The 72,089-nt window shown below is 42.8% G+C and overlaps 1 protein-coding gene across 1 annotated transcript; it reads right to left on the bottom strand.

Annotated features, from left to right (window-relative positions):
* Positions 1-18,693: 18,693 nt before the first annotated feature.
* KCNK1 (potassium two pore domain channel subfamily K member 1) lies at positions 18,694-70,599 on the bottom strand. The gene is made up of 3 exons (XM_036919246.2): positions 69,885-70,599; positions 22,763-23,158; positions 18,694-19,891 (listed from the first exon to the last, which is right to left on the bottom strand). The coding sequence occupies exons 1-3, from the start codon at positions 70,237-70,239 to the stop codon at positions 19,605-19,607; spliced, it is 1,038 nt and encodes a 345-aa protein (XP_036775141.2). The 5' UTR covers positions 70,240-70,599; the 3' UTR covers positions 18,694-19,604.
* Positions 70,600-72,089: the final 1,490 nt, after the last annotated feature.

Genomic DNA, 72,089 nt, shown 5'->3' with positions numbered 1-72,089 from the left:
GCAGGCTGCTTAGCACCATGAGGGGCTTCAGAGCTGCGCTGCCTCCCTTGTGTTTAGGGCACCTAAGTTTCCCTGGGATTTTCACCTGCTGGCTAAGTGTGCCAGGATGACTTTGTCCAGCTATGGGGTCCTGTCTCTTCAAGACTTGCAGAAAGCACTCGCTTTTCTTTTGTCTCAGGGGCGCCGGTTGCGGGGACCTGCCCACAGGTTTTGCTTTTCCGTTTCTCTAATATCCAGCACCCCATGCACCTTGTGTCTCTGTTCCAGGTGCAGATTTCTAGAGCTGGTTGTTTAGCAGTCCTGAGCTTTCACTCTCTCCCCATTCCAACTCCTTTCTTCCTGCTGGGTTTTGGGGTGGGGGAGCGTTCAGGTCCTGCCTGGCCGCGGCTTGTGTCTTACCCCCTTCGTGTGATGTTGAGTTCTCACAGCTGTAGATGTATCCTGGCTGTTGTACTGCATCCACTGGTATCTCTTTTAGGAATAGTTGTATTTATTGTATTTTCATAAATATATATGTTTTGGGGGGGAGATTTCCTCTGAACTACTCATGCCGCCATCTTCCCATTATCCCCTTAAGTTCATTTTCAATTAATATCTCTATAACATGTGAAACTTATATCAGGATCAAGGTTTATGTTTTGTTTTGTTTTTCTTGTAGATGTCAAGTGCTCCACTATTTGAATTTTTTGAAAAGGCTATGTTTCCTATACTAAATTGTTTCTGTACCTTTGTCAAAAGTTAGTTTGTCATGTTTGTGTGGCTTTTATTTCTGTGTTCTGTATTCTGCCCTATTGATCGGTACATCTATCTCTCTACCACTACCATCCAGTCTTGATTAGCTATGTAATAAATAATAAACAATTATTTTGGTTAATTCTCACTTTATTATTTTTCAAAATTGCTTTAACTATTCCAGTTCCTTTTCATTTCCATTTCCATTTTAGAATAATTTTTTCTTTGTCTACAAAATATCATTCTGGAGTTAATAGAAATTCACATTATATTTGGGAATCAGTTTAAGGAGAGCTGACATCTTTACTATGTTGATCTTCCAATCCTTGAATATGGTATGTCACTCCATCTAGTTATATCCCTTTAATTATTTTTATCAGCTTTTGTTTTTAGTTTCCACCATACAATTCCTGCACATGTTTTGTTAGATTTACATCTAAATATTTCATTTTTATTTTGAGCCAATTATGAGTGGTATTGTATTTTAAATTTTGTTGTCAATGGGTTCATTGTTAGTAATATAGAAATACAATTGATTTGTGTATGTTTATCTTGTATCCCGTAATTTTCTTGTACTCACTCATTAGTTCTAGAAGGTTTTTTTATTGTGGTAAAATATGCATAATGTAAAACTTACCATTTTAACCATATTTAAGTATATAGCTCAGTGGCATTAAGTATATCACATCATTGTACAACTATCACCACCATCCATCTCCAAAATTTTTCCATCTTCCCAAACTGAGACTCTACACCTGTTAAACAATAACTCTCCATCCTCCTCCTCTACCCCAACCCTTGTAAACCACTCTCTGTCTCTAAAAATTTGGCCATTCCTGGTACCTCATATAAATACAATCATACAGTATTTTTCTTTTTTGTGTCTGGCTTATTTCACTTAACATACATCTTCAAAGTTGATCCACACTGTAGCATGTGTTAGAATTTCCTTCCTTTTTTTATAACTAAACTAGATGTCTATATCTATTTATTATACAAAGACTAGTTCCTTATAATGCCAGAGCCCATGGACATTATAATTTTGTCTTCAGGTTGATCTACCTCATTGCTCAGTGTTTTGGAGGCAAGCAACCATTGGTTAAGTTTTTAAAATTTAATTTTCAACAGTAGAACAGACATTGTGTATATACAGCAAAAACTAAAGTTGCCATACCACTGGTATAAAGAATTACCTCCCTTTTAAAGACTGAATAATATTCTATTAAATGCATATACCACATTTTGTTTATCCATTCATCCATCAAAAGACATTTGGATTGTTTCCATCTTTTGACTATTGCGAATAAGGTTGCTCTGAATGTGGGTGTACAAATGCATCTTTGAGTTTCTGCTTTCAATTTTTTTGATATAAATCCAGAAGTGGAATTACTCAATCATATGGTAATTTTATGTTTAGTTTTTTGAGGAACTGCCATACTGTTTTCCACAACAGCTGTGCCATTTTACATTTCCACCTATAGTTCACTAAGGCTGCAGTTTCTCCACATCCTCACCAACTCTGTTGTTTCCTATTTTTTTTTGTTTGTTTGTTTTAGTAACAGCCATCCAAATGGGTGTGAAGTGGCATCTCACTGTGGTTTTGTTTGTATTTCCCTAATGGTTAATGGGAATTTTTGCATGTGCTTGTTGGTTAATTTTATATCTTCATGGAGAAATGTCTATGTGAGTTTTTTATCCATTTTTAATTGGCTTGTCTGTTTTTTGTTGTTGAGTTGTAGTTATTCATATATTCTGAATATTAATCCCTTATCAGATAAGTCATATGCAAATATTTTCTCCCATTTTCTGTGTTGCCTTTTCATGTTCTTAATAATGTTCTTTAATGAACAGCTTTTAATTTTAACGAAGTCCAAACCTGTCTACTTTTTTGTTATTGCCTATGCTTTTGGTGTCACATCCAATAAATAATCAGCAAATCCAATGTCATGAAGTTCTTCCTCTATGTTTTGCTATAAAAGTTTTATCGTTTTAACTCTCACATTTAGGTCTTTGATCCATTTTGAGTTAATTTTAGTATATAATATTTAGTTAAGGATCAAACTTTCTTCTTTCACTTGTGAGTTCTGGAAAGTTTTTTGTAGATTCCTTAGGATTTTCTATGTAGACCATCATGTCATCTTTAAACAGGGACAGTTTTATTCTTCCTTTTGGATATTTACACATTTTATTTCCTTTTCTTGCTTTATTGGACTGGCTACAATGTCCAGAACTATGGTGAATAAAAATGGCAGGAGGAGACACTCTTTCATTATTACCTGTCTTAGAGGAAAGCATTCAGTTTTTCATCATTACGTATACTAATAGCTGTAGGCTTTTTATCAGGTTGAGGCAATTTTCCTCTCAGCTGAGACTTTCCATTTTTTTCACTTGTTTCAAGCATGTGTGTACTTTCATTTTATGATGGCTGCTTTAACATCTTTGTCAGATAATTCTAAACATCTGTGTCATGTTGGTTTTGGCATCTGTTGATTCTTTTATCATTCAGTTTGAGACCTTCTGTGTTCTTGGCATGAGTGTTTTTCAATTGAAACCTGAACATCTTCATACTTATGTAATGAGACTGTATCTTATTATAACCTTCTGTTTTAACTGGCTTTCTCCAATACAACACTGGCAGGGAGAGGTGAGGGGCACTGCCTCATTACTACCAGGAGGTAGAAGTGTAGGTTTGACACTTGGCATCATTGACACCTAAGAGGAAGGAGGCTCACTGTTACTTGTAGGTGGGGTGGGAATTCTGGCTCCCCATGTGGTCTCCACAGCACCACATTGTGTGGGTGGTCTGTTATACTGGGTGGTGATTAAAGTTGTGTCTTAGTACTAGGCTTCCTCTGGCACTATCCCAGCAGGGGAGGAAGGGGTGCCTCATTACTGCCTATGGAGTGGAAGTCAGGCTTTACTGACAGTATGTGTGGGTGAGGTGAGTGGGCAATACTGGAGGCTCATTACTTCCCAATGGGCAGTTCCCAGTCCCTGCTTAGCCTTTTCTGACACTGCCTAGGTGGGGACATTGAGGTGCCTCATTACAGCCTCGTGAGCATAGAGATCCAGGCTTCCCAATCAGCCTTTGCTGGCACAAATGAGGTGGAACCGCAGTTTTTCATGTTTGGTTGGTGTGTCTTCCTTGGGTACCAAGGTTCACAGCTGGTCTGCTTTACTTGCTCCATTTTTCAGAGTCTTCCTGTGTTTATTTTATATATAATGCCTAGGATTGTAATTAGCAGGAGGGATAGGGAAAAGTATCTCTTCTCCATCTTGCTGTATGCAGAATTCTAAGTTTATTTTTACTTGCTAAGGAACTAGATCTTAATTATTCCTATCACAAAAATGAAGTAATTAAGTAGCATGATAGATTTGCTAGCCATCTATCATGCCAACTCTATTGCTGCAATCATATTGCAATATGTAAGTGTATCAAATCAACATGTCCTATTCCTTCAACCTATACAATGTTATATGTCAAATATTTCAATGAAAAAAAAGTTGAGAAGGAAAGGCAAATCTCGGGATAAGGGAAATGAAACTTAAATAGTGAGACTGATTGTCCAAGACCCCCACAGAGTCTGTGGTAAGGCTTACAAGGAGTTCATGCTGTCTGAGGATTCTTCCTCATTTTAAATTAAGTCTCCCTTGTCATTATGAAAGTGTCAGACCTTCTTACTAGGTGGTGAAACAGTCTAAATTTGAGAAAAGAAAGTCACATGAGAGGTTTTGAGGAAGCAAACATGATTTCATCCGTATTTAAGGAACCAGATTTGTGGCTAATGCTCTATTTAATCAGAAGCCCACACCAAGGGGCTGTGGGCAGAAGTCATGAGGGGAGCACTCCAGAACTTCAAAGGACTCCGGCTGCCTTTCGCATCTCCCCTCCATTCAACCTTTCAGCTTGCTTGTACCCACAGAGCAAGCAGATCTCTTACACAGGCACTGCTGCACTTTATTCTTCAAAGGTCTCTCTGAGTCCTGGTAACTCTAAAGAGATTTTACTCCACTTTAATCTCCCTTCAGCCTGAGTCAGAACAGAGTTAAGGCAAGGGGCCTGACATTCCCACCTTTGCATTTCTTGGCTGCAGAAATCATCTGTGGTGACCAGACAGTGCTTGGGGTCCTCTCCATTAGCCAAGACGGTGAGTTAACAGTCCCAGGGCCCCAGGTTTCCAGGGGAATGAGGAGCTGAGTTACAGGCTCACCTCATCAAACACCCTTCGTCAGACGTCACAGCCGTTCCAAGTCTTGCCTAAAATGAAAATGATGTGGTTTCAGGAGTGGACAGATAGAAACTGAAGCCTTCCCTTCTGCCACATTGGGAGATCTTTTTGAAATAAAAATGCCTCACAGAATAGTGTCTCAGCACTTGTGGGGAGAGGCAGAGGGTGGCAGTGAGGGGCCCCTCCCCTTGGCAGGGAGTCCGAATCTCGTGGAAGCTGCTGTGGTTGGGAAGCAAACACACTCTTCCACTGCAGCCGCTCATTTTCAGACCTGATTTCAGATCAGTATGATGGGACTCTACTTTCTATATGATTTAGGCAACAAACAAATAATTCTTCACTTGCATGTGTTTTTCATTAAACGGTGGCAAGACACTTGATGCCAATTAGAAACCTTGGCTCTGCTTACTGACGTCATTTAGTTGTACTTTGCATAACACATCCCCTTACTCTTTCACTTTTACTTCCTAATGATAATTATTTTATACCAGAAAGCTAATACTTGTGGACTCTTTTGAGATTCCCTGGTAAATACCTGGAAAATAATCATAGGAAAAAATTCAGTATCAAGATGATACTGTGATGGGTCCGGAAAAATCCCTTCTACTTGATCTGTGACAGTTCCCCCTTTGCCCTTCATTTCTTCCAACAGCTGCAGCTCCCTCACACTTGGGCATCTCAGCCAGATATGCCTCCCTTCCTCTGGAAGGCCCGAGATTTCCAGACCCAGAGGGTATAAGTTCCAGTACTTTCCTGTCACAACTACAAAGTCAAATCCACTCTTACCAGGATGTTCAATTACAGACACAAGCTGCCTGGCTTCTTACTTAATAGCTCTGCCCTTCTAAGGGGCTTTCTGCTTTCCTGGTTAAGAGATCTTAGTACATTTTTGGAAATGGTGAGGGTTTGGGAAATGCCCTGAAAACTAAGAGGAAGCAGACTGCTTGGCGCAGGAGGCAATGTCTCTCACACTATTAGTTTTCAGGCTCGAAGTGATTTCATAGCCTTGACTCTGCCTGAGGCCCACTTAGCTCCCAATAACTCCCTTTCTTATTCAGTCTGTACCAGCACCAGGGGTGGTGTACTCTCCTTGACAAGAGCCATCATGGGCCCACCACTGGCTGTGCATGCCCGGCACGGGTGTGTGGCTCCTTGCCAGGGAGGCTGCAACCTTTTCAGGATTCTGTCTGGCTCCCAGGGGCCCTTCATCACCCAGGATGTTTTGGTCCATAAAGTTCACCAAATGAAGATGAGTTGAATAAATGAAGTTGTTGTATGGGTCCCAGCCTACTGCTGGTGATGCTATTGGCTGGGACCTCCTGAGGCTGTCTCCTGCGGGGCAGCCCCCACAGACATTCCCTAACCCAGGCCAGTCTGGGGGCTGGACCAGTACTGGGGCCATGACCTCTCACTGCTACTGGTGCACAGCCCCCGCACTTTATATGATTGCAGGGCACACACATCAGCAAAGACCATCAGGCCACCTTGAGGATCAAGACTGATTGCTCTCAGGTCCTGGGGGTTCACAGCATCCCACAACATATAGCAAGGACATGGGCAGAGAGAGCCCGTGGACCTGGGGCTCTGCCTTTGTCAGGAACAGAGGGTGGGGTGTGTAGGGTTGATGGGGTCCACTCCTCATAGGCTGACTGAAAGCATCAGGGTGGAAATTCAGGCACGGCGGGAGAAGAGGGGCACCCAGTGGTCAGGGGTGAGTTGGCCCAAATCTTTCTGAAAGACAGGCCTTAGTGGGTGGGGCAGCCTGCTTCCTTCTCTGGCCCTGTTGCTAGCACGTGCCTTACTGCTGGTGATAGGTTCATCAGGATGGATGTCTTTTGAAGTGGATGCCTCAGTACCAGAAGCTTAATGTCAGGCTCTTACACTATTACAGAGGGGAGAGCAGAGCACAAGAGACAAGAAAAGAGCGCTTGGGGGTTTAAATTTATATCAGGAAAAAATAAAGGATATCCCTAATCAAAGCCTCCCCCACTTTTTAAAAATCTGAAACACAAAACTTAAATGATTTGGGTATGCTAGTACAACGATGTAATAATACATCTGTCTTCCTGTAACTGCTGTGCCAGCTCTTTGCCTTCAGGCCCTAACTGGACCCCCTGCATCCTGGGAGTAGGAACAAGAAGGAGCTAAGGCAGAACTGATTCTGCCTCCCCTGCCTGTCGGGGGCTCTAATCGAGGCACATTTGACCTCCTTCACCAGGATGGGAGGATCCTGTGACCTGCCTTCCTAAGCCCTTCGGTGAGTTCTCATTGCTCTCAGGACACAGACGACTGCCCTTCACTTTGCCCGCGGGGCTGCCCTCTGGCCTCTGCTCCCTCCATACTTCCCCTTACTTTGTTCTGGCTGCACTAAGTCCCTCATGAGCATCACTAGGGCCCCTCCCACTACAGGGCCACTGTGGGTAAAATTGTAACATTTCCAGAATATCTCGCCTGGCTTTAGTGCATTTGCATATCCTCAGGGGTGGAGAGAAGTTCATCTCCATGTCAGTGGTTAATTACCTGGGCAACTGAGGGCTCCTCTGAACCTGAGAGGTTAAAGGGAGGGGCTTGCTTGCTTGCTTGTTTCTTCAGGAGCAGAGGAGAGAGACAGCCCTGGACTGCAGTTTGTAAGCAATAAACGGGTTTTAAACTTTATTTCTCCCTTTGACTGATTTTGGTTTTTAGAGGTATTTTGCCCAGGGATTTCCTCTCCCTGGACTTACAGCCACCATTCATGCTCTTCACTGTGGCTGGACACCCAGCTGAGTCCTGGTCATTCTGGAACTCTGTGTAGGTCAAAGCTCTCTCTTAGGCTCTCAGAGCACCAGGCCCCTTCCTTTCAGAGCACCTCGCACTGGTGCAACTTTTGATGTCGGCCTAAGGTTGACTTCCTGGGAGACTGAGTCTGGGGTCTTGAAATGTGTTTGTGAGAGACATGGTGGTGAGTGCTTGTGTGAGGTACGTCAGAGCTAGGACAGCCCTTGGGAGACGAAGAGGATGAAGCAAAGGGCTGGGCCTTTGCACCTGGCACTGAACGGCATTGGACAGACTCTTTCCAGTAAGGAGTGTCACCATGGGCAAGGCAGCTTCCTTCGGCAGAGTCCAAGCACTGGGGATCTTGAATGAAGTTTGCCAGAATTTCTGGCTCACCCTGCCAATAGTCTGTTTGGCAGGGTCTGGCTGGAGTCACTCACCCCTGCTCACCCACAGAGGAGACAGCCAGACCTCGGCAGTTTAGGCATTCTGCTCTCAATCCTTAGGTCCTCTCATCTCTTTTCAACATCGAGCCATTCTGACCTCCTTTAGCCCAGCACAGGCCTTTCCTGCTGAGCAGCAGGCTTGTCCAGATTCCCAACCCCAGGACTCTGGGCTGGCTCACCCTGCTACCACTTGAAAACCCCCTTATTTTCTTTCCACATTTTTCATTCATTTGAAAACATGGAGATGGCATAATGTGCTGCCTTACATTAGGTGCTGCTTCATAAAGGAAGGGCCATTCCTTTCAAAACTGTAGGCTCAGCGGGATTCATGGGCTGCCCAGATCAGAAGCCAGGCCAACACTCAAGAAAGGATGGCATGGTCTGTGTAACTCTTTTGAGTCTGATCTGTTTAGAGATGTAAAAGGACAAAGAAAAGCTTGGGAATTCCATTGCTGATGATAAATCAGTCTCTCATCATATGCCAGAAATGTCATCAGGCTCCCTAGGATTCAATTCTTAGACACGCTGTCTAATCTGTTATCATTCCCAATAGAAGGTTCAAATCCTAGAGGACAAAACCTGAAATTCAAAGAAGTTGTTTTTCTTGGCAACTATGATTTTTGGCTCCATTTCATTCCATCTTTACACTCAAGATCAAAACAATGTAATGAGAGTATCTCCTCCATAGCTCACTCCATGCTGACCTCTGTCCTTAATGTCATGGCCCGTAATAATCAACTTTATCAATGCACTTCACTGAAGAAATGTTTCATATCAGTTCCAAATCCTTATGAATGTGTCTAAAGGGAATTCAATTTATTTTGATTGATGAATGTGGAGATGGTTGGTATTTCTTCCACTCTAAGGAGGAGTAAATTAAAATGCTAAAGAGATAAGTAGCCAGTCTGACATATCACCCAGTCTACAGACCTAGAATTTTTGAGAGGAGCAGGTAGAAATCTCCTGACATCTTGGCATATCTATATCTATAGATGAAAACATACTGTCTCCCTTTCAGGGGTGTTCTCTTACAGATGTCCAACAAGAGAGAGAAAAACCAAAGACCTTTTGGGTTGAAAACCCTATGAAGCAACTTTCAGGAATGTTTACCATAGTGTAAGGCTGGAGGCACTAGGGGAAGGGGTGAGCCTGCTGGACAAACTCAGGCCTCACCAAACAAGGCAAAGAGACCAACATGTCTGACAACATTCCAGAGCCTGATTGGATAACATTCCTAACTAGAGCCCTTCCCCCAAGCTAGAAGACTAGTGGTAACTTTCCAGTACCTGGCTAAAGGTCAATGAGAGACCCCCACGTACCCTAGGCGAGCCAATCCTCGTGCCATTGTACACTTTTGCTCTCCCTCCCCCTGCCTTCTTTAAAAACTTGCTGCCTGCCCTGCTGGGTGTGACTTCCCTGGCCTGTGTTTCAGACCGAAGAGCATCACCCGGGGATTGCGTTCAAATAAACTGCCTGGCCCTTTGTTGTCTCTCGTCGCCTGCTTATTTCGATTGGAATTTATCTTACACATAGTATATAGTTGTACTATTATTTTATGTATAATATATACTATTGTTTATGTTGGGGAATGGCGTGTAAAAATTTAATGGAGTAATTAAGACTAGTCATTATTAAAGAATCAGTGAGCAGTAAGGTTCATGCAAAACTACAATGCTACTGAATATGCTTTCCTCTTTCATTGATTCAGAAGGCACTAATCTTCTTCTTAGTCCTAGGATAACTGTTGTGAGCATTAATTAACATTGTGCAGTAAGAGCCAGTTAAAATAAATTCCTAGTTAATAGCATTTTTATTGTTACCTGGCTGTATGAGGTCATAAACTATGGCCCTTAAATAGTAATGAGGCACAAGAACATGTTGTTTTAGAATTATGTGGTAACCCTCCTGGTAACTGATTTGAAAATGATCTTCATTAGGATTAGGTCTCACCACTCAGATGAATGAATAGTCAGTGTTCCCTGCAGGCCACAGGGAAACCTCTAAAGTTTGAGTTTACCCAGGCCATCATGGGACTAATGCTCCGTCTGCAGAGTGTCTTGGATAGAGAAATAGTTTTGGAAGCAGATACATTTCACAAATGACCTTCACTGGTTGGTTACATGAGGTAGAACAAAAATAAAATATGCGTTATATTGTTATAAAACAGCTATAGATGTGACTGGTTCTGTAATTAGCCAACATTTTACCAAATTGGCTTCCTGAAATTAAGACTCTAACCACATAAGAATAAAATAGAATGACAATAGACTTCACAGTTGTGTGTGTGTAAAACTGGAATTTTATGTAGGATACAAAAATATATGTAGGTTACAGCTAAATATTTCAGAAGGTACAGGTAGGCATATGTCTTTTGTTCCAGTTGTTCATTTATACCATTTATAATGTTTATCAGACCCATCGTCTTGTAGGCATTAAGGCCACTATCTGCTATACTGAGAGCCTGTCTTCGTTTCTTCATTCAAGTTCTGTCTTCACAGAGCCACCAAGTCCATCTTGTAGTTAAATCCAGTGTCTTTTTCTTTAGCCCATTTGAACATTTTCTGGCAGTTAACACTGACCATTTTCTATGTCTTGATATCTTCTCCCAATGTCAGGCATTATTCTAGATGCATGCATAAATTATCTCATTTAATCTGTGTCAAAGTCTCCATTTTATATATTAAACCCAGCATTACCAGAAAGTAAGCTTGTCTTACCTTCTCAACTTTTAAAACATTAAAAAATTATTTTATTGAGTTATAACTGACATACAATATTATTTTCAGGTAGTGATTTGATATTTGCTTACATTGCAAAATGATTGCCTCAATAACTGTAAGTCACCATCTGTCATCATATAAAGTTAATAGAGTATTTTTTACTGTATTTGCATACTATACATTACAGCTCCATGACTTATTTTATAACTGGAAGTTTGTCCTTCTTGATCCCTTTCACCCATTTTGCCAGTTCCACAACTCCCTTTCCTTCTGGCAACCAACAGTGTTCTGTGTATCTTGAGTCTGGATTTTGTTTTATTCATTTGTTTTGTTTTTTAGATCCCACAGAGAAAGTGAAACCATATGGTATTTGTCTTCCTCTGTCTGAGTTATTTCACTTAGACTAATACTTTCAAGGTCCAACTATGTTGTTGCAAATGGCAAGATTTCATTCTTTATTATGGCTGAGTAATATTCCATTGTATATATGCACATCTTCTTTATCCACTTATCTAATAGTGGACACTTGAGTTGCTTCCATATTTTTGTATTGTAAATAGTGCTGTAGTGAACATGGGACTGCATATATCTTTTTGAATTAGTGTCTTTTATTTCTTTGGATAAGTACCTAGAAGTGACATTACTGGATCATATGGCAGTTCCATTTTTTAGTGTTTTGAGGAACCTCCATAATGTTTTCCACAGTGGCTACATCAGTTTATTTTCCCACCAAGAGTGCACGAAGATTTGCTTTCTCTACATCCTCGCCAACACTTGTTATCTCTTGTCTTCTGGATAATAGTCATTCTAACAAGTGTGAGGTTGATACCTCATTGTGATTTCAACCTTTTTTTTAAGCACAGTTTTACATTTAGGCTACAGACTTTTGTTTATTTCTTCAAAACAATTTTTTTATGGATTAAGAAGACATGTTAATTATTCCTTAAAACTGTCCTCTGCTTTATCCCATTTCTGCTTCTTTTCCTCTTCCTTTGTTTCTCATCCACATTCAGTCGGCACATGCCTTCATGGCTATGCCAAGGTCCCAGCCGTTCCCAGCTCGAGTGCCCTTCCCAGTGGTCTAGCCTGGGCACTACCAAGTGGGTCATCCTTCCGATCTTGTTGTCTTCAATATTTCTGCTTTCATTCTAGGGACATAGTCAAGTATTATTCTCAGGTCAGCTACTTCTACCAGGCTTTCCAAACACTCCTCCTAACTAGTGCTATTTCTCACAACACCTCAGCACATTTACCAATATTATTATTAATTAAGAAACAAGCTACATGTAGAATATATTTTAATTTCTACATCCATAACCATTAATTAATACTGGAAACTAAATTTTATTAAGACAGATAATGTGCCACTGTGCTAAGTGCTTTTTAAGAAATCATTACAGTCCTTACATCCCCAAAGAGGATACTACCCTCCCAGCTAGGAGGGGTTAATACAGGCTTGCCCGACACCCCATAACCAGAGGGCAGCACAGGTGTGCCTGGGGGGCAGGTGTCACTGATGCCTCATTCTGCTGCCTGGCTGTGGTCTTCACGTTGGCTTATGCTGGTCTCCTAAATTCCCTGACCCTCAGTCTCCAAGGTCCAGCTGCCCCACTGTAGGTCCGGAGAAAGGAAATCCTGGGGCAAAATACCCCTAAAAACTGAAATCAGTTAAGGGAAGAAATAAAGCTTAAAATCTGTTTATTGCTTACAAAACTGCAGTCTGGCCCATTTCTCTCTCCTGCCCCAGCAAGCAGCAAAACCGGCCCTCCCCCTCACCTCTCAGGTACAGATAAGCCTCTTTTGCCCAGGTAATTACCCACTGATATGGAGATGAACTTCTCTCCACCCCTGAGGAATGATGCAAATACACTAAAGTCACACTTCTTTCCACCTCTGAACACCTACTGATATGCAGATGTACTAAAGCCAGGTGAGATATTCTGGAAATGTTACAATTTTACCCACACCCACAAAACCTTTCCTACTGTTAAAGTAAAATACGAAATGGAGACTAGACTTAAAATTCCTTGAGCAGATAAAACCATTTAAGCTATGTAAGTAAAACTAAATATAGCTTATTTCAAGAACATTAGTGAAACTTAGGTTCTTATAAATGCCTCTGATAATCAAAAAGAAACTAAAGTCATTATCATAAATTGATACGAGATAATCACTTTTAACCAATTCCCTGCCAACTGGAAACCCCCATTGCAATAAGCAAGCACTGTAAAACATAAACAACTTCCTCATTCTTCTTTATAAGCCATCCAGGAACTTCATGCCTCTGAACTGCATAATAGTCTTGGATTTGAAAGTGTCCAGTTCAAGAACTGTTGTTATATAACTCTTACTAAATACCATTCAACCAATCTAGTTTTAATTTTTCCTATTTCTGGATTTTTGACACTGTCCACCAAACCCCCAGGAATCTCTCCCTTCTTTGAGTTCATTCTTATTTCTTATCTGCAATATGCTGTGCCACATTAGAATTTCATGACCCTATGTTGCTAATTGGTGTGTATTTATTCCCACATAAAAAAAAAAAACAGGTGATTTCCTTGAGAACCTGCACCATACATCACTTCTCCAGCACTGTCATTTTGTCTTTTGGGAAAAATGCCTTAAATTGGTTTTAATAGTAGCAGCTAACAATCATGAAAGCATTTGCTCCTGAACACCAGCCACTGGCAACTTGCTTTGTAGTTACCTTCTCACTAACGACTCTTCTTGTAACGTGGGAGCTCTACCCTCCTGCAGACAGCGCTTAGGTTGCACTGCCTCCAAAGGGACTAAGTTCCTTTCAGAAGCAAAGGGGAGAGCTCCTAACTCACGGCTTCACAGCCTCTGCCACCTGACTGGGGGCTCGGTGGGTGATCGGGAGGGTTGGGATGTCGTGTCAAGGACCTGGTAGGGACGGTCCAAAACTTAAGTGTGCAAATCATGTCTAATTATTTTGAGCTTTTGCACACCCAGAGATTCCACCTATTGACCTCTAATGGTAATGCTTCACTGTTATGTTTAAAGTTTTGTCAGTATGTTGATTTTCAGTCACTGCTTACCATAAATTTTAAAAAATGACATCCATCCAGGCTTTCAGATGAATTTGGGTTTGTCAGAAACTGAATTTTTCAATTGATTTTTTTCCCTTTCTGTAAAAATAGTGTGTAACTCAGTGATCTCTTCATTCTTTCTCTACCCCCATTGATAACATCTTTCTTCTGAGTTCATAGGTATAATTGTCAGGAAATCACATCCAACTCTTCTCAGAGAGTTTGGCTCTGAGTGGGATTTAGTGACTATGACCTCTCACATGTTATGAACTGAGGAAATAAATACACATGATTTTACCATTTTATGACTTTGGTAAAATGCTATGTATAATCATTTGACCAGATAGACTGCATTACCACTCATAAAATTCCTCTTTTCTTTCTGCCTTAGATATAGCCATGAAAACTTGAGAGTTGCAGACTTAACATAGATTAGCCAGAAAGAAAAGGTTTTAAGAGTCTGGGTTACTTTGCTTTTTTCTTTAAGGCCCTCCACAATGACCTGAAATGTGTTCATGGTGGTACAGCCAGATTCCCGCAGGCCAGCGTATGGGCATGTGGTCCTTCTCCAGCCAGCGCCCCTCCAAGAAGCGCATCACCTACAGGATGTGCCAAGCCAAGGCCTGGCCGGCTGGGCTCTTCTGCACTCTGTCCCAAGATGGGTGCCTGGGGCAGCCTGGCTTTGTTCCCTGCTCCCAGAATTCAGGGGGAGCAGCATGGGGAAAGTGACAGAACATAACAAAAGAGAGGCAGTCTACTACTTCACTTTGTAATAGAGTTCTGCCAGCCTGTGGTGAATCACAGTGACCTTTAAAATATAGCTTGATCATTGTCGAATGGGTGGGAACAGGCTTAGTTCCAGTTTTAGGGTCACATTGTCTTAGACAGCAATCACACCATGCACCAAGTTGGTAGCAACCACACAGAGGAAAACTTTCATTATTCAAGGAAGCACTTAAAAAAGGGCGCTTCTCCCTCATTAATGCAGCAATTTAAAGCAACAATGTTTACACAAAGCAAGAACAAAGGAACGCTGAAGTTTCAGGTAATTTATGCTGATGTCTTCGAGGGCCCAGACTCCCTGGAAGGTTAATTATCTCCTGGCTAATGTTCCAAACCTAATGGGCTCTGGGTTTCTAGCCACTGCTCAGAAATGGAAATTCAGTGCTGAGCTATATGTATGAATATATTTGTATATAATCTATATAAATAAAGAAGAGGATGAAAAAAACCCTCAAAGCTCAGTTAATTTCTTCAACTAATAATGTTCATTTACAGAAGATTTTAGCATAGGGTCATCTTCACATGCAAATGACAGCAAGGCTATTCGTTCATTACCAAGGTACCTCTTGTTGGAAAGTGAGATGTTCTGTCTAAGGGAACTTTCTGGCAATGGAAACTAACATTTAAAAAGGAAACCCCTTAAAATGAATTTTCATCATTTTGTACGTTAATACATTTTAGTTTCCTCTATCTCCTTAAACAGTGTCTATTAAATGTAGTAGTCTAACATTGTTACATGAAACTTGTGTTACTGAAATACCATCAAAAGAAATCCTGGGGGCTATTTGCCCCTGCCTGTGAGGGCTCTAGGAGGCAAGGCTCTGCCTTCTGGGCAGGCTCCCACCCTGGCGTACCTTCTCTGCCATTACTAGCAGTTAGCACTCGGTTCTCACAGGGCTGGCACAGTACACTCAGAACCACAAGAGGCAAATTTTTACCAATGTGGAAAATTCAGTTTTCCAAATAAATATTCATGCTTTTGAAATTATACTGATCTCAGTATATTCTGACATTTGGTGCTGAATGGAAAACACTATGAATGAGAAAGGAGTCATGTTCCTGGAGTATGTAACCATTGTTCCTTCTAAGTATACAAAGGATGAGTACATCATTCTTCTCTGACTCTGTGGGTCACAGGAGGCCAAGAAGATGGTGCAAGAACTGGTGATGCTTTCATGGAACAGAGACAGTGCTACTGGAAGGCTGCCTCAGTGATGGCACAGTAATTATTGCCAACTTGCATCTTGAGACTTCTATTTTTTATTTTTTACTTGTGCCAGTAAAAATTACACCGTGAAAGGTGTGCTTACTCAGAATTTGAGGAGCTATTGGGAATTTGAGAACAATGCTCTCCTTCATTTTCCCTGGGTTGGAAAGCCAGAGCAGTAATTTTGTTAGAACTGAGTACAGATTAAGTTTAAGTTCCAAGTGAAGCAAACAGAGGGCTTCCTTCTTATTAAATGTATTAAATGTACTTTACTGCCAGACTGTAAAAAATACTTAAAAACATTATTTACTTCTGGGTTCCTTACCGTATTTTAGAAAGCTGAGGTTGCCTGACAGCACCTTAGAGAAGTAGGATGTTTGGAAAACTATCTTCAGCAAACTATGTCATGTTTGACTTCACACAAAAGGCTTGGAGGTACCAAGCTTTCCTAAAGTCAAACTCTTGGAAAATTATTCAGCACTATGGGGAAAACTTCAAATGCATTAAAGAGATAGATTCAAAATTTTACTGAGCAGGGTCACATGAAGTAAGTAGTAAATACTGTATTATTTCAATTTCAACATCCAGAAGAAATTTTGTATCTAAATTTGCCAAGGAACAATCTGTTTGGCCATGTGCACATTTCTGAATCTCTGTCCCCAAAGCATGGCCTTCCTGAATTTATCACTGCAGTATTTTATTACTGGTTCCTCAGCACAGTGTTTTGGACAACCAAGCATGAAATGACTGCATGTGCTGCTCCGCCAGGAGCCCCTGGGGCTGAATTCTGAGAGAGGCAGGTTAACTGATCACCTTCCAATACATGCTTGTGCCAATTTAACATGAAATGTTATTTTAAGCCATCTCCAGATTCATAAACACCTCCTCATTCACTTTCCAAAAGGCAATTGAGGCTGCTTTGTAGAAAGTTTAAGCATGATCATTTTTCAGGTTAGGAAAAGTGACCCCATGTCTTAAGAACCTGATCATTCCCAGACATTTTTTTCCTGAAATCACATATTTATCTGTTCATAAATATTTATTATTTGCCTTTTTTCTCCCACTCATCTTTCTCTTCAACTTTTGAATAAATCCCTTTTTAAACCTCATAGGGGTAGACTACTTTAGAGAGAAACCAGCCTCATAAATGGAGTCATCTGGGCCAAATTTGATGTGTCCCGTGAATTTCCTTTGTTAAGATGCCTTGGGAGACTGCTCCTACCCCTTGGTCATCAGTCCTCTGATGTCTGGGAGGTTGAGAATTCTTCTTCTGAGATACTCTGTTCTCTCCTTACGGTGAGCGTTATCTGCAGCTCCAAAATCAACATACCTACTGGACACGTGCAACTTCAGATTCACTCAGAGTTGTGCTATTCTTCAAACATGAGGATTTCTGCTGCTTCTCTGTCCTGAGGGCATGGTGTGGGACACTTAGGAACTCAGTCTAGCACACTCCTCCCTGGAGTGGGACCCTTCAGAATCTTATACTCCACTCGTCACTCCACCCTGTTCTGGTATTCATGTTCACCTCCAGCTTTACATGCTCACCTCCAACAACAGGGACCCCGAGTCAGCTCCCCACAGCTGTGCTGCCCACCTACCCCGTCCTCGCACACCTCTGGGCCCGCTTTCCTTCTCTGGCTGACACCTCCCTCAGAACACAGGGTGGCCTCTGTCCATAGGCCGATCACAAAAACAAGTCCAGGGAAGATACACATTTCACATCTGACAGTGCAGGAGGAAAAACTCACTCAAATTTTTGTATCTCATCCTTCACATTAAAATCAACAAAAACAATGTGAAGACAATGAAGGTTTAGTGTGTTTTCTGTAGAGGCAAAAAAGCTTTGAAGGTCAAGCACTACACTCTTGGAATGCCACCCTGATTCAGGATCTCCTCTGCATGCTCTGACGCTGTACTTGCATTCCCCTCTCACAGGAAAGTCGGGCAGTGCTGGCACTTGGGCTGGCACATGGGATTCTCCTGGTGTAGTCTACCATTTCTGTGAGTCAGTATCTCTGCCTCATACAAAGTGCTGTGATCACTGTGACCTTTCCCAACCCAGCCATGCCCAGGACACCTGTCCCTACCCTCTGAGGACTCTCTCTTTCACTCCTTGGCCACTTACCTACCCTGTGGGAAGCAGTCTTCACTGTGGAGACACTGCCAGCACAGAGTGCAGAGAAACGGGTTCATGGGGCAGCCTAACCAGGGTGAGGAGGGACAGAACAACACACTGGGACTTAAACATCGGAAGGGCTTTGCTGGTGGCCATTCACCATCACAGGAGGTATGGGGTGGCACAGGGGTTAAGGGGTCCAGATAATTCCTTCTCATGCTATTGTTGCTCTGAGACAAGATGCGATGTTATACAATAGAGGGCCCTGCTTATGTCAGTGGGTATGTTTGAAGGCTGACACCGCAGAGAGTGGGGTGGACTGGGAACTGTGTGCTCAGTGAGGCACATACCAAGCAGGTAGGCAGGCTTCTGAGTGAACAGCCTGGGGGAGGCTGGTCAGCTTGGCTGGCTCATAGTGGGACACCAGTTTTTACCAAGCCTCAAGCACCCCCTCCTAGGCAGCTGCCCACGGGAAGGGAGATGCGGTTGGCAGTACACTGAACATTAGGGACCACACAGGGTCTTTCTAACTTCCCAAAATCCTTCATAGTGCCCTGTGTACATCACTTAAATCTTGTCTTTATGGTTTCAATAAAGGAGTACATTCATGTTACCTACATGGAGGAAAACTTTTGAAATACCAAAGCATAAGATTGCAAGCAGGTGTGAGTTTTTAATTTATTTCAGCTTATAAATTTAAAAACTCTCAGATTAATTTGATAGAATCTGTTCATTTGGGGCTTTGGCATTTACATCCTGTGCTTTAGTTCTAAGTTATGACAAATCACAATGCATTTTCAAAATGAAGTATCTCCTTTAAAAATAATTTTCTTCATTGCTTGTTCACCTCCAGAGAAGTGCTTACATTCCAGATATCTGATACCATCCTATTGCAAGAGAGTAGAGACATTATTGTAGCAGAATATTATAGTAATTCATTCTTGTGTTATTTTTCCCTGTTGTTTTATTGCAGCAACTCTTGAACCTTTAGTATAAAGAGAAATCAAAAGAAAAAATATTTACAATCTGAGTTAAGAAGTACACTGGGATCTGGTGACCTAAACCATATGTACAGGATATAAACATATTTATATTTTATATGTACACAGTTAACAGTTACCTATTCATTATAAATAGTAGGTTTAACTTAGATTCTACAAAAATAATGATTTAGGATGGGCACATGCAAACCAGTACACATAAACTTATTTATAAAACACATCTCTATGCTTTTCTTTTTTCCTTTTAGGTATAAATGTTGATTTTAGCCATCAGCTAAATGATTCAAATGCAAATCCAAAAGTCCCCGATTAAAAGTATAAAATCTGCTCCTAACCACAGCAACACACTGCATCAGGTATTCCTCACCTATTAGTAAAGTCTGGTAATTTTGTTGCATATGAATTATAGGTATCTATCCTGTTAGACAGTCGTCCAGAGCGAAAGCTTCCTTTGTTTTAAATATTGCCAACAGTAGACATTTGTTAAAATATCATCTTGGCTTTTACATTCTCATAAAAATGAACCAAGCAAAGCTGCTTCTTGTGGTTCTGACCCTGGTGCACTAGGACGATGCAGCAAACCCCAAGGCTTCGTGGTCTGCAGAGCCATCAGGGTGGGCTGGCGACTGGGGGTCCACAAAAGGCTCGTTCTGCTTCTGATCCTCCTTCAGACTGGCTGCCTGGTCCGTGATGGAGGAGAAGGACAGCTGGTCGTGCTCTATGATGTGCACTTGATCTTCGTCCTTGTCCTTCTTCACGTAGAACATCTTCCTGAATTTTTTCAGCTCATGGAGTTCACAGAAGGTTTCCAGAACTACCAACATGGCAATAAGGCCCAGGAGAAGGTAACCTGTGTGAGAAAAACAACAGTGTCTCAGCAGGACCTGGTCACGGACACACAGGCAAGGACATGGAAAGTCTTCTGATGCATACATTTGTTGTCCTTTGTCAGATTTCTAGGAAAGTTTTGAATTCCAGGCTCCGAGGGACTACTCAGGGAAAAGTACCCAGGGAACTTAACCTTCCCTTTGATTATTCAGAATCACAGGGTGCAATTTTTGAGGGGAAAAAAAGTAGCTGGGTGGACGTGGACTAGTTAAATAGAGATAATGCACTGTGCTCACACACATTTGAGGAGAGGGTGCTCCACCTCCACTTCACAGTCAGTAGCTCTCAAAAAGCCAGTGACATTTTTGAAGAACTTTTGATTTATCTTGTGTGCTCGGAAGCTTGGTATCTTTTTAGCACTCAACACTTTTACCATTATTTCCACTACAGGATAAGAAGCTTAGCAATGAGAAGTTACAGATCAAGCCAGATGAAAATCCCATTAAGAATGAGTGTAGACATTACACACATCATTGTGTGAGGCTATTTGCACTTCTACCAGGGATTGGCAGCAAACCTTTCTATTCCGTGACAGTCGTTTTTGGGCTTGTGGACCATTCTCTGCTCTACCAGCTTCTTATTCCAAGATGGCAGATAACCTGTTGATCCAAGTAAAGTGCTAGTCCTTGGAATCTGTGATGTGAAAATGGCGATTTCTAAGTCAGTTCTAATGTGCAAAATAAGTTTCCAGAAAAAAAAAAATTCATCATGAAAAGGAACAGAAAAGTGAAAATGAAAACTAAAAATAACAAAAATCCCCATTCCAAGTCCCAGTGGTAAAATGTTTAAGGAGAATTTTCAGAAAATAGATGAACCAGGAAAGCTAGAATTGGCAGCATACAGAGAATAAAGAGGCTGATTGTCTCTTAAAATATTAAGTGATGCAGTTCTAGTATTGTTAGAATTGGGCTATTTGATAATAATATTGATTTAATATATTTTTATATATTTGATCATTATAAATTGATAAATTACATATTTTGGAAATAGCGGTGACACACAGACTAATTGACAGATGCCCTCCTTTTCCTTTACCCATTGTTCAGTCAAACTCTTTTGAGTACTGACAAAAATACCCATGGGCTTCCAGGCAAAAGCTGTGGAATTTTATTTTATCCATAACTAATATACCTTTGGAACATACATTTGCTCCATCAGCACATATCCTAGGTAGATTGCCTAAGACACCATGATATACACTGTAATAAGTGTTAAAATGATGTGCAAGTATTTAGTATTATGTGAACAACTGAAAAAGTTAAACTGTTAGGAAAAATTTCTGAGATGACAATCAACACAAGAGAAAAGTAGAACCAGCAGACATAATTACAGAAACATATTCAACTTCCCTAAGTCATGAAAAAATAAGATATGGTTATCTGTGCTATCACATCTGCAACAATACATCTATAAAGCTACTGGCCCACACCACCCCAGGAGTGCTGTGATTCAGATCATTTAGGTGACAGTATAAACTCATAATGCCGTTTGGAAAGTACTGGGTCAGTATATTCTGTGAGTCACAGAAAGGCACATTTGCTTTAGGTCAGTGACCCCACTTCTTGGAAAGATATCATAGGAGAAAAAAGTGTAAATACAGAAATACATTTTTTACAATGTTATTTATAATGCCCCCAAATAGGAAGCAATCTAAATATTCAACAATAGAGGCATTGTTAAATTACAGTATTGCCACCCAGTGAAATATTATGTGGACATTAAAAATAATCATGGTAACTGGAAGAAATAAGAAATCATCCTTATGATGATTTGGTAAATTTTTGTTGAACTCATTTGGCAGCCAGGCACTATAAAGCAATGGGGATTTCTGAGTGAAGTCCTTGTCATGAGTTAGCCCATGGTTTAATGGAAATATTAAAATACACATAGTTCAGCTAAGCATTTTGTTAGGTTAAAACTAGGGCAGGGCTGCCTGAGTATCTACTATGATTTCCTAGAAGACAACATAAACTGAGCCTTGAAAAATTCTTGAGAAGTCAGAAATGAAAACTGTATGTACATGATGATGCAATTCTATACAACTTGAAAAGATAGGAAAGGGACAAACAAAAATAAAGTTTCTTCAAAATGAATTTCTAAGTATTCCACAGTATCACATTGAATTTTTAAAAATTGTTTAAAAATTAAAAATCACTGGGCATCTGAATTTTAGTGCCTATTTTCCACCTATGAAATTCTGAAGATGGTTAACGTCTTCTAGCTTCTTTGAAAAAGAACCAGATGGACAAATGAGATAAACAACTATTTTAAACAGATTTTCCTGGAAAATTAAAGAACATGATTAATAGTAACAGGCTATGAACCAGCCCTAGTTTTCTTAAGTTTAAAATATTTAATGAAGTATGGACAGTGACTGCAATTGGGTATGGGGGGGGCCTCGATAACATGGGTGAATGTAGTAACCACATTGTTTTTCATGTGAAACCTTCATAAGAGTGTATATCAATGATACCTTAATAAAAAATATTTAATGAAGTAGAGCAACTTTCTTTTTTGTTAAAATTTGGTTATTAAGCATATTCTGTGTGGCACATTTTTATACTGCAATATAATATCTATTACATTACTAGGAAGAAACTGATCAGTAATTTTAAGGTCTCTGGGACAAGTAACTTTCAGTAATAAGATTTTTGCATAAAGAAGTTTGAAGGAAATAACAATGAAATGAAATAGTTATAGGCAGGTGGCAAAACCAAAAAGTTATCAAAGAAACAGCAAGCAGGACTTTTATGAGTGACTATTCATTAGTAGGTGGCACTCGGTATGGCAAAACAAGGCCAAGGGGGCAGAGCCTGTGACCCTTGGTACTCACATGTGATCCCAATCTTATAGAGCTCTCTGAATTTTTGATTGTAGCCTTCTCCAGGAACATAATCCCCTAGGCCAATGGTGCTCAGGGAAATAAAACAAAAATAAAAAGATTCCAGAAAGTTCCAGTCATCCTCCAGAATAGAGAACACGGCTGCTGGGATGAAGAAGAAGCAGGATACAGTGACAAAGCCGAGGAGAACGGCGTGGACGATGGCCACCACCTGTTTGGAGAAGCCCCAGCGGACATGGAAGTAGAGGATGGGCCTGCGGGTGACGTGGATGGTGACACGCTGGACCACCGCTGTCAGGAACAGGAGTGTGAATGGAATGCCGATGACAGAGTAGATGATGCAGAAAGCCTTTCCGCCGTCTGACAAGGGCACAGTGTGGCCATAGCCTGCAGGGAGAAGGAGGTCACTGAGTGAAGAGGAAGAGAGGGATAGAAAATGCACTTTTAAACAACATGTGTCTGGCATCCACCCTGCTTCCCTCCAACCAGGTGTGACACTTCAAAGTGATATTACCAGAATTGTAAAATTCAACGGCGGATGCTATGCATTTGGGAAGTCCACTACTCTTTATAAAATCTTTCCAGGTCTTTCCAACACATCCGAGTCTGGCTTTGAATTCATGGTCAGGCTGAAAGAGATGGATGTTCTGCATGCTAAGGAGCAAGTGCCCACCATCCTGGACTTTCAGGGAAAGCTCATCATAGGACACCTTCTTCCCCAGGCTGACACTGCACCCTGCTCCTCTAAGATCCTCATTAGTATCCAAACACCAGTCTACATTTGTGTCCAAAGCAAGCTTTTAACATGCTTCAACTGGGGGGACTAACAGAGCAGAGGCCTGGCATAGGCTGATGAGGAAGCCACGGGGGGTGCAGTAAGCTCAGAGAAACATCAAAAAAGAGGAGAAAAAGGAAGATTAAAGCACACAAAGTCACAAGATTAAGTACTTCTTTTAAAATATTTTGCTCAATTATCTGGTTAAACGGCAGTTTAGAAACCAGTATTTTTTTTTCCACTTGTCTTTTCCACAGGTTTCATGATGCCATAAATTCCACAAAACAAACATTAAAAAATTACACAAGGGCCACTGGCGGTCAAAGCATATGTCTGTTTTACCTTCCACTAGGTTTGAGTTATTCCCAGTCTAAGCCAGTCAACAAACTTTATCCAAAAATGCCATCAAGAGCAAACCCCGCTGGGTGCAAGGCTCGGTGGATTATTATTTTTTAATCTCAGAAGCACTTCATCCTGAAACAACTAACGTGCCTGAACAAGTCAGTTCAGAAAAATCCAGATAAATGCATGTTTTATGGATTTGGATTCTGAAAAAAACCTCACACATGTGATTATAATTGAAAAGTGATTTCGAAAGCTTATTTCTGAAGTATATCCTGCAATTAAACAACTCTGAAAACCGTTCAGCTTCAGATCCCCAAATTCTCTGCCTTACACCAATTCCTGGATTAGGGCCCAGGTATACATGGTTGTTAAAAAGTCCTACCAGTTAGTCATGAGCAGCATCAGCACCACAGTGAGGTTAATCTATCCCCCGGAAGGCACATGGGTTAAGAGTGAACCAGGGGAATCTGCTGAGCTGTATGCCCCCGTGTAACTCTGGAGGGGTGGGAGTGGGAATCCCGGGGCAAAATACCTTTCAAATCGAAATCAGTCCAAGGGAGAAATAAAGTGGGAGAGACCCATTTATTGCTTACAAGCAGTCATCCACTTCTGCTCGCCGGTACCTCTCATGATTCAGTTGCAGAAAAATGACCCCATCTAACTAACCTCTCAGGAATGGATGTGCCCTTGCTCCCTTGTGTAATCAATCACCTATTGATACAGTGATGACTACTTCTCTTCACCCCTTGGAAACACCTATTGATATGGAGATGTGCTAAGGCCAGGTGGGAGATTCTGGAAATATTGCATTTTTACCCATAACCTGTATGTCCAAAAGTGTGTGTTTTTCTGCGAAGAGGCTTCAGAGCTTACACTCTCAAAAGGATTAAGAACTGGTTTTCTGAGCATCAGTTCCTGAATCTATCTGGTCTTGGCACACCCTACAGCTGCTGGGATGCCATGGCTAATTCTGGGCATGCTTAAAGTGGGAAATGGGCAAGTTAGAGCATCCAGAGAGTAGGAGAAAGGATGGCGAGAGCTTGCGGAACAATGACCATGGCAAGAAAAGGCCAAAGGAGAAAGTCAAATATTTATTTCTGAGGAAAAAATGCAACTGAGCAATGAGGGTTTGTGCTGCTACATGCCACAGAAGACCAGGGTCAGTCAGGGCTGCGACTGAAGCCAGACAGTAAGGAAGGGTGTTCCCATGTGCGCAATCTGGACATGGACGTAGAATCTGCAAATGGAATGTTACTGAACCATATAAAAGCCAACAGGAAAGCGATCCACAAATTTTTAACAGTGCTTAAGCAGAGACAGCAAGGGATGGGTTTCACTTGGGCAGGAATTTTGTGGAAGAAATATTAAATTAGCAGAATCAGATGGCTCAGGTAAGAGACTTTAAGTCTATTATTTTATTATTTTTCATAGCATTTTTATAAATTATCTTTGCTGAAACTGCAACACACTTATTTCATACAGCCCACTTCTTCTCCATCATCTGTTGCCATAAATTACATGATTTTGGCTCTAGTAGGGAAAAAAGTAAACAAATTTCTAGTCTTGGAATATTTTTGAAATACAAGTTTTACTTCCTAGTGACCATAGCTCTTTCTCTTAGATTGTTAACTAAATCTCCACTTACTAAAATAAAATGTTATCTCCAAGCAATAGAGATAATGGTCATAGGAGTCTAGGTCTCTTTCTGCACTAATGCACTGTTATGCCAGTCATACATTCCCACTAAGAGATTTAATATCACCAATGCATAGATCCTTACTGAAAGCCAGTTTCTTCTTCTGATGGTTATATAAATAATTTTTGTTAATGGAATTTGAAATGTTAAATTCACATCCCATTTATATTCTCTATGCTGTCAGCAAGGCCATAGTGGAAAACCAGCCCATGTGCCAAGTACACAGCAATTCTTTTGTGATACCTTAGTGCATCAGATGAAAACCCTCAGTCTTACTGAATTTTAATGAGGTGATGAATAATTTACTCAAGTTCAGTTCAAGGATCCCCAGAGCTCATTATTTTAAATTCTTACAGTCATATTAAAATCCATTACAAACCATGAAGACCTCCGCAAAATGTTAACAAACCTCCCATATTTGGTGTTCTTCAAATTTTTCTAAGGCTATTCATGTAATTTTGGAGCCCAAAAGATTGAGCATAACAAAGTCTACTGAAAAAGCAGACTTTAAAAACTTAGAATCCTGAGGTGGAACTCCCACAAATGTTCTTGTATCCTGGCCTGCAGCTCCACAAACGTGGTTTTCCCATCAGGACTCTGCACCTGCATTCCATGTTGGGAGTCATATACATGTTATGATGGTCTCCTAAGAAATCTGACTTCCTGTGGGTAAAATTGTAATATTTTCATAATATCTCTTCTGGCTTTAATTCATAGGCATATCAACAGGCATTCTTCAGGGGTGGAGAGCAGTAGTTCATCTCCATATCAATGGGTGACCAAGGGCTTATCTGAACCTGAAAGTTTAGGGTGAGGGCTGGCTTGCTTCTGCCAGAGCTGGAAAGAGAAACAGCCCTGGACCGCAGTTTGTAAGCAATAAACAGGTTTTAACCTTTATTTCTCTCTTTGACTGATTTTGGTTTTAGAGGTACTTTGTCCCGGGATTTCCTTTCCCTGGAGTTACACTTCCCATTTAACTACTCTAACTACAACACTCTGCTAGCTAACATACTGTCTGGGCTTATGCCATGGGAGATATATGCCTTCTGGTTTTTCTGGTATTTAAGTCCACCTGAATGAGACCCAAGACAGAGAACCTTTGTGGGTTCCTATTCAGTCCATCAGAGCAAGCCACTGACAGGCAGTTTCCTCCCATGTACCACGTGCTTTGGAGGGAGATGCGGTTTACCACCACCTCCTGCAGTGACCCTGCAGATACAAAAAATATAAATATTCTCATTTATTTATATTATGCAATATCCTATGATACAACATGTGTATTTTCCATTAAGTTAGCTTTATACGTGCTTAAAAAAAAATTGACAGAGGCAGAGCCAACATGGCAGCGTGAGTAGGACAGTGGGAATCTCCTCCCAAAAACATATATACTTTTGAAAATACAACAAACACAACTAGTCCTAAAAGAGAGACCAGAAGACGCAGGACAGTGGTCAGACTGCAGCTACACCAGCAAGAACCCAGCGACTGGTGAAAGGGGGGAAGAAATGGCCTCTCAGACCACAGAGGTACACAGAACTCCCATGACAAGGGATCCAAGGAGGGCAACACCAAGACACATAATAATTAAAATGGCAAAGATCAAAGACAAGGACAAAGTATTAAAGGCAGCCAGAGGGAAAAAAAAGGTTACCTACAAAGGAAAACCCATGAGGCTATCATCAGACTTCTCAACAGAAACCCTACAGGCCAGAAGAGAATGGCATGATATACTTAATGCAATGAAACAGAAGGGCCTCCAAACAAGACTACTGTATCCAGCACGAATATCATTTAAATATGAAGGAGGGATTAAACAATTCCCAGACAAGCAAAAGTTGAGGGAATTTACCTCCCACAAATCACCTCTACAGGGCATCCTACAGGGACTGCTCTAGATGGGAGCACTCCTAAAAAGAGCACACAACAAAACACCCAACATATGAAGAAGGGAGGAGGAGGAATAAGAAGGGAGAGAAATAAAGAATCATCAGACCACGTTTATAATAGCTCAACAAGCGAGTTAAGTTAGACAGTAAGATAGTAAAGAAGCTAACCCTAAACCTTTGGTAACTACAAACTTAAAGCCTGCAATGGCAAAAATTCATACCTTTTAATAATCACCCTAAATGTAAATGGACTGAATGCACCAATCAAAAGACACAGAGTAATAGAATGGATAAAAAAGCAAGATCCATCCATACGCAGCTTACAAGAGACGCACCTCAAACGCAAAGACACGCACAGACTTAAAGTCAAGGGATGGAAAAAGATATTTCAAGCAAACAACAGAGAGAAGAAAGCAGGTGTTGCAATTCTGGTATCAGACAAAACAGACTTCAAAATAAAGAAAGTAACAAAAGACAAAGAAGGACATTACATAATGATAAAGGGCTCAGTCCATCAAGAGGATATAACCATTATAAATATATATGCACCCAATACAGGAGCACCAACATACCAGAAACAAATATTAACAGAACTAAAGGAGGAAATAGAATGCAATGCATTCATTCTAGGAGACTTCAACACACCACTCACTCCAAAGGACAGATCCACCAGACAGAAAATAAGTAAGGACACAGAGGCACTGAACAACACACTAGAACAGATGGACCTAATAGACATCAACAGAACTCTACATCCAAAAGCAACAGGATACACATTCTTCTCAAGTGCACATGGAACATTCTCCAGAATAGACCGCATACTAGGCCACAAAAAGAGCCTCAGTAAATTCCAAAAGATTGAAATCCTACCAACCAACTTTTCAGACCACAAAGGCATTAAACTAGAAATGAACTCTTCAAAGAAAGCAAAAAGGCTCACAAACACATGGAGGCTAAACAACACGCTACTAAATAATCAATGGATCAATGACCAAATCAAAATGGAGATCCAGAAATATATGGAAACAAATAACAACAACAACATTAAGCCCCAACTTCTGTGGGACACAGCAAAAGCAGTCTTAAGAGGAAAGTATATAGCAATCCAAGCATATTCAAAAAAGGAAGAACAAGCCCAAATGAACGGTCTAATGTCACAATTATCGAAATTGGAAAAAGAAGAACAAATGAGGCCTAAGGTCAGCAGAAGGAGGGACATAATAAAGATCAGAGAAGAAATAAATAAAATTGAGAAGAATAAAACAATAGCAAAAATCAATGAAACCAAGAGCTGGTTCTTCGAGAAAATAAACAAAATAGATAAGCCTCTAGCCAGACTTATTAAGAGGAAAAGAGAGTCAACACAAATCAACAGTATCAGAAACGAGAAAGGAAAAATCACGAGGGACCCCGCAGAAATACAAAGAATTATTAGAGAATACTATGAATACCTATATGCTAATAAGCTGGGAAACCTAGGAGAAATGGACAACTTCCTAGAAAAATACAACCTTCCAAGACTGACCCAAAAAGAAACAGAAAATCTAAACAGACCAATTACCAGCAACGAAATTGAAGCGGTAATCAAAAAACTACCAAAGAACAAAACCCCCGGGCCAGATGGATTTACCTCGGAATTTTATCAGACATACAGGGAAGACATAATACCCATTCTCCTTAAAGTGTTCCAAGAAATAGAAGAGGAGGGGATACTCCCAAACTCATTCTATGAAGCTAACATCAACCTAATACCAAAACCAGGCAAAGACCCCACCAAAAAAGAAAACTACAGACCAATATCCCTGATGAACGTAGATGCAAAAATACTCAACAAAATTTTAGCAAACCGAATTCAAAAATACATCAAAAGGATCGTACACCATGACCAAGTGGGATTCATCCAAGGGATGCAAGGATAGCACAACATTCGAAAGTCCATCAACATCATCCACCACTTCAACAAAAAGAAAGACAAAAACCACATGATCATCTCCCTAGATGCTGAAAAAGCATTTGACAAAGTTCAACATCCATTCATGATAAAAACTCTCAGCAAAATGGGAATAGAGGGCAAGTACCTCAACATAATAAAGGCGATCTATGATAAACCCACAGCCAACATTATGTTGAACAGCGAGAAGCTGAAAGCATTTCCTTTGAGATCGGGAACTAGACAGGGATGCCCACTCTCCCCACTGTTATTTAACATAGTACTGGAGGTCCTAGCCACGGCAATCAGACAAAACAAAAAAATACAAGGAATCCAGATTGGTAAAGAAGAAGTTAAACTGTCACTATTTGCAGATGACATGATACGGTACATAAAAAACCCTAAAGACCCCACCCCAAAACTACTAGAACTGATGTCGGAATACAGCAAAGTTGCAGGATACAAAATCAACACACAGAAATCTGTGGCTTTCCTATGCACTAACAATGAACCAACAGAAAGACAAATCAGGAAAACAACTCCATTCACAATTGCATCAAAAAGAATAAAACACCTAGGAATAAACCTAACCAAAGAAGTGAAAGACTTATACTCTGAAAACTACAAGTCACTCTTAAAAGAAATTAAACGGAACACTAACAGATGGAAACGCATCCCATGCTCATAGCTAGGAAGAATTAGTATTGTCAAAATGGCCATCCTGTCCAAAGCAATATACAGATTTGATGTAATCCCTATGAAACTACCAGCAACATTCTTCAATGAACTGGAACAAATAATTCAAAAATTCATATGGAACCACCAAAGACCCCAAATAGCCAAAGCAATCCTGAGAAAGAAGAATAAAGTAGGGGGGATCTCACTCCCCAACTTCAAGCTCTACTATAAAGCCATAGTAATCAAGACAATTTGGTACTGGCACAAGAGCAGAGCCACAGACCAATGGAACAGACTAGACAATCCAGACATTAACCCAGACATATATGGTCAATTAATATTTGATAAAGGAGCCATGGACATACAAAGGCGAAATGACAGTCTCTTCAACAGATGGTGCTGGCAAAACTGGACAGCTACATGTAGGAGAATGAAACTGGACCATTGTCAAACCCCATATACAAAAGTAAACTCAAAACGGATCAAAGACCTGAATGTAAGTCACGAAACCATTAAACTCTTGGAAAAAAACATAGGCAAAAACCTCTTAGACATAAACATGAGTGACCTCTTCTTGAACATATCTCCCTGGGCAAGGAAAACAACAGCAAAAATGAACAAGTGGGACTATATTAAGCTGAAAAGCTTCTTTACAGCAAAAGACACCATCAATAGAACAAAAAGTAACCCTACAGTATGGGAGAATATATTTGAAAATGACACATCCGATAAAGGCTTAATGTCCAGAATATATAAAGAGCTCACACACCTCAACAAACAAAAAACAAATAACCCAATTAAAAATATGCAGAGGAACTGAACAGACAGTTCTCCAAAAAAGAAATACAGATGGCCAACAGACACATGAAAAGATGCTCCACATCGCTAATTATCAGAGAAATGCAAATTAAAACTACAATGAGGTATCACCTCACACCAGTAAGGATGGCTGCCATCCAAAAGACAAACAACAACAAATGTTGGCGAGGCTGTGGAGAAAGGGGAACCCTCCTACACTGCTGGTGGGAATGTAAATTAGTACAACCATTGTGGAAAGCAGTATGGAGGTACATCAAAATGCTCAAAACAGACATACCATTTGACCCAGGAAATGCACTCCTAGGAATTTACCCTAAGAATGCAGCAATCATGTATGAGAAAGACCAATGCACCCCTATGTTTATCACAGCACTATTTACAACAGCCAAGAATTGGAAGCAACCGAAATGTCCATCTATAGATGAATGGATAAAGAAGATGTGGTACATATACACAATGCAATACTACTCAGCCATAAGAAAAGGGCAAATCCTACCATTTGCAGCAACATGGATGGAGCTGGATGGAGGGTATTATGTTCAGTGAAACAAGCCAAGCAGAGAAAGAGAAATACCAAATGATTTCACTCATCTGTGGAGTATAAGAACAAAGGAAAAACTGAAGGAACAAAACAGCAGCAGAATCACAGAACTCAAGAATGGACTAACAGGTACCAAAGGGAAAGGGACTGGGGAGGATGGGTGGGTAGGGAGGGATAAGGTGGGGGAGAAAAAGGGGGGTATTAAGATTAGCATCCATAGGGGGGTGGGAGAAAGGGGAGGGCTGTACAACACAGAGAAGACAAGTAGTGATTCTACATTTTGCTATGCTGATGGACAGTGACTGTAAAGGAGTATATATGGGGGACCTGGTATAGGGGAGAGCCTAGTAAACAAATCATTCATCATGTAAGTGTAGATTAATGATAAAAAAAAAAAGAAAGAAAAAAGCAGTTCCTGTGTGGTGACCTCCAATGAGTTCTACACAATGATATAAAGGGCATATAAAAGTGTAGGCAAAGGGTCTGTTTGGGTTTATACAGAGGATCAAAGCCTAATTTGGCTACCCTGAAAATGAACTAAGATATGATATGAAAAAGAACTTCCAACATCAGCACTCTCGGGAAGACTCATGACAGAAGATGATCAGCAAAAAAAACCCAACAAAGATCCACGCACTGCCACAGGTGTAGATGCACTCATCCCACCGGTTTCTGGACTTGCCATGGGAATGAAGGAGATATCTAAGTTGGCCTGTGCATACAGTAAAACAATAAATTTGACTGGATCTATACTGTTGGAACTCAACCAAGAATTAGGAGAAGTGCAAATTGTAGCACTCCAAAATCTTACAACCACAGACTATTTACTGTTAAAAGAACATACGCGATGTGAACAGTCCCCAGGAATGGGTTGTTTTAATTTATCTGAATTCTCTCAGACTGTTCAAGTTCAGTTGGACAATATCCACCATATCATAGATAAGTTTTCACAAATGCCTAAGGTGCCTAACTGGTTTTCTTAGTTTCACTGGACATGGCTGGTAATTACAGGTATGCTTTGGTTACATAACTGCACTCCTATTATGTTAATGTGTGCACACAATTTAATTAGTAGTTTAAAACCTATCCATGCTGAAGTTACTCTACAAGAAGATATGTCAAAGAAATAATCAATCTTCCCAGGTTTTCTTCTGCCTGCTACTTCTATAGCTTTTCTTCTTCCTACCTAATTACAACCCTTAAATAGAATTCGGGCCACATGTCGAATTTACCGAGTATCATAATTCTTCCAAGTGGTAAAGACACTTCAAGACAAATGCTGGGCATAGAAGCCACAGGGCATAAATATGCAAAGAAGTAAAAAGCTAACCTTTTCAAACAATAAGGCTTCTCTCTCACTTACCAACTTAACATTTCCCTGTATGGCCCCAGAAGATGACTGATTAGCCAGAGACGGGTAAGATTCCTCAAGGGAGGAACAACCAAAGACAGGCACAGTCGCAGGGGGGCCATCAGGTGAGAAAATGGGGATCAGCAGAGGTGAGGCTTAGAACCTCCCCCCTCCTATTGTGAGAGAAATCTTCTGCATACGTGGATGTTTTATTGCCCTTGTCTAGCTCGGATTAACACATAGTCTACAGGCACACACCTGATCATCTACATTTGCTCTCTTACAACACTAAACTATGTTTTCTACCTTTATCTCGTATCTACCTACCACTTCAGCATTTTATTAAAAATAATAATAATAAAGAGAGAAATGTGGTATCCACATATAGATCAAGTATAAAAATCAAATGAATATTCATATTTGAACTGTTTATAGTTCATAATGCATGAACAAAACTGAAAGCTTCTGTGATGACTGCCCTTGTAATGTTCACCATGTAACTTATTCACTATGTAAGAATTTGTACTCCATGTAAGGACTTGTTCGTTATGCATCAGAAGATTGGAGACCGACGAAAATTAGGCTTGGGGTGGATTAATGATTGTGCATTGAGCATTGACCCCCCTATACAGAATTTTATTGTTGTTAACAACCATTCGATCAATAAATTTATGAGAGATGCCCTCAAGAAAAAAAAAAAATGCAGGCTCACTCTAAGGAAAACAAAAGCCAGAAGAGGGACTTGATGAAGCAAAGTGTTCATGATATAAATTTCAAATAAAGATGTGTTGATTGTTAAAAAAAAAAAAAATTGAAATCAACCCCAGCAGAGATTTGAAATGAATTGTAATGTTTCCTCTTCTGTAAAACAGATATTAATTTGCAATCCTGAACTTTAGCTTACTCATGATCTCTTTCCCACTAGACTGTGAACTCCCTGGAGATCATTTCCTCCTCTACTCCAAATTTCTCCAGGTCCCTTGACAACAGTGCTATCCAATCCAGAGAGAGCAATAACACTGTGGGGTTGTAAGTGACTTCAAATTTGGTGGGGGCAGAAACTCACTGCATGGCAATGAACAGGCTTCAGGCCAAGTAGACTGTGTACCACTTATATCTTTTCTTGAAATAAGTTTTTGTTCCAGTTTCAATAAATGGTCACTTCCAAATGCCTTGCATGCAAAAGATTTCATAATTCCCTTATTTATAGCAATACTTTGCAAAGACCTGCACATGGATAAACTCTGCTCATCCCTCCCATCCATGTTATTTACACAATGGAGAATGTACAGCTTCTGGTACTTTGCTTATAGAAGGAAATGTATTCACCAGGGAGAGAAGACTCAAGGGAGGTATAACTACACTTAGTAGAAACACTGGCAAAGACTGAAAGAGGGCTACGTTAGGGCATGTGGTGGAGGAAGACAGAGAGGAAAGGCTAACAGAGGTAAGAAGTCATGGAGACACAAGTGGTCTGTGCTGCTCCTGGCACTGCTTTGTATTGTCCCACTCATTTAATGCTTTTCTAAACACTTCTTGTTGCTTCTATTCAGTCACAGATGGTTTCTTGTTAACACCCAGAGAGAGAGAGAGAGAGAGAGAGTAAAGAGTTAGGGCACTGCCCTGATTCTTTTCCTTGGAGTAGCCATTCTGAGAGATGGGTCCCATTAACACCCTGCATTTAAAGTCTAGAAGATCCTAACAAATGCTTGAATGTCACAGATGGGGGCAGCTTGCACCTTTTGCAATGGGAGTTTCAACTGAAAATGGCAGCATGGTGAGAACAGTTGGAAATAATTAGGCCAGGGACATGTGCCACACATCCAGCAGTCTCAAGAGACTGAGTTTCTGGAAAGGAGGTAGGTGAGTTCAGAACACCCTAAGAAAACAGCCACCACTTGCTGCTTGCAATGTGTATGTGTGCTTGAGTGTGTGTAGAATTGTGAATCTTCATAATGAGTTTCAAATTCCAGAGTTATTTCTACCTTACAAATGAGAACACTGGGTTTGAGAGTTTAGACAACTTGCTCAAAGTCATAAAAATAGTAAGAAGAGCCCGTAATCTTTCTATCATGTCACCCAGATGCATGATGCAAAAGCCAGTGATATCCCAAAAGTCAACTCAAGTTCCAACATTATTTCTCAGGGGCTTGTGGTGACAAGGTGGTAGTGTTGGCCATGAAAGAAGAGAGCACAATTATGTCGTTCCTGTGGCTCCTTGGAGCTGAATGTGATATAGTGAGGCTCCAGAGAGGATAGGGGAGAAGGAAAACCACACAACTCTCACACAGAGATGGCAGGTGGATACAGAGCCTGGGCAAGTCTGCAGCTATCAGCACAAAGTTACCAGGGGCCAGTCATGTGGCCTCCATATTCTTGAATTCCATGTTAGAAACCACATGGATGAACCACTGTGGTAAAATCCATGAAGAATAGGATAGTGTTCTTAAATTATGACGGGAAAATGTGAAATCATAACATTATGGTGACCATGAAAAGTAGGGTGACTGTGGCAAGGTATCAGTGGTACAAGCATAGAGTAAGGTCCAATAAAATTATTATCTTCTTGTTCAACTGTTCAATTTAAATGGTAGTAACTTGATCTGTCTGTATACAGATATGTAATTGCAGAGGTCCCAATCAAATAGGTAGGATGTCTAGTGGCCCAGAGGATTGGTAATACTCCAAAAAGGCTAATATAAATATCACATAAAAGTCCAAATAAGAACTATACATCATAAGAATTACCACTTACTCAATACATAAGAGCATCTTCATTGTAAAGTTTCAAAGAATACCAATGAAACAAAAGTCTCCTTGGCCACCCACCTCCTCTTTAATCCTATTTCCCTCTAGAAGTTATTGTTCGGAATTTCTAGCCAAAAGTTCCTGAAAATTTTCTAAGCATTTAGATACATATACCTACACTTCCAGAAAAATCATTTTGTTTCTATCATAAATACTATACCACATGTGCTGTTCTCCAATTATTAAGTTTTTCTGAACAATATATCCTGGAGATGGTTCCAAGTGGAATCAGAAAGATCCACCTGTTCCTTAAATGCAGTATTCTATGCTATACTTGTTCTCTGGCTTATTTAACCACCCTCCAGTTCTTGGACAATTAGGGTGTTTCTAATTCTTCACTGTTAGTTAGCAAAAGGTCAAAGGCAGCCTGGTAACAAATCAAGTCACTGGGAGGAGGAGAACACAATGGGTCAGGCACCTTGACAGTCTCTTTCAGCATTCTGTGTTTGCTCTGTAAATTTCCAGCTCAAGGGAGCTTACTAGCAGAAACGAAGAAGAAACTCCTCTAAAGCTCTCACAGTCCATGTGCACTGGGCAGCAACCGCTCCCAGGGCTCCTGGAGAGTGTTTGTACACACAGCACTCGCTTTCTGGTGGAAGTGTGCAGCACTGTGGCTTCCAGGTGCAAACTGGCCCTTTGTCCTGACGGGTCTCATCTTCCGCGGGTCCGTCCCCATGGCCTTCTCCCTTTGGTATGTGCACAGTTTTTATTTAACTAAGAGCTCGCAGGCAACACTACCATTTTCTCTCTTGGCTTTCTAGAGTCAGTATACAACCTTGTACATACCAACGGCTCCTTTTGTTTTGATGATTCTGATTTAACAGTTACTTTTTTGTTGTTTTCTACCTGCTTATTGATTGTCCCAAATTATCCAATAAAAAATACTTTATTTTCTAATTTTAATTTTTAAGCAAGCAATTTGGCTAATTTAGGGAATCCTATTACGAATGCTTTTTTTCCTAAGCATTAACAATTTTCAGGGTTTATTGCCTCTGACTCACTAAAACACATGCTTATTCATTTTACCCTCAAACTAGTAATACTAATAATACCTAAGTCTAACTGGATCCTACTCTTTCAACTCTACACATTTTATTTTCCCTAGCACCACTTACTATTTAGTTTTTTAATTTCTTGAGTAATCTTTTCCAGCTCTGGAGTTGAAATTATAATGACCTTTTATTTTTATTTTTTCATATTTTTAAAACTGTTTCTCAATCTTTTTTAAAAAAAATCGATTTCCCCTATTACATCTTCTCACACTAGCCTCTGCATGCTCTCATCAGCCAGCATCACCTTATGAAGCCCTGTATCATAAAACTGACATTCTGAAAGGAACAAGCAGTTGGAATAAACTCTTTGAAACGATCCATTCTTCTTTCTGCCACTGCCTCTGAGCTGATGTGCATGTGGCTGGACAGCCCAGCTTCTGATCCACCCTGTCCTCCTGGACAGCCCAGCTTCTGATCCACCCTGTCCTCCTGGACAAGCCCAGCTTCAGCCAGGTGCTCACAGAGCCACTTGCACTATTCAGTTATAACTCAGTAACATTTACAGGAAGGCAGTGTATGTTATAGTAATATAGCACAGGGAACAACTGGCCAAGGGCATTTTTCTGCCAAACATCATAGTTACACGTGTTCCCTATTAACAAAATCAGGTAACAAACTCCACCTTGTTGAACTGTACCATCTACTGAGCCCTGTATCTTTGTTAGGTTACTAGAGGCAGAAAAAGGTAGCATATGACTCATTACCCAACATGAGAGCATAATCAAATTACTTTACATTTTTAGTACAGCCTTCTCAGAAGTCACATTTACTGTGGTTTCCACGGGAAGGAGTGGCCAAGACAGGATAAGCAGGTTTAGGATTGGCTGGTTTGAATAATTTCCATGGGTTCAGGACACAGGGGCTGGGCCTGGTTGTCTGGCACCTTCCTGGGGTCACCAGGGCAGCGGGACAGTAGCTTGGACAGCGAGAGCCTATAAAGGAGGTGTGGAGGGTGTGGGCTCTGGACTGGTGGGTTTGCATAGGAAAGATATGCTCCCAGGCAACCCTTTGTTATTTAGGCTTGCCTAACCCTGGGAAAGGCAATTCCTTTAGGTTTAACAAGGCTCCAAGACTTCAAAGCATCAGCATAAAAAGACATACTTAATACAGAAGGAGAGAAAAATAGGAGCCCATGTCCAGGAAGGCATGCCCATGAGGTAGTGGCAAACCCAGGGGGCTTGTGCAAGCAACCAGAGCAGGAGCCCCCCATATGCTGAATATAGTAATGGGAGACACTCTTGAGGGCACTGAGAGAAATCAAGGAACATGGTCCATGAATAATACTAAGGATTCTTCAAATTCCTAGAACCTTTAAATTATCCCCAGATTTGTTACTTGACAACTCTCATTTCCCCCTTGGACCTGGCAAGAGTGTTCTGAGGCGTTTGGCATGTTATAAGCCAGGCACCATACGTGGCCTTCATAAGCATTATTACCTCCTTTCATCTTCACAGCAGCTCTTTGAGTAGTGTACAAGTCCCTATTTTACAGAAAAAGAGACTCTGCTATTAAATAGCTTGCCCAAGTTCTAACATCGAGTGCATGAGGGAGGCAGGACTAGAACTGTATGTTTATCAATTTTTAAAATCTGCCCGTTAGGTGGTGTGGTCAGTAGAAACAAGGGAACAGAGGGCGTGATGGCTGACTATGTGGGAAGCTTCCCAAGTGAAGGAATGCTCTGAGACAGACTGGATGGGACATAATGCCTGGGCTTGGCTAACCCACACCAGGAGCTCCCAAAACCCAGCCCAGTCTTGGTGTTTCAGGGGCACTAGGAGACAGCTAGGCTGCCTGGGTAGAACATTGACTCATCCTGATCCTTTCTGGGACCTGAAGCTTCTGCTTGGTCCAGTCTGTTTCCTAGTTCCCTGTTGTCTTTACCTTGGGGTTACTCCCAAGATTTATCTTTGTTCACCTTCAGTCTAAACCTAGATGAAACATCCAGGTCGTTTCTGATCTACCTGGTCCTGATTCCATGAGAACAGGAACAAAAGGTCTTGTTTATATGTCCTCCTGGTGAACGCAATCCACAGGAACCCCCTGTGGGCATTAGCAGCCTGCTGCAGGAGGCATGCCCTGGCATCGCCCTACCCATCATCGTGCCCTTAGCAGCGCACCCTCCCCACTCCCTGCATGGGGGCCAGCACACCTGTGTGTGCCACACACAGACCCACCCTTCCACCCCTGGGACATTGGAAGAGTTAAAACCATGATTCAAAGCCTGATCATTGTGGAAGCAGCACAGCTGAGGAATCACACATTATATTCTAAGCTGTCTCTTTTTACTATTTTTTTAATTTTCCCCTCTCCATCATTCTTGACCATTTCTTAGAAATTTTCACTACAGCACATGCAGGGAAGAAAAGCTGGAGGGAGCACAAAACAATGGGTCTAGTTTTTTCCTAATGCCCCAATATTTTATACTAGGCTTCCTGAGCTATTAACCAAAGCCATATTTCCTCCACCTGCCATTTCCCTCAGGTTTGCCTCCAGGTTTGACATAATTATCCTTCAGCCATGACTACCTTGAGGTTCAAAAGCGATTTTATTATAAAGGCTTCCCAAGTGATGCAACTTTAGAGAAGAGTTTTAAAATTCATGCTGTTGGCAGGTTCGCCCAGGCATGGATGCTGTACAGACAACTCAGGATTTCAACTTCCTTTCCCCTGGAGAGTGCTGGGCACTCTGCTGTGTGGAAGACAGGCTCAAAAGGTAATGGAAACAATGCTAGGTGAAGGAGAAGACACACCACTTACTTGATGCTGAATTTCCATGACTTCACCTCCTCATAGAACCAATACAGATTTTGCTGGACCAAAGCTTAACTCCAGACTAGAAGTCCAAGCAGTTCTAAACTCTCACACTGAACAGAGGGGTAGAGGAGCCCTAGGTACCTGCTGAATCAGACTGCATCTCTATTCTTCCCTCTACAGGGACTCAAAACAGTGGCATCCCCGGGGCTCTGGGGACTCTGGGAGGGAAACTTGAGTATTCGCTTCACCTTAGTGGGGAACTCTGTACACCTTTTGGAAGCAGAGGTTCCTGGAATAAAACAAACAGTTTTTTTTCTTTTCCATTAGGCTTTAAAGGCTTTAAAGCTTTCAAACCTTGAGCACACAGGGAAGAAGGTGCAAACAAAAAAAGTCCTTTGTTACACCACACTTGTAAACTAAAGGTGGTACTTAGGGGAACAGGCTGATGAATCTGATTTTCTAACTGGAATCCTGGCTCTGCTTCTTACTAGCTGTGTGGTCCTGATCTGTTAAATATGAATAATATTTCCTACCCTCACAGAGGTGTTATGAGGATTACACAAAATCACCAATGTAAAGCAAACCGCACAGATGCTGGTACAGAGGAAGTACAGCAAAGGTAAACTTCTTTTTCATTGCTGCTGAAGGAAATAATTATTTGAATTATCTCCACAATACATATGCTCTTTCACATTGGTCACACTGTCCTTAGGCATGCTAGTCAGAAGTTGCCTGTATTCTCCCTTCTGTTTTCTGCACAGCTTTTAATTTTCCCTGTGTACTTCAAAACATCTTCCACATTGATGGTTAAGCAGTCCTGGATTACAAAGACCTAACAGAACTTAGGGAACAGTCTGATATAGAGGAACTCTGTGGCCATTCTGCAGTTTGGGAGAATGTTAAGGTCCCCACAACAGAAAAAAACAAAGACCCCCTTCTCAAGTGCTCACCCCCTTCATTGTAAACTGACCCATTATGGTGACATTCACCATGTCACATCTTATAGGCAGGTACTGGGAGATCCCAGTGAGGTAGGTGAGAACTGTAGATCCCCTCTCAGAAAATTTCTCTAATAGGTGATATGTTACAATGAAAAGAGGCACAAAACAGTCACACAACTTGTAAACTCAGGGAAATTCAAGCTCTGTTTTCTGTAGGAAGCTGAACAAGTGGTTTCTTGAAAGGTTCATTGGAGGCAGATGCCAACACTCTTCTAGAAGCCACGTTCAACTACTGGTCAAGTCAGCTGATAGAATCCTCAGGATCCTTCGTTAAATGGCAGAACACAGAATAGGATGGAATCCTAGGCCTAGAATACAGTTCTGAAGGGTGTCCACTTACTGGTTTCACAAAGATTTTATACCCTTTCATGCAAGAGGAGATGAACATCTCCAGTCAATCCACACCACTTGAAAACCATTCATTTTAGCAATGAAAAAATATGTTTAGAACTCCTTATACTAATTAATGGACTCTAGATATTTAGGCACTTGCTGAGGTATCTTTAGGGAAGTGGAGCCCTAGTTAGGGTCTTTCAAATGCTACCTACCTCCCCCTACAGTATTCCTAATTAGGGAATTTCAAATGTTAACTCCCTCTCCCTACATGCAGATTAATTGATAGGCATGCTATCAGAGAGTCTATGTGGAGAAATAACACCTTTTCACTTATCCTACATGTCTGCTGATGCAGGCAGACCTTTCCTTCTGGGAAATCTTCCTTCTCTTTGCTCTGGGTTATGGCCCAATCAGTGCAGGCTACCCTTTGGAAACAACCATGAGTTGAGTCTTCTGTGCTGGGAAGCCCATACCTCATGTGTTAAATTAAAATTATGCAGATTATGACCTGTGGAATGAGGAGGCACAAGTCACTCACACAGGGCTGGGGTGAACAGGTAGGTCCCTCAGCATCTGAGCTCCCACTTTGGGGAAGTGAAAACCACAAGGTTATTTTGAATTAAGGAGTGGTTTCAATACACCTACATGAAGGAAGTAAAACCACAGATTTACTACATACAGTCCCTGAAATGGTGGGGGACACAAATGAGTCAGGGGAAGGGCAGAACTCTGCTCAAGTCAGGAGCAGAAGACAGGGTAGCAAGCACCTTATTTACAAGGTAATTGGTGTGGAAGTCACTAACAACCTTTTTTTCTAAATGGTTATTTTAAAGGGTGACCCAGGAAAAGCAAAGCGGAAGCTTGTGGTGAGAATCTTAAAGTTCAGCCCTTATCTAAATGTCCAGACTCTGGGTGCGGGCAGGGTTGTCACACTGTCAAATGCCTAGACAGCTCTTCAAAATTGCTGCTTTCTCATGACAGGGTCTACAAATAGAAGCTCACCATTCTGCTTGGTTCCAGAGTAAAGAAGGTGAGGGGCAGAGGCACCTGCATCCACAAAGGACATGTACCTTTGTTTCTATAAGCCACTGGGATCTTGGGACTATGTTCCCACAGCATCACCTTGCAAAAATTTACTAATACAATATGCCAGGAAAAAATAAAAAGGTCGGGGAGGCAAGTGGGATGGCTGGAACAAGAGCCACAAGACTGTGTTGACAGTGGCTTGTGGGCACACAGTGTATTCATTACACATGTCTCTCTGATTTTGTATCCATGTGAAAGTTAACCTGTAATAAAAAGTTAAGAAGTTGCAGCTCTGAAATCTGGATGTAAGAACACAGTTTTTCAACTATACACAGCTTCTAGGAGGCTCTTCTAGATTTTCTTTACTCCTTAAAATCCTGCTTTTGTATGGACAGCACTTAGAAGTATATGTTAGCACATAAGCAAAATATAAAGTATAACACAGAGGTGTGGCATTTACAAACACTAAGGTACAGCCAAATGTGATTTCTTCATTTAAAGCCTTCCAAATCAGTATTAATACCATAACCTCCTCAGAGAGACAAGTTAGAACCTCAGACTGTTCTGTGAGGGCACAAACTCCCAGGCCATAGACAACCCAGAAGCATAGGGGCTGGGCGGTTAAAGGGGAATAAGTTCTGGGGTTTCCTCCATAGAGTTTCTAGGGGTTAAAGCAAATCAACTGCCTGCTCTGCACATGGAACAGACTTTTTGGAGGAGCCCAGGTCCATCTGGAGGCTGGAGGAATGCAGTCCAGGAAGCACCTCCTGGTCTTCCCAGCCTTTTGCCGATATGCAGTGTTGTGGAAAATGCTGTTTCCCTAAGGCTGTAGGAACTGCAATCAGCTATGACACAGCTCCCCCTACACACCCTGAGCCTGACTTCCATCAGCCAATGAAACTACCATGGGTACATAAGGATTCAGGGAGCAGAGTGGAATGGAGAATTGGTAGCCCAAACCCCAAAGGCAAGGCAACACCCCCTCAATTGGCATTGTGGCAGTGCAGTGGGAGCAGCCACGAGGAGCAGGGCTGTGAGGGTGCCAGGTGGAAAGGACCCTCCTCCCCAGGCACCTCAGCTGGCTCTCCACAGGCAGCCACAGGGTCCACCATAGGGTTCTTTTAGCCCAAAGTTTCAACTAGTGTTGCTGAGTCCCACTGTGCACCAGGCAATGTGGTCTGACAACACCACTGGCATTTGTGGTAGAAGCAGCTGCAATCCGTGAGGCTGGACTATGCTCGGTCAGGGGAAGGGCCTACCGAGGCCCGCTGGATTTCATCTCCAGCAAAGTCATAGTAAAAAGAAAAAGGTTTAAATGAAAGTAACAGGTACAGATAACATACTGTTTATAAAACTGACACATTAATAAGGGCATTCAGGTACCACACTCCAAAAGATTAAATATTTGGTTCAACAAAGTCATTTTGAAGAAAATTCTCTAACTCACAAATATGCTGGATTGTATGGCAGGAAGCAGATGCTGTGAGCTGAGCTGAGGCCTCACTCACTGCTCCAGGCTTGATGGGAAGATCCATGGGCTGAAATGGCTCTGGGTGAGCTTCCATTGCAACTGCTGAGTCAGGTCGGTTTCCTCAAGGCTGCCAATTGCTGCTCACTTGTGAAATGCCAAAATTAATTCTACCCTTCTGTCTCTCAGCTTCTAAGCACCACTTGACCAAACTGATTCCTCCTTCTTCTGGAAATGATTTCTTTCCTTGGCTTCAGACATCCCTCCCTCTTCTTGTTACCAAGTCCAAGCTCGTACCACCCACCACATGACATGCCAGCAATTTGAGAAAGAAGGTGTTGGGGCAAAGAAGGTGACTTCATTTGGAAAGCTAGCAGGCTGAGAAGGTGGCAGACTCATGTCCTAAAGCCCCGACTTCACTTAGGGTTGATTTCAAGCTTTGTTGATATTGAGGAAGTAAGGGTGGGAGGGACTGGAACACAGGAGGTGACAATGGACCTCAGACATCTGGATGTGAGCAAGGATCTGAGGAGGGTGTCTTCGGTCAGCTGACTCCAGTCATTTCACAGACACGGGTCTGACCATGATGTTCCCGTAAGGCCTTGACAGCCCGTTATCATTTTTGTACATGCCTCTTTATCTTCTGGCGGCGGAGTGAGTTTGGGGCAAGAGGCTGGTAGCATCAATCTTATGTCATGAGCAAAATTCCTTTTGATGAAAATAAGCCCATGTGCAGAGCTGCAGGGCTAAGCAGAAGCTTTATGACCCTAGATTAAGGCAGCAAAGGAGGTAGAGACAATGTGAAGGCAGGGATGCCGACTTTCTCACTCAGGTACATCCTTTGCTGTCTCCCAGCTCACAGATACCCTGGGCATCTCTCCTTGAGCTGCCACATTAGTGTCCTCCAATTCTACTCCAGCTACACTCACTCCTTCTCTCATCTCTCTTGCCTCATGGCCCACAAAAAGAGAAACATGGTGCCAACCCCAAAACTATGGCCACCCCGAGAGCCATGGGGGAGCAGAGCCTAGTCTACCTGGGACCTGTTAGCAGCACTTTATTTTTTAGCAGCTGAGCCCTAGGGGATCACTTCCAGACCTACTTTATAAATACCATCTTTACTGTGATTCTTCAACCCTGGCTGCTTATGGGACTCACCTGGGGATACTGTAGAGATTTTATCCCATTGGTTGGGGGTGGAGTGCAGGTATCTGGGTCTCTCTCTTTTTTAAGCTTCCCAAGAGACCCCAACGTACTGCTAGGGCTGAGAACACTGATCTATATACTAATGACTCCAAAATTTACTTATGCTCACCTCTTTTCTGAGCTCCAAATTCATGCCTAACATCCTGGTCAAAGTCTTATCTGGGATGTGATAAAGGCATCCTTAAATTTATATGCCCACAAAAGATCGCTTGATTATGTCATGCTAAGGATCACATCCACCCCCACTGTCACCTCTTGCCCTAAAAACCTCAGCCCAAATGTGCCCCTCTACTAGTCTCCCTCATTTCAGGTCACTTCTGGCCAAACACCATGTCAATTTGTAAAAGTCTTCTTCCCCTTGTTTCCAGCATCTAATCTATCAAATCTGATTGGTTCTACTTCCAAAATATCTTCTAAATCAGAGCATTTTTCTTCATTCCCACTACTGTTGATCCAAGACAAGTGATTCTGCTCCTACATGACCCCGAGAAGCCTCCTGCTTCAAACCCCGTGATTTCACCCCTCCACCCCTAACAGATGCCACAGGAGACTGATGTTGGCATATGGATACCGTAACAACTTGCCGCCAACTTGATGGCTTAAAACAACAGAAATGTACTGCCTCACAGTGCTGGGGGCCAGAAGTCTGAAATCAAGATGCTGGCAGGGTCACACGGCCTCCAAAGGTTCTGGGAGACAAGCCTCCCTTGCCTCTTCCAGCTTCTGGCGGCTCCCTCGGCCTGTGTCCACATCACTCGAGTCTCTGCCTCCAGCTTTGCATGGCCTTTCCATCCATGTATCTTCTCCTTTTCTGCCTTATTTAAGGACACTTGCCCCTGCCTTTAAGGCAACTGCAGATAATCCAGATGATCTCATCTCGAGATCCCTAATCACATTTGGAAGGACTCTTTTTCCAAATAAGGTCACCTTTACAGGTTCCTGGGGTTAGGACATGAACATAAATTTTGGGGTGACCATTCAACACTGTAGGGTTATCTTTTAATAAAGAAGTTATATCATTCCTTAGATTAAAATGCTCCAGCAACTTTTCATTGCAAGTATTGGAAATAAAATATAATCTTAAATTCTTTGCTATGCTTTATAGACTCTACAGGATGACCCCTGCCTATTTCTCTGAGCAAATTTCTTACTACTTTGCTCCTCACATACTACCCTCTGGATACACTGGCCTGTGTTTCCTCTTCAGAAAGTCCAAGCCAGAACCTCAGAGCCTTTGCACTCACTGTTCCCCAGCTTTGAAGCCTCCTCCACCCAAGTGTTCACAGAACTGGCACGTTCTTCTCATTCAGGTCTCAGAGCAGTATCACTGCCTCAGGAGATGTCTTCCTGGTCATCTTCTCTAAAGCAGCCCCATCCCTGCCCGGTCACTCTGAAGCTCACTGCCCTGGTGCAGGTTCCTGCAGCACCAAATACCACTTACTCGGTTGTGTGTTGCCAGCCTCCCCAGCCCACGTTTGTCTGCCTTTCAGCTGTGTGCCTAAGTGCCTAGAAGAGCTGCTTGGCAAGTAGGGGGCACTTAATAAATACTTATTGACTGTATGCATTAGTAGGGTGGCTGTTTAAGGAGTACCCTGAAGCCCCCTGAGATGGATGGCAGTTCTACTGTAAAGAAACATGAACTGCAACAGCTCTTCTGGATTGTGATACCATGTGTGATTCTGTCTCATCGCACTTGCTCTCCACCTCCTAAACATTCCACACCGAGCATGACGGGGGGTGGGTGAAGTGAAATGATGCCCTGTCTGGACACGATGCTAGCTGTGGTATCACACGAAAGTTCAGCAGCATCACACCCATGTGAGGGGGAGAGGTGGGCTGTGAAGCAGCTCTGGCCACTCCTGCCAACCTGCTCTAGACACAGTGGGCAGCCTGCATCCCCCTTTAATAAGTCCAGGTCTCCATTCCCCTTTCCTGACTTTTGGAAACAGGTAACAACAGGTGTTACAGTCAGAGGATAAGGAAAGAGAAGCACAGCAAAGGAGGAAGCAGAGTGTTGCAAGTGCTCTGGGGAGAGTGCAGCACTGAGGAGCTCTGCAGAGAAGACAGCAGGCTTTGGGAGGCAGTGAGACACTAGGAAACCAAAGACATGAACACTGTCAGCGTGAGTGGGTGGGCCACGCTCTCACTCTGGAATTCCATCCAGTCATTTCATTTCAACTAATACATGTCTTCCCTCAAGTCCCTAATCCATACATACCTCAAGCCCCCACTTCTCTCATCCAACCCATCCTCCATCTCCAGCTACCCAGGGACAGGCCAAGCTGCCTCAAACTCAACATGTCTATGGCAGAAATGGGAAGTTCCCCTTCCAGCCAGCCCCCCACCAGTGGCTGCAGAGAGACCCCTGGCCCTGTCTGCCTCACCACTAACATGGAAGTGGACAGACACCAAGAGCCACTGGCTTTGGAAGAATTTCCCTCATTCATTCAGTCTTCTCCATCACCCTGTGATGTCTTGGCTGAGGCTTTCATCATTCCCCCTGTACACAGGAGCTCCTACGGGCTTTTCTCCTGCTCTGCCCATCCCCTGCGCCATCATTTCTCACTGCAAAAGGTTAAAATTCTGACCCCTCAGGTGAACTATTGGTGCCCATATGCCCAGCCTCACTGCTTGCTCAGGGTGGATCAAAGAGGACCAGGAGACATTCTCAGAACTTCCCCTGCCCTTCACACTTACAGGATTTCACACATCTTCGTGACCCAACCCCAGCCCCTGGGGTGTTAGTCTCTGCTTATGGCTCTGAAGACACACAGTGCTGTGACAGCCCTTAAGGCACACAGGATCCCTTCTCCCTTGCCAGTCTCTACCAGAGGCTTGAAAAGCTACACATTTCCTTTCCTTGTCACCCTGGAAGTCAGGAATGACCACATGACATGGCTCTGACTAATGAGATGGGAATCTGCCAGAAGGAAGTTGGTTTGGGGAAACCTGTTTCCTCTGGTTTTTATCACAACCATGTCCAGAGCTGATTAGCCATCCTGTGACACCCAGGGACTGGCATAAGGATGAAGGCAGCCTGGGGTGAAGGAGTGGCACGCAGGGGAATAGCACAGGGACCAATGCCAGCAACTGCTCACAGCCAAAGTTATAATAAGAGAAAATTGCACCCCCTCCCCATCAGTTCAAGCCACTATAAACTGGGGTTTTTCTTTACTGCAACTGAAAGCAATCTTAATGGGTCACTGTATTACAATGATTGGTTTGCGTGTTTCTCTTTAAGATATGTGTAATTCCTGGGACTCTCATTCCTCTAACTCTGGAACCCTATCACAAGGCCTTTGCATGTGGCAAGCTAATAAATGCTATGAAGCCTTACAGACCACTGCCCATGGGGAAAAGCAGTCATCAGAGGCTGTGACAGGCAGACATGAGACACACCTGACCTTTATTCTCAACATCTGTCCAGAAGACCACCTTTTTGAAGGAATTCATAGGAGTACCTACTTAAGAAATTTTAAAAAATATGTAAAATGTTACCAAATTTCCTTCCTTGGGAAATTGGTTCACATGATAAGAAAATAACTTTCAAAGCCAATTCATTTCACTATTAACATCTGCTTGTAATTAATTACTTTCAAGTCTGTTTTATCTTTCAGTGGAAATGAAATTATAAATATAATGAGTCTGTTGAGTTTAAGCTGGTCACTAGGTCAAAAGCAATGTTGGGCTTCTGACAGTCCCTTCCAGTTCAGCGATAAGAACTCCAATTACTCCTTTATTCCTTACCTGCCCACTTGGCAATAAATCAGAGTTAAGGCCTCAATGACACCAATACTGCACAACTGCTATTTCTTAGAAGTGTTTCCACACCTTTTCTAAAACTACCTATGGCATAAAGAGCGACATTTTACCAGAGGAGTGTTGTAACTCTGGGGGTAAAATCCTGGGGCAAAATACCTTTGAAACCGAAATCAGTCAAAGGGAGAAATAGAGTGGGAGAAACCCGTTTATTTCCTACAAGCAGTCGTCCACTTCTGCTCACCTGTGTCTCTTGCAAACTGGCTGCAGAAGAAAAGGGGCTCCCCCACCCTATCTCATCTAGATATACCCTCATTCACCCTTGTAATTACCTATTGATAGGGAGATGGACCACTTCTCTCCACCCACTGGAAACACCTGTTGATATAGAGATGCCAGGTGAGAGATTCTGGAAATATTGCAATTTTGCCCACAAGTGTATTTCCAAGTCATTCAAATGTTGCCACAAATGTTTAACTCTTCAAACCAGTACCATGTGGTTTTCTCTCACCGTGGCTTTCCACATTCCTGGAGGATTCCAGTTTTTCAATTTGGAGAAGATAAGTCTCATCTAGGATCTCTCTTTGAACACAATGTTTACAGTTGCTTTTACAAATTCTCACTGGAAAATGAAAATATCCAAGGAAGAGCAGTCACCTCTCCCTCTGAAGGGCTTAGTTTTTAATCTGTCTCTTTTTCATTCATCCCAGAGCCCCAGGTGAGCGATGCACAAGGCAAGGAGGAGGAAGGCTTCTGACCCCAGAAGATCCATATCAGGAGAGTTTGCATCTGGCATATGTGCAAGACTGAGCCAGCACTCAGTACTCCTTTTCAGGAAGGAGGTTGCAGGACAAAAGTCAGAGGTACAAAACCGAAACCGAAACTGAAACCCAGCAAAGTTTGCCAAGTCCAGGAGATGACGGGTTGCCTCGAAGTTGTTTTTTTAAACTCTAGACAGCTTCAAAAACTCTGATTCTCTTCCGAGGATATTAATGACAAGAGGATCAAGTATCTGACACAAACACACAATGTTCGATGCTTTGTCAGATGTTAGATTCTTTTGTCTTTAAATATTCTTGGCCGATAGATTGGACTGTTTCATTTAAATGAGAAGACTGCTTGGTGGTGAAAAGGGAAGTACCTCTTATGGGAGAGATTGGTTCAAGTAGGAAACACACAAGTTGGAAAATCAACCCCTCCTATATCTGGCCCCCAAAGCAGGAGCACGCTTTGGCTGTGATGTCCAGGTCTCTATGACACACCTGTTATATACCCAATACTTTTAGATGCTGTAGGTTCTTCAAAGAAACACAGGATCAGATCATGCTCCTCTTATGAAAAATACTGTTGTGGAGACAAAAAAATTCAAAACAGTGTATTATTAGGGTCCAAATGAGTGGCTAAAAAAATGCTCTACGTAAGCAAGAGAGAGGTGAGCAAGCACTATGTGAAGTTAATGTTAGCCCTCTCTTTGATCATGGTCCAGATTTAGGGTCCAATGAATGCAAATATCAAATTCTGTATGTTCACCTCTCTTTTTGGTGCCTCAGGACTGGAGCCTACTCATGGAGCCAACAGTTGTGGGTAAACATTTACATGGGCACAAAAATGTGAGGAGACTTCTGAAGACTTTGTTCAGAGGCAACTATCATCAGGCTTATGTTTCACTTCCTTAAACAGTGAGTGATATCCTTTGTTTTATGGGTAATTACTCTGGGGTAGCAGGAAAACATATCTGCCTCTTCTGCAGACAGGCACACCACCCCTCAGAGCCAAACACAGGAAGAACAAGCTGCTTGGTAAAAACACGTGAAGTCCTCCCTTCCTAAAATGATTACTTTCTGGCATGGGACCCTTCCCTGAGTGTGGCTCAATTTCATCATCGAGCCCATGGAGGCAGAGCTGTATATTTATCACATCCTGCTCTCACCAGCTGGGGCCCTCACACAGCCTCGCACCTGTGCAAGAGGGTGGCTGAGCCAGAAGGGGGGACCTGGAACTCCTCCTCTGTGGAGGCTGGGGAGCTGGTAGATTCCTAAGGCCCCCACTGCTCTGTGGCCTCCAGAATCTGTCAGCACTTCCCAACGTGGCTACGCAGCAGAGTTTATTCTGCAGTGCTAGGAAAGGGAAACATTCTCACTTCTGGTGAATCACAACTTCCTGAGCTATCATTTCTTCATTTGGAAGTGGGGAGGGTGGGAATTGATCATCAAAAATAAACATCTACTGCCACAAGGAAATTGTAATTTGAAAGAGCTGAGACATTGGCTTCAAAGAAATGACAGTGAACACTGAGAGAGGGGCTGAAAAATGGGTGAAATATATTGGTGAGTTTTTAAAAGTCCTTTTGTTTCGAATTCTCCCTATATTCTCATCTCACTGAGAAAATGGAAGCCAACAAAACAGCCCTCCTACCCCCAAGAACCTGCTGGCACGTGTCCCCCAAGAAAAGGAGGCCAGCCCTTTACCTGGCATGAGGTCCCCACCCCACTTACCTCCTAAGGACAAAGCCTAGCAAGTCTGCGTTCTCTCCAGAATCACTGTTCCCTGCTAGTTACATAAACAAACTGGCCCTTCTCCTGATTCTCTCCTTCCCTGCCAGCAATAGTGCAGCAAAACTCCTGGAAACCATAGTTTGCCTCCTGCCTCCAACTCATCTCCTCTTTTTCTTAGTAGACTTTACTTTTCTGAGCAGTTTTTGTTCACAGCAAAATTGAGCAGAAGGTACAGATTCCCCATATACCCCATGCCCCACACATGCCTGGCCTTCCCCACTATCAACATCACTCACCAGAGTGGGCCACTTCTTCCCAAGGATTAACCTCACTGCCACATCATAATCGCCAAGACCTCAGTTACGGGTCACTCTTGGTGCTGTACATCCTATGGGTTTGGAAGAATGTATAATGACATACCTCAACCAGGATAGTATACAAAATAATTTCACTGAAAATTCCTTGTGCTCTGCCGGTTCATCCCTCACCCCGCACAACCCCTGATCTTTTTACTGTCTCCATAGTGTTGCCTTTTCCACGATGTCATTTAGTTGGAATAATACAGCATGCAGCATTTTCAGATTGGGTTGTTTCACTCAGCAATATGTCTTTAAGGTTCCTTCTTGTCTTTTCACATCTTGACAGCTCAGTTCTTTAGAGCACACTGAGTAACAGTCCATTGTCTGGAGGGCCCACAGGTTATTTACTCATTCTCCTACTGAAGGGCACTCATTTTCTTTTGATTCTAACTCAGATTGGGCTTGCACCCTGCACAGCCCACTTACCTTATTGTTGCAAAATCCATTGGCCAGTCTCAGCCTTCACCGTGCTGACCCAACAGTGGCATTTGACACCACCACTTATGCCTACCGGCAGCACCTCTAACACTGATCTCTCGACTTCCTGGTTTTCCAGGGACAATGCTGACTGCCTCTCAGTATCCTCATTTGATCCCTCCTCTTTCTGCCCTCTAGTGTCAGATGGTCCACACCCATACATCCAACCACCAATTCAGTCTCTTCCTGGGGCTGTCACACAGGCATCCAAGCTGAACAGGCCCACAGCTCAGCTCCTGCATCTTCTCCACCACCTCTTACCCTGCTTCTTTGGGGTTCTCCCCTCAGTCAGGCCCCTCCATCTCAGTGTGTCCAACACCTTACAGTCATGCCTCTCTCTTTTTGTGCGCTCTTTCCCCCATATCCAATCCATCACCATTAAAGGATGTCCAGACTCTCACCATCCTCCACTCTATTGCTGTGGTCCAGGCCACCCAGATCTCCCTGACAGCCACAGCAATGGCCTGCCAACTGGTCTCCCTGCTCTGTCCAGTCTCCTATACACCACTCTCCAAACAGCTGCATAACAACCCTGGGAAAACAAGTCAGGCCATGTGGCTCTCATGCTTCAAACCCGCCAGCAGTGCTCCATCTCACTCATTCACATCCTTACTATGCCCCATGTGGTCCCATATGATATAACCCCCATGTCCCTCTAACTTCACCTGCTACTGCACCTGCTGCTCATTTATTCACCTCCAGTCTCACTGGCCTCCTGGCTCATGACATACTCCCGACTTGGGGCCTTTGCACGTGCTGACCCTGGTACCTGGAGTGATCTTTCCTTAATTATTCATATGGCTGGCTTACCCACTAACTTCAAGTCTTTATCCAAAAGTCACCTCCTCAGAGAAGCCTACCCAAGCCAGCTTATATAAAATATCAGTGTGCCCCCTCAGTGCAGACTGCATCTCACCCTTGCCTGCTTTGTTTCATTTTTCCTTAGCTCTGATTTTATCTGCCTACATTGACTATTGTCATTCTTCTCTTCTAGGATATAAACTCCACAGCAGGAATTTTGGTCTAAGTTGCTCCCTGATGTTCCTCAGCACCTAGAAACATACCCAGCACTAGGAGGTGCCCCAAAGGCATTTTATGCAAGTAGGAATGAATGAATGAGAGAGTGAATGAACAAATTTCACTTGGCAGGTCAAATCCATAACTTAACCTTTAACAAAAACCCAATTTACTGGTTCTGGTGGCTCATTAACATGTTACTCACCAGATCATATGCAAAGATGTATCAAAATTTCAAGTACACAGCTGTGATGTTCTATTAGCTTAAACTTCCCATTTTTATTCAGACATTCAAAAGTATGGATAGCAACAAAAATGTGATGGTCTTGGAACAAAACTCCTGTTTCCCTTTGTGTAAGGATTGTATCTGGATTCTGTTTATTCCCTTATTTCAAACCTAGCAGAGGCTGGCTGACAGTGGGAACCCAAAAGATATTTAAGGCCTGCATGAACACTAATTATGGCTTTTATTTTCCAGTTAGATGTCATTATTTACTGAGTTATGCTGGGGTGGATAAGCCCTTAGGGGTATTCCCACCCAAGCATGTATATATGTAAAAACATTTATATGGGAAAAAATTACTTTTCCATTGACAAACTGATAATTGCTATTAACAGAACAATAAAGTGGTTCCTGAGAAAGAAAAAAACATGGTTATTTACCTACTTCAACTATTATGAGAATTTCATTTTTTAAACACTTAATTTTTTTAGTGTTTTAGGTTCGCAGCAAAATAGCACAAAAGGTACATTGAGATCCCATATACCCCCGCCCAAAACGTGCTCAGGCCCCCCACCTGAGTGGCACATCTGTTACAGCTGATGAACCTACGGTGACATGTTATCATCACCGAGGGTCCACAGTTCACATCAGGGTTCACTCCTGGCATTGTATGATCTGTGGGCTTGGACAAATGTATGAGGACACGCACTTACCACCAGGGTTCCATACAGGGTGGTTTCACTGTCCTAGAAATCCTCTGTGCTCTGGCAGTTCATCCTCCCCCTGCCTCAAGACAATACCATTTTAAAGACTAGCCTAAACAATGGATTGGTTGGACCAGGCAACTACTTCCATTTAAACAGTCTTCTTCTGGAGTTGGGCCAATGAGCATTATGTCAATTTAATCTTGGAGAGAAACAAGTATTTCCTTCTATTTCAAGTGTCCCATCTGGAAAAAATGACCCCTCATATTCAGCTGCAGGACGCAGGACACACTGGCAAACTGAAAAACTTCATTGGACATCTGCCTACTCCCAGGAGATGATGACCTTGATTCTCTTTCAGCTTTTCATTAAGTGATTCAAAAAGAGCATAAATACAGAATCAGAGGCAATGGTAGAGGTTTCCTAGTGACCTTTAACCAAAGAAGAACCTGAGGCACTTAATGAAGTTAAGGTCACCACCCCATGTGGGGCACTGAGCAGCTCTAACAATCCCACAGCCTGCTTTGATTTAATACCCTATCAAAGCTCATCAGCTCTCTCGAAGAGCCCCTAAGACTATCAGAGTACTTGGGTCGGAGTCCGCATGCTACCACTTCCTAACTGCTTCTGGTGAAGCAAGCATTTGCTCTCTCTGGCCTCAGATTCCCCGTCTGTAACACAAGGATAATTATGGTCCACCCCCGAACCCACTTGGAATTTTTTTACAACCAAAGTAAGTACTGTTAATGAGAGCAGTTTTAAAAATTAAAAAGGACTATCACAGTGTAAATATTGATATTACATGTATATATTTCATATTGTCCCTCTTTATTTTACTCGCTGTCAATACTGAACACCTGCTTCACCATTTATTGTACCCAGAAAATAAATACTTGGTATGTCTTGTGGCAGTCCTGTGACTCTTCTAACTCCCCTGCCACTGTACTAAAGTGAAAATGGTTTTCCCTTGGCATCTACTGTTAACAAGGTTCAGTGTTTTCCTCTTCAATCATGTGCCTCTTGTACCCTCTCCTTTCAAACTGTCTCCCCCAGCATCCCCCCAAAACAAAACAAAATAAACATGGGATTTTAGATCACAGAAACTACCAAAACTTGTCTCCTTTCAGACTATCCCTAAACACTAAGTACATTTAATATTTTACAGGGTATTATTCAAAATCTGAGAGAAATTAGGATCACAATTTTATTCTTCTATAGAGAAGGATCAAATAGGATTCCAAATTCCATCTTATAAAATTGGCAGTTTAAGGAATATAAACTCAGATATTCTAAGATTCAAGAATATTTCTTGAATTCCTCAGAAAAACAAACATTAAGTTTAATGGGCTATCAACATTTCTCAAGTATATTATGTTAATCTGGCTTCTTAATGCACTGACCTACATGCAAATGCCCTGTGGAAGAGCCCTATAATACATCTGCTAATGGAGTTTTCATCTTAAAATGTCAATTTTTAAAAATACTTCTAGTATTTTATACATGTCAGAAGGATGCAAACAAGTCCATTTAATATAGGGTAGATTGCTAACGGTCACAAAACAAACCAGTATTGCTTGTAACGTCCACTCCAACCCATATTTCTCATGGATCTCACCGCTATTTTCATACAATTTGCTCATTTGTGGTCAACACATTTGTAATTGAAATGACATATGGAATCAAGCCCAAGTTAACAAGAGCTGACCCAGCCTTTGTAAGGGCCAGGAGAAAGCTCTGCTGTGGGGCAGGTAGATGCTCCACAGTTTCAAAACACTTCTGAGAATAGCAAGTATGATCTTCTAACTCATTTCATTAAGGGAAAAGACTGCTTAAAGACAAGGAGTTTCCAAAACTCAGTTTCCAGAGCTGACATGCACAGGGGCCTGGGAAGGAAGGCAGGCTGGAGGGCAAACCAGCAGTTACAGGTCAGGAAGCTGTGTACTGGGCTCCTTCTGGGAAGGGGCACAACCCTGGATAACCAGGAAGGGTGGCTAAGACCTCCAAGATGAGCACATGGACAGAGAAGCCCCTAGTTAAGTGAAGGACAAAGAAGCCTTGTGAGTGCATGGCCCTGGAATCACTGAACCAGATCCCTTTGTGAGGCCAAGTAGCAAACAAGAGACAGACGACTGACAGAAGGGCCAGCAGCAGTGTCTACACTGAGTCTTGACAAGGATCACTAGCAATTAAAAAAAAATGAAATTGAGTATTGATAGGATTATTGGAAAAATCACCCCACCCATGAGGCGTGGACCTTACCATCTGTGGATAAAATGAAAGTTCCTGTGGCCAGGAATCTCACCTGACCCTGGTTGGCTGGCTCACTATACAAGTGTGAGCAATACATTGCTACTGACTATATAAAGAGCTCTGCCCAGTGCTCTGGGGAACACAGTGGCACAGCTGCAAGGCTGCAGGAGAGTAGAACAGAGGCTAGAATGGTGGCAGCGCCGAGGACAGAGGCCCAGAGGATGGCTGTGCAGGCCGCCAAGAGGCCCAGCAGAAACTGGTTTGCTACATGCAGACTCACTCTGAGTGGATGGGATTTCAGTGATTGACCTGCCACTGTGGGAATAAAGTCGGGTATAATCCTTTCACCCCAAGAATGTTCTACTGTCATTTCCTTGGTAACACTGAATCAATGGTGAACTTGCCTGGCACTGAAACCCATTGGCAGGATACCATCCTACCTGGTCAAACTACTAATAAACATTCTCCTTGATATAATCAGGGAATTTGGTTGTTTTCATGTCAAAACTTACTAGCTTCATATCAGAGCTGATATTTTTTGAGAAAAAAACAAGAAAACAGGGAAACTATGTCCATGTAAAAGCAAATTCATGCAGAACTTACCATAAAATGAATCATTAATTTAGGTAGCAGCCTTCAGGGGAATAAAGAGAACATTCCCTGAATCGAGCACATATTAACCCACGCTAACATCTCTTCAGCCAGGCATCAAATGCTCACTAAGAACACAAGGCAACATTTTCCTTTTGCAATATACACCCCAGCACAGATGTACAAGCAGAGCTGAGGGGGCATGTTTTGCACTGGCATCATGTTTGTTATGTTTGAGCAGATGCGGTCTGATTTGTGCTGCTGGAGGCCATGGTCAGCTTTCAGGCCAAACCTAGGTTGAGCTATGATAACTCTAGTAGGGCAGTGCCCAAAGCAATGGGGTCAGACTAGACAACAGCCTCAGTCACTGAAGTGTCTGGATGGCACAACTCTCTCTCCCCGACCATTAGTGGGAAATGGAGAACCACCTGCTGGGGAAGAGGCTGACCCTTTCAGCAGTTAATGAGACCAAACACAGCAATGAGCCTAATGTGAGAGAAGAGCCAGGGTGTTTATTTAGGACACACCCTACCAGCAAACTGCACCTCATTTCACAGAGGAGGAAATGAGTGAGGCTGAAGAATCAGAAAACAAACTAATGGTCTCGCCACATAGCCCCAATACATGCCAGCTTTTAAAACAGGCAGATGGACAGAAGAGGGTGGGTAACTTCCTTGCACTCTCGGGCAGAACAGACCATCATGCATACAAGCAAGGAGGAATGCAGTCACATCCATGGTGAGCTCACCTACCTCTTCAAGGTATTAGGGCACAAGCTAGAGTTAATTTCTTCTGCTTCTGAGCTGCTAACTGTCTGGCTTAAAATCCTTTCATTTACGGAGAAGAATGATGAGGTGGTCTAATTAAACTCTGTGCCTTAGCATGGTGATCCTCCTCCTCATCCCCAACAGTGGAGTAAACTGTAGACATTCAGTGAGAGGCACATCTCGGGTATACCCGGATGTGGTCAGAACCTAGCATTTGGTGGCGAAGGGAAGCGCTAAGATCAGTAACCATCACACCTATTCGAATTACTAATTACCAACAGAGTATAAATCAGACATCCTGTGGATATGTCTACTTCTCAGCCTGGGGTAACACATGGCTTTTTCCTTCTGCAAAAAACGTATCAGAATGGAAGTAACGATGACATCATTCCAGGAATAATATTCAACCTACACTACTTGTTTTCAGTGTGCGCCAACCACATTTTCTTGCACTTTATGCTTTGTGGATACTGCGTCTCTTACAATCTGAAGGCTTGCAGCAGCCTGAGTCAAGCAGGTCTATTGGCTTATTTTGTGTCACATTTTGGTAATTCTCACAATATTTCAAACTTTTCATTATTATTCTACTTGCAGTGATCAGCGATTCCAGTTTGCTGAAAGCTCAGGTGATGGTCAGCATTCTTTAGCAATAAACTATTTTTAAATTAAGGTACATACCTTTTTTTTTTTAAGATACAATGCCATTGCATGCTTAATGGGCTGCACCATAGTCTAAACATAACTTTTATATGCCCCGGGAAACCAAAAAAGTCATTGGACTTGCTTTGTTGTTATACTGACTTTACTGCTGTGGTCTGGAACGGAACCGCAGTATGTCTGAGGCATGCCTGTAAGTCATTTGAAAATGCCAAAGCCCAGCCTTCCCCTTGCTGCAAGAGAGCTGCGTTATCAGTTTCACGTGGAGCTCTTACCGCTGACAGTACACGTGACCAAGGAGACCTGTGAAGGCGGCCTTCTGACCCTGAGGCTTACGGGGCGGATCCTCAGAGTTAGAGGGCAGGTTTTGAAGATATTAAAAAATATGATCAGCTTTGCTTTTCTTTTCAAACATTTCTGCATTTATTGGTGTATCTCTCAGCTTTGCCTGTGAGCAGCGGGAATACCTGGGCTGGAAAAACAGCGAACATGAGAAGGCTCCATGTGGAACTTAGTACGTGAGTTCACAGCTTTCCAGTAAGGTAGCAAGAAGGGAAAGGTGACTTTGCAAGTGTGATCGGGTACTTAAAATCAAATTACATCTGCTGAGGAAGAAAACAAAATAAGATTATAAATCTAAAGATTTATACTAAGTGGTGCCTTGGATCAAAGCACATGTGAGTTTTCAAATGGTAGTTCTGCCATGTCAGCTTCCTGGTGAAGAGTGAATCTATAATACTGGAGGCCCGTAACTGAAAGTGAAAACGCTGAGACATTAAAGAGAAGCCAGACATCCTCACTGAGTGCAATGCGAGATTATCTTGAACAGTTACAAAAGGCAAAGAACTGTATTTATAATACCTGTGCTTCTTTTAAAGATAAAAGCTTCACTCAGTTAGAGCTAGGTTACTCAGGAATGGGCTGAAGCTGAGATTTGAGTATGTCATTAAAGCTGATTAATAGTATGAACACACTCTGGACAATGTCTATTCTACTTAGAACTTTCTATTTAGAAATGTCTCCTAATAACTAAAGGACATACTAATTACAAGTAAAATTATAGCCACACCTTTGAGAGCTTACTCATCATTTTATGGCTAAATCCTTGAGAACTTGGAGTGGGGAACCCAGCTGTCCATAGCTCCATGTGTTCCCAGAAGCAACCCAAAGTCTGGGGTTTTGTAGAGGAGCACAGAGCTAGGGGCTGTTCCCCTCTATGCTCACTGCTATATACATACCTGGAAAGAATTCATCTACAGCAACAGCTTAGCTTGTTCCCAGGCCTCCCATCGGGTTCAGGCTATGAAATGCTTGGTATGGCAGCCCAGAGCAAACCTCTATTGTGCCCAGGGCCTAGGAGTTCCCATTTACATCCACCTAGGGACTCTGCGTGCAATCTCCCATGGCTCTGCCCTGCCCCACCCCTGCGCCTCTGTCCCCAAATCCCGGTGGTCCTTTGGGCAGCTCTCTCTTCTTCAGCACAAGGCTCCTTGGGTCTGCGTGATGGCAAAGACTCAGAGCCACGTTGCCCAACTCCAGCTTTCCCGGTTTTAAGCCAATCTGCAGGCAGACAGTCCAGTGCAGCTCAGAAACCTACAGTGGCTTCCTATTGCCTACAGAGTCAAGTGCAAACTCCACTTCCCACATTCAAGGCCCTCTGCCTCCATCCTGACGCCTCTTATCAGCTACGGCTGACAGGTAGCTCTCCACTGGGTGAGGCCAGGAGACATCCCTCTCCTGGGTATCTGTGCTGACAGTGTGCCTTTTCTTAACAGCCTTCTTTCCTCTGTGCCACCCAACCCGACCATGCCCATGCTGTTCATCTCAAGTGTCTTCCAGAAGCTTCTCTGTGCCCTTCAGTGCATATCTGTCTCCCCCTCAAAATCCTACAGCTGTTTCTAGAACCCCATGCATTTCAGCTGTAAGGTAGCCACACTGAATACAACCCCCCAAGAGTTTTGTATTTTAGCTTAGTCTCCCTGGCTGGACTATAGGATTTCTGAGGTCAGTGACCAGCCCTTTACAGTATTATTTATGTGTCCCCGCATGTTGGGCACAGAGTCATGAAACAGCTAAGCTCTAGGGAAACTGTTGACGAATTCTTGTTGATGACGACTTCCTTGAAGAGAGCCCAGGCTTCCCAGTCCTCAGATCAGTCCCTCATAACCCACTCCACCACCTTTTGCTTAAGCTCCCCAGGCTGATTTTTTTTTAAGTTGCCTGAAGCACACTTCTAAGGGGCATTCCCTTAGTCTATGTAGGGTCATTCAGTATACCTGGGAGTCAAAAGTCTCCCTGAAAATAAATCACGATGCTCACTTTTTTTTTTTTTTTTTTTTGCTCAATCAGGCTGTACCTGCCTAATATTAACTGTGTTTGACATCACTGACTACAGTTGTACTTAGCAACTGTAATCCCCAGGCCAGGCGGGAAGAGCCATCCCTGCCTTTGTTATGAGGGAACACTGCTCTCAGGCGCTCCTGCCCTCGGACAGCTGGCAGTGGACACTGGGACACGGAGGAGGGATAGACCAGGACAGACACACACATACACACACACACACACACACACACACACACACACACACACACACACAGCCCACCAGGGCAGGAGACGACCAGCACAAATCAACTCCCAAAATGCAGTTGTGAGTTACATGTGAGAGGAAATCTTGATGTGCAAGGTCAGGTGCCAAATCTGTGTTCTCAGCCTCATTCAGATTACCTTTACATATAGGTAACAGGTGTTCAGTCAGAGCTGCTGGAAGAACAAATGTCAGGTTAGGTCATATTCCATAAACTACCAGCAGAAGCTAGCATTTCTAGTTGTTATAATTTTAACCTTAAACATAAGGTGCCCTGCAGAGGCAGGGGAGCATAAGATGGGCGTAGCAGGTAACAGATTGCTTGTCCACACAACAGCACTCTTCCCTGCGGTCTGGGGGCGCGGAAGCCTAGACGCCCTTGGCGTTCCCGCACAGCGGCACATCCGTGCAGGCGTGGGGGCGACAGCCTGTTTGCTGCCAGGGCTCGTGCCGGGGAGGCCGTGATGCGCACGGGCTTCTCCCCAAGCTCGGAACTTCTCAGCAAAGCGGGTTGACAAGGGCAGCTGCAGGACAGCCTCGCCAGAGTCTTTAATTAACTCAATCCACCTGACCACAGTCCTTAAATAATTGAGTGCCTTGGTAACTAATGTTCGAACATCTGACGAATTCTGTTAGGAGAACAGTTTAACCTTTGGGTTCTAGTTTCAAACATTCTGTTATTCACAAGCTGAAGCGACAAAAAAAAATTCAGTGCTTGAGAAAAAGAAAGGGATGAGCAGGGAGTCATGTTATTCGAATGGGATCATTTCAGACAGTAATTCAGCAAACTGAACAACATATGGAAAGATGAAAATGACTCAGGCGGTTTTCCGAGTCACATGATAATTTTACCATCTGTTACAACCTTTAAGTGTGGTTATTTGAAGCTGACAGACTCCTAAAATTCTGTGGAAAAAATTTGTTTTTCTTATTTACTTCTTAAAAACAAAACGACCTACATTGATTCCTGGTGACTTCATTTAACATCGGCGGGTCCTAAAAAATATAGAAAAGTATTTATTTCTTATTGTTATTTGGACTACAATGTAAATGCTATATTGAACTACTATATCAAATACGAAATATTCTATTATTTAAAAAACATGAATCAAATCCTTCTGCCTCCCCCACCCCATCCCAGTTTTCCATACAGCCTTACATAATATTAAATTAGAAAACAATAATACAGTTTACTCTTTCTTAGTCTGGAAGTTAACGCAGTTTTAAACTATTGCTAAATATATTCATCAAACGCAACTCAGCTTTGAGAATTCACATTCTTAACCTAGAACACCTTCTCCCTCTTCTCTGTTTACAGCCTCTGTATTTCTCCTTCAAGGCCAAGTTCAGATTCACCTTGCCAAAGCCTTCTGCCAAGTCTGCGGAGAAACGAAGCACGTGACGTCAAGAAATCACAGCCCGCCAGCCAACGAAGCCCTCTGGGCACCACGTTAGAGTGCGTGCGTGCCTTGTGTACGCCCCAAGACGCCCGGTAGGGATCTCAAGTTCAAGAGGCCCACAACTGAGTTCAGGACCCCCCAGACCCTGCTACTTCCCGGCCTTCCTCTGTCTCCACGCTGCTGGAGGCTCAGACTGAAATCCTTGTGGTCATCTGTATCCAAAATCTGACCACTTCTCACCACCTACTCCCACCGCCCTGCTCTGGGCTATCCTAACAGCCCCGTTTAGGTCCTCAGATTCCAACCTTTGAGCTCCTCCACTAGCCAAAGTGAAGGTGATACAATTATTCAGATCATGTTACCCCTTTGCTCAAAACCTCCTAGAGCTTCAACCTCCCTCAGAGAGAAGCCAGTGCTTTGCTGTGGCCTGGGTGCAATACCCTACATCATTTGCCCCTTCTTCCTTGATCCCATCACTCCCTCTAACTCAGCTCCAGCCTCAATGGTTGTCTAGCTGCACCTCCAATATTGGGACTTTGTTCCAGAAAACGATTCCCCAGATAGCTGTATAAAGCACTCCCTGCACCGTTCAGTTCCTCACAGAAATGCAATCTGCTCAGTAAGGCCTTTTTTTACTTCCTTATCAAAGACCACACCCTGGACCCCACCCTGCCTGAGGGCACCCCAGTGCACATTCCTGACCTCCTATTCTCCCTTTGCTGTGGGATATGTCTCCCTAGCAATGTATCCCTTGGAACACAGTATGCAGTTACTTAGGGTACATTAGAAAAACTCAATTCAGTCTGTCTCTAGGTTTTCCCTGTGTTTCTCTTTTTTGTGTCTCCTCTGCTACCCACAAAGAGCACTCATACTCACAACTCTTGACACTTCTGATCACCAAATGGGTGGAAGTTTTTCCCTGTAACAAGGAATTTTCTGCATCACCAGCAGGGTATCTTACAATTAAATGCAACTCTGACACAATCTACTTGGAGATGTGCTCAGATCCCACATGGTAAGGGCTCAGGCCCACAGGTTGCCCCTCTCCCCTTCACATGCCAATCACAAGTCCAGGCTGTTACCTGAACTTCTGGCTTATTGGCTGTAAATCAGTTTCCCAACAAACCCCTCTTCAGCCTTCTTGCTAGAGCTGCTCACAGAACTGAGGAGAACAATTTATGCACTGGATCACCTATAAAAAGATATAACTTAAGAATAGCCAGATGGAAGAGATACACAGGATGAGGTCTGGGAGGGTGCTGAGCACAGGATCTTCTGTCCCTGTGGAGTTGGGGTGCATCACCCTCCCAGTGTGGATGTGTTCACCAACCTGGAAGCTCCCCAAACCCCATGCTTTGGGATTTTTATGGGGGCGTCCTCATGTAGGCATGATCAATTATGAACTCCATTTCCAGCCCCTCTCTGGAGGATGGGGTTGGGGCTGAAAATTCCAAGCTTCTAATCATGGCTTGCTTTTCCTGGGGACTAGCCCTTCCTCCAGGAGCTACCCAGAGTCACCTCTTTAGGACAAAAGATGAGCCTAGTGCTCTTATCACTTAGGAAATTAAAAGGGACCTAGGAGCTCTGTGCCAGGAAGCAGGGCAGAGACCAATATACTAAATTCTATTTCAGTTATCTTGTTTATTATATCTCCTTCCCTCTCCAAGGTAGACACATCCAAGAAGGCAAGATCCATAAGTGCCCTGAGCAGTACCTGGTGAACTTAACTGCTCATAAATACCTCCTGAAGAATGCATGCTTCTCTCCTCTTTAGATCCCTCAGGGCCTCACATGTATATATACACATGAGGCACTCACACAGAGCTGTTCATACATAAATAACTGCAAATGTCATTTAAGCAATGTGGGCCTCTGTTTTCTCATCAAGACAATGAAATTATATCTAAGGTCTCTTAAAAATGAGCAACATCTTCTGAAACCCTCATTTTACAGAAGAGGAAACAAGCTCAGACCTGGGAAGAGATGTGCCTTATCCACTTACTGCAGACCCACTGAGTGCTAGGGATGCAAAGTGATGTCAAGACCACTCTCTTGGGAGGACAGATAGGAAAACAAATAACGTCAGTACAAGGTGATAAGTGCTGTAACAGAAGAATGGAATATCCCAACATAAGGTGGTGCACAAGGTGTATGGGAACCAGCAGGCAGAAAGCTAAGTGCTTGGGAGAAAGCAGTAAGAAATGGGGTAGGCTCTAGGAAGACAGTGAGTAGAACCTGCTTCATTGCAGCCCCCAGGGCTGCATGCCCAGCTCAGCATGTCCCTGGGCATCTCTCCTGTCTTCCCTTCTCAGTGTATATTTGAACTAAAGATCTCCTTCAGCTGTGCTGCAGATCCAACAACGAACCAGGGTCTGAATAAAGCTCAAAAGACGCTTCCGTAAAGCACAGTGGAAAGGGGACTGAGCCCAACTTTCCACTTGACTAAATAGCTGAACTCTGGCCACAATGCCACCGCCACCTAAGCACTGACAAGGGACGAGTGTTATAATTAGAGCCTCCAATTCTTATTTGTAATGTGTGACCCACTGACCACATTCAGAGAGACGAAACCTAGCACTTTTTATTCTGCATGCCTTTGTTTTCCCTGCAGCACCTCCTGACTGTGTTTGTATTGACTGTGCATTACCTAGGTCTCTCAGGTCCCTGGGAGCTTTCTGTTGAAAAGGTCATCACCAGGTACCAATAACTAAAGCTGCAAAGGCTTCAGAGTGCAGGCTTTTATTTCACAAAACAAGTCAACCTTAGCCAGAGTGGCCAACGCAAGCAGAATCCGGTCTGGATCAAGCATATAGTAAGTAGCTAAAAAACACTGACAATGTCTAACACAAAACCAATCAATGTGTCTGGTAGAAGAATTGATTCTGTTCTACAGATTAAAGAAGGGAAACATGAACACCAACAGAAAATATTAGACAAGCCCTGCTGGTCTGATTCATTCTCAGGGAGACAATCACACAGTCCTCTCAGAAGTACTCCCTCTACACCTCCGAATCCTGCTTCACCCCTAATCCACCCTGAATGAATACAGAAGGCAGACTGCAAACTGAGTACAGGAAACAGAAAGTGCCAGGGGCATCAAGAAGACACCCCCAAAGTTGCCTGCATTCCAGCCAGGATGACCACTTGGTGGCAATGGATCTTCTCAGGCTTGAGGGTTGTTATAATTTGTTGGAACTGGTTAGAATATACAATGGATCTCCTCAGGTTTGAGGGATATTATAATTTGTTGTAATTTTTGTTACTTGTATATTGTCATGGATGGAATTTAGTTACAATGCTCCAGCTTTCCCACATGGACCACTGCAGAGGATTGAGGGCACATAAATTGAGAGGAGAGAATCCTGGAGGGGTGGAGTATGGATAAAGTGAAGGTGCCTGTGGCCAGGATTCTCACCTGTCCCTGGTTGGCTAGCTCACTACACAGGTGTGGGCAATGTGTCATTATTGACTCTATATAAAGAGCTCTACCTAATGCTCTGGGCAACACGGTGGCATGGCTGCAAGAGAGCAGAGCAGAGGCTGGAGTGGTGGCAGCACCGAAGGCAGAGGCTGGGACAGCTGTGCGGGCAGAGGGGCCCAGAGGCAGAGACCAGCTTGCTGCATGCAGACTCGCTTAGAGTGAATGGAATTTTAGTGATTGACCTGCCACAGTGGAAATAAAGTTGGGTATAGCACTTTCACCCCAAGAGACAGTCGTTTTTTAGGTCACACTGAATCCATAGTGAACTTGCCAGGGGCTGAAACCCATTGGCAAGATAATCATGCTTTATTTTTTTATTTTTAAAGTACTTGTCTTCTCATCCCTCTCAGTTACACTTGCCTGTAGCTGTGCCTTTGCTTTGCCAGCAGTTTACGTGTTTGGATTCAGTGGAATTCCTTTCCTTGTTGCCATTTCTGTTCCAGGATATAAGGTCTTTATTGCAGATTTTAGATAAAAGTAATCCTAATGTGAAGTGTAGCTTTGTCACCATTAAGGAAAAAGAAAGCATGTCACAAATTTAACCCCAAACTAGTGACATCCCTTCAAAAACAATAATTTGTTTTGCGAACAGCTTGGGGGTGGTAGTGCGTGACTTAAACGTGGCATACCACTTCAAGCAGTGCAAAGTAGTCTGGGAGGCTAAGGTATCTTTAAAAACAAGTAAAGTGCTTTGAACTCCTCTGACTTTGAGTTCCTACTAAGTATTATTCAAAAGCACAGTTCAGTAAACTTTTTCTGCAAAAAGGCCAGATAGGAACTATTTTAGGTTTTGCAGCCAGACGGTTTCTGTCACAACTACTTAATTCTGCCATTATAGTTGGAAAGCAGCTGAAAATGATACAGAAACAAATGGGTGTGGCTGTATGGACACTGAAATTATGATTTTCATAAAACTCTAATGTGCCAGGAAATAGTTTTGTCTTTTTTTTTGTTTCTTGTTTTTGGAACCATTTGAAAAAAAACATTCTTAGCCCAGGCCTCACAAAAATGGGGTGGGTGGGTCAAACTTGGGCCAAGAGCCCTAGTGTGCCCACCCCTATTCCATTCTAAAAACTCTGTAACTATTTGGTGTTAGTCATAAGATATTTGTCCTACTGAAAACAATTTGAAAACTAAGAATCAATCCAGTACCCCCATTACCTTTTCCCACCCACTGTAGTAGCTCTTTATTTTACCTAAATCAAAGGCCACTGTAAAACAAGCCAAAGTAAGTTCCTTTTCTGAGCACTTTAAGAGTTGCAAAACATCTCTTCATATACAGGGAAAAGGCAGTACCCTGATGTAAGGCACCATGCCTACAATCTACAGAAAGAGGGACAAAGCTATCATGGGAACCCCACATTTACAAAGTAACACAAGGCAGTGGCAGCTTTATATTCAAATGCATACAAAAACTGTATTTCACCAAACATCACCATCATGATACAACCTTGCTTAGAGGAAGTGAATAAAGAAACAAACTTATAGTAAACTAACATGACAAGTGGCTCTTCTCACAATGAGAGTGCTCAGTTTTATATGGCTACTAAAGATAACATTAACAAAGATTTATTTCTTCCTCCTTGTCACCCTAGACAGTATTCCCTCAATAATTTTTTTTTCCTTAATAAAAATGATTTCCTTGAAAAAGCCATCACAGTATTAAAAGTTATATGGGAAATATCCCAGTCTGTAATACCTCCTTTTATTTTTAAACAGATCTTCCCTCTAAAAAGATAAAAGTGTATTGTATTCTTTCTTCCATTCTCGTAAGATTCCTATGTAGATGGTGCCATATCTTTTTTCAATCTTAAAGTGGACAGATGTTAAATTGTTTGCTGGAAATAATTCAGAGTCCTTGGCGGAGCAGAGAATGAAGAGCACATTGCTGAGTTACCCTCCAAAGGCTTCTTCCAAATAAGGAAACCATTTCCATTCAGGAAATGGAACCCTATACTTTTTTGGGATGAGAAGATTCTGACCTGAGTACATCTGTGTTCCTGTATTACAAGGTTAACTACCAAAGAACTCTGTAAGGCCTATCATTACCATTCCGGACAAGCAGGGGTTGGCTGTACTGATGGATGGAGTGACACTTACCTCAGTGATTTGCCATCAGCAGTGCTCAGAGAGCCTAAAAGCAAAAGTACAGCATATCTAATTTCTACCTGAAAGTGAAACATGATCCACAATTGCAATTCATTTTTGGGGTCTGGTACTTTTTCAGAAAATATTTTTCTACTAATTAAGTACACCAACTTCACTCTGAAAATTATCTGAACCTCTGCCACAAAACCAGTGCCCTGTTACTATATGGAGCATCAAACTGTCAAATAAAGGGTCAGTGTAAAACCAGCCGAGTGTGTATCTTTGATTCAGAACAGAATTCTGAAGTCCACAGAACTCTATTTGAATTAATACACTCAATTCTATTTTATCAATGACAATTCATTGATTTGCTAATTTTATAAACCAAGAGGCACCTTTCTCATTTAGTTTATCCTTAAGTGCCCTTTGCACTAATTTCCTAAATGTACTCTTGTTTTGCATGAAAACAGACTTCCTGAAGAACCACAGTGCAACCCGAATACCAATAATGAGACATCTATCCTGACCTTTTTTTTAAAACAGGAACTGCAGTCTTTCCTAAAAAAGGCGGGGAGGAGTATCTAGGAAATAACTATCTATCTACTGAAGATGTAAACTCGTATTTTGATATTTAAGTGGACATGATGTTGAGATTGTGCATGAGCTGCATCAGTGATGGAAAATTCCTCTAAGGAAAAGCAAACATGTTCCTTCCTCATAACCCTGTTCTTATTCCCGTTCTATCTTTAAAACACTACTACTTAGAAAGTAAAAGTAATAAAATGTATCATCATTCTTCACAATGTTTCCCCAATACTGTGACGCAGTTGTCGACTTTCTATGCCCAGGAAACACTGATGTAGAGCCCCAGTCGCTGGGCACTGCGATTCTTTTTTTCTTTTTTTTTTTTAGAGGGATAAAGAATATTTATTGAACATTTGCAGTAAACCAAACATTTTATAAACATAATTACATTTTCACAATGATCCTATTAGGCACTATTATAAATTTTACTGATGAGAAAAGTGGGACTCAAATAGAGTAAGACAGCTGCCTATAGTGACATTAGTTTGGATCACTGACAGGTAACCCAGGTCAGAGCCTCTCTCCCCCTACACCTCACCCCAGCGCCAGTCAATGAATGATTCTTCAATTTAGCATAAATGCGCTCTGAAGGAAAGGCATGGTGATTATTAAATGATAATGAAGAACAGAGCTGGGTAAAAACAATGGAGAGAGTGGTTGTAAAAATAAATCTGAAGAGTAGTGTTGGCAAAGTTGAAAAGTAAGATAACAGGTCTGTCCTGTTTTGGGCTGCATTTCACAGTTTTCAAAATACCACAGTACAAGCTAGAATTCTACTTGTGTTTACTGTAGGGCAAACTCTCATCCATTTAGTAATGCACCCCAGAATACTAAATCATTGTTTTACAAGACCTCTATGAATACTGTACTATTGTTGCTCATTACCAAACAATTACCAAAATAATCATTTGGCTTTAACCCAAGGGGACTATAAACAAACCCTTGGAGGTGGAGAGAGAGTAGGATTAAGGGAGAGCTGAAGTAACACAGTGATTCACCTGTACAGGTGTGTGTGGGGGAGTGGGTGTTACAGTGTTCCTGGAACATATCACAAGGCCTAGACTGGGACTATACAGACAACTAAGTGTGTGACCTTGTGCAAGTCAAGATGGACTGTTCAAAGACTTGATCTCATGGATAAAACGATGGGATTTCGTTGAACTCTCTTTGAGATACTTTACAGGGTCCAAACACCAGTTTATAAATATTTTCACCCAAGTGTCCGTACTTCACTTAGCTTCTGGGAAAATTCAGCCTCCATTCATCCTAATCCAGCCCAGTAAGGGCGCCCTGGGGCAGGCCTCCTTTACACCTGGACGCTCCTGCGTCGTTGGGCGTCCATCTGAGTGAGTGGGGGGAAAGAGGCGCTTTGAAATTGAAGGGTGGCCTCGAATGCCTAAAGTTGAAAAACTGCTGAATCAGGATGCCCCTATTTTGCCAGATCACTGGCAATCGGATGCTCCCTTCCCTCACCCCTCCTGTACTCTGCCAAGAAACCGGATCGGCCTGTCCACTCAGATGTCAACTGCGTAGAGCAGACTGATATCACTCAGTTCCCCTACAACCGCCCCAAGGTAGAAAAGCACCGAAACACCTCTGCATCCTCAAAAGAGAGGGCATCCGCCGGAAGGTGACCCCTTAAGGCATTACTATCTGTGCAGCCTCGGCCTGCGGGACGCGGTCAGGAAAAAGGCGAGCGCGCTCGGGGCGCTGGAGAGTGTCCGTCGCCCCCTCGCCTCGCCACGCCCCGCGGCGGCCAGGATGGCACGGACGCGAGCCGGCCGGTCCGGGGGAGGGTATCCCGCAGAGAAAGACAGCAGCTCGGGAAGCCCCTGCCGTCGCCCTGGCCGAAGCACTTAGGGGCCACTTGCCCAGAGTTGGCGGCGGCAACCCCCGCGTCCTGTTCGCGGCCACCGCGCGGGCTTCCGGCTTCCCGGAGGCTGCTGCGGGCGAGTGAGCGCAGGGGGCGCCGGGCAGGGCCGGGCCGGGACGCGGGGCCTCCTACCTGTGGTGGACAGCACGGTGCTGGCGAAGAAGAGCGCCGAGGTGAAGTCCCAGTTCCAGTTGCCCGAGGCGTTGCTGAGCACCGACACGCCGTAGTTGCTGGCCTCCAGCACCCGGCCCAGGAAGTGCTCGAGCTGCTGCTCAGACAGGCACTCGTGCTGCTCCAGGAAGCGCCGCTTCAGCTTGCGCAGCTCCTGGCGCAGCAGGTCCTCGTAGGGCAGCTCCACCGACGAGAAGACCACGGCGCCGAAGACCAGGTAGAGCAGGTAGCCGAGCACCAGGAAGCCGAAGCACCAGGCCGAGCGGTGCCGCTCCACCAGGCGCACGCACGAGCTGCCGGCCAGGGACTGCAGCATCTTCCCCGTTGTCTCCGCTGCTGCTGCTGTCGCCACCGCCGCCTCCGCCAGGCCCGCGCCGCAGACCGGCCCGTGCGGCCCGCCACCCGCCGCCCCTCGGCCGCCCCGCCCGCTCGCGGCCTGCGATTGGCTCTCTCCGGAGCGGGTTTTCTTCCTTCTTGCCCCGGGTCCTGGCAATAGAAAGAGCCCCGGTGATGTGCTGCTGACGTGGTTGCCGGCTCAGGTAACCCGAGAGGCCCCGAGGCCGCGCGGCGAACTTGGCCGAGACCCCGGAGCGCCGCGCGCTCTTCCCACCTTACCTCGGCTGCGGAGCCCACCCGGGAGGAGAGCCGAGGCGGGGAGGCGGGCAGCGGGCGCCCCCGGGCGAGGGGAGCTCGGGGTCCTTCCCATTCTGCCGTCGGCCTCAAGGGGCTCGAGGGTTGAGCAGCCTGCCGCCGAGTGTGGTAGCGAAAGCAGAACCTCAGGGTTTGAGGGCACCTTGGGTCGCAGAAGCCAACACCCACCCACCCAGCCCCTCACCGCGGGCCCTGAGAGCAAAGGAGAGTTTTGGAAAATCCCTTTTCTGACTTACAGTTCTTTAAAACATAAAGAATGAAGAAAGATCCCAATATCTCAACTACCACAAAAAGCCTAGCCATTCCCAAGTGTTTCTTTTTAAGGTGACGAGGGTCAGAGAGCAAACTTACTGTGCGTGAGTAAAAATTGGGGCATCATTTGAAAGGCAATTGGGCAATATGTTTCAAAAGCCTTGAAAGAGTTTGTGTACTGTTAAAAAAGAAAAACGCAGGCCCAACACGTGGTCACTTCTGGGCCAAATGGACTTAACAGTGCAACCTGATTGCAGTTTCAGCCTCTCTGAGGAGCGGGATTTTAGACCAGTCAGTTTGGAGCTTCCTAAGTGAGGTGACCTGGGTAAGACAGACACCGCCCCCACTCCTCCTAAGGGACTTGAAACAATCCCTAATCTCTTCTTTCGCTAATAAATTCTTGCCCCCACTCCCCTGTCTATGAAAACCTTCCATTCTGTAAAACTTAGTAAAACATTTCTCTATTTGCTAAATGGGATGCTACCTGATTCATAAATTGTATAATAAAACTATTTAGATCTTCAAATTTTCTTGACTGAATTTTGGTTTTTAACATTACTCTGCCTGCATGATGTGTCCTAAGAAAAAAATAATCAGAAAAACAGATTTATGGACAAGGCCATTCATAAACAATTATATATATGAAACAAGTGTGTGTGTGTGTGTACATGTATATAAAAAATAATGAAGAATCAGGAATAATCAAAATGTTCCAAAATAGGGGAATGGCTAAATTATGGTATCTCACAGTGTGGATACCATATAGCTGTTAAAGATGTGTTTGAAGACTATTGAAGAATAAGCAATCATATGTATAGAATATACACAATTTTGTGTACAGAATCTCAAATATGTAACATATTTGTATTTTGTATTGTAAAACACTTCTATTTCTACAACTATATCTTCATAATAGATCAACTGCATGGAAATAAAAACAGCTCCTAACCAGTGTCTTTGGATGATAGTAGAGTATATAGGTGACTTTAATTTCTTGTACTTTTAATATTTTTAAAATTTTCTCCAGTAGATATGTTACTTTTATAATCATGAAAAAACATTTAAAATAGGCAAAATGAGTTGTACAATTATTTACTACAATTCCTAGCTATCTGCCTACTTTATTGAATTCTAAAAAAGTAAAAATCATATTTTGTGTTTATCTAGAAATTTTAATGGAAATGTCTAACATATTCAGTGATTTTCACTTTCAGCAAATAGCTTTACCTCCTTCTTTACTCAGAAGACTGAAGTCATCCCTTC

The sequence above is a fragment of the Manis pentadactyla genome, chromosome 8 (genome assembly GCF_030020395.1).
Source record: "Manis pentadactyla isolate mManPen7 chromosome 8, mManPen7.hap1, whole genome shotgun sequence".
NCBI lineage: Eukaryota > Metazoa > Chordata > Mammalia > Pholidota > Manidae > Manis > Manis pentadactyla.
The sequence above is the reverse complement of the archived record's forward strand: the minus strand, read 5'-3'. Positions and strand labels throughout refer to the sequence as shown.

Excerpts from the sequence above, each read along its gene's own strand:
- KCNK1 (XM_036919246.2), bottom strand. The coding sequence starts at position 70,239 with ATGCTGCAGTCCCTGGCCGGCAGCTCGTGCGTGCGCCTGGTGGAGCGG. Across the intron at positions 23,159-69,884 it reads CACCGTGCTGTCCACCACAG|GCTATGGCCACACTGTGCCC; the intron begins GTAGGAGGCCCC and ends TTCTCCCTGCAG. Across the intron at positions 19,892-22,762 it reads CTATAAGATTGGGATCACAT|GTTACCTTCTCCTGGGCCTT; the intron begins GTGAGTACCAAG and ends TTTCTCACACAG.